Source organism: Musa acuminata, chromosome BXJ2-11 (assembly GCF_036884655.1).
Source record: "Musa acuminata AAA Group cultivar baxijiao chromosome BXJ2-11, Cavendish_Baxijiao_AAA, whole genome shotgun sequence".
Taxonomy (NCBI): Eukaryota; Viridiplantae; Streptophyta; class Magnoliopsida; order Zingiberales; family Musaceae; genus Musa; species Musa acuminata.
This window is the reverse complement of record NC_088348.1, coordinates 6251146-6317500: the sequence shown is the minus strand read 5'-3', so window position 1 is coordinate 6317500 and position 66355 is coordinate 6251146. Positions and strand designations below refer to the sequence as shown.

At 40.9% G+C, this 66355-nt stretch overlaps 7 protein-coding genes and 1 long non-coding RNA gene across 9 annotated transcripts; 5 read left to right on the top strand and 3 right to left on the bottom strand.

Annotated features, from left to right (window-relative positions):
• Positions 1-6467: 6467 nt before the first annotated feature.
• Positions 6468-7851, top strand: LOC135627158 (uncharacterized). The gene is made up of 2 exons (XM_065133154.1): positions 6468-6768; positions 7384-7851. The coding sequence occupies exons 1-2, from the start codon at positions 6532-6534 to the stop codon at positions 7618-7620; spliced, it is 474 nt and encodes a 157-aa protein (XP_064989226.1). The 5' UTR covers positions 6468-6531; the 3' UTR covers positions 7621-7851.
• A 200-nt stretch (positions 7852-8051) lies between these two features.
• LOC135627159 (uncharacterized) lies at positions 8052-10788 on the bottom strand. The gene is made up of 2 exons (XR_010492542.1): positions 10668-10788; positions 8052-8596 (listed from the first exon to the last, which is right to left on the bottom strand). It is a non-coding gene; the product is annotated as an uncharacterized LOC135627159 (long non-coding RNA).
• Positions 10789-11683: 895 nt separating this feature from the next.
• On the bottom strand, positions 11684-19855 carry LOC103970664 (serine/threonine-protein kinase BSK2). Its single transcript, XM_009384533.3, has 10 exons — positions 19644-19855; positions 19325-19548; positions 19091-19226; positions 17482-17615; positions 16708-16813; positions 15986-16071; positions 14792-14980; positions 14528-14686; positions 13918-14031; positions 11684-12129 (listed from the first exon to the last, which is right to left on the bottom strand). The coding sequence occupies exons 1-10, from the start codon at positions 19720-19722 to the stop codon at positions 11878-11880; spliced, it is 1479 nt and encodes a 492-aa protein (XP_009382808.2). The 5' UTR covers positions 19723-19855; the 3' UTR covers positions 11684-11877.
• Positions 19856-27082: 7227 nt separating this feature from the next.
• Positions 27083-34481, top strand: LOC135627865 (ribose-phosphate pyrophosphokinase 1). Its single transcript, XM_065134251.1, has 9 exons — positions 27083-27319; positions 27727-27903; positions 29129-29377; positions 29497-29640; positions 29798-29965; positions 31290-31359; positions 31667-31748; positions 33587-33746; positions 34037-34481. The coding sequence occupies exons 1-9, from the start codon at positions 27194-27196 to the stop codon at positions 34073-34075; spliced, it is 1215 nt and encodes a 404-aa protein (XP_064990323.1). The 5' UTR covers positions 27083-27193; the 3' UTR covers positions 34076-34481.
• Positions 34482-35712: 1231 nt separating this feature from the next.
• Positions 35713-37648, top strand: LOC135626368 (berberine bridge enzyme-like D-2). The gene has a single exon (XM_065131602.1). It carries the CDS (start codon positions 35713-35715, stop codon positions 37411-37413), a length of 1701 nt encoding a protein of 566 aa, XP_064987674.1. The 3' UTR covers positions 37414-37648.
• Positions 37649-38299: 651 nt separating this feature from the next.
• Positions 38300-46531, top strand: LOC135582322 (NAC domain-containing protein 14-like). Of its 2 annotated transcripts, XM_065134249.1 has the most exons (8): positions 38301-38720; positions 38807-39096; positions 43254-43631; positions 43720-44616; positions 44715-44805; positions 44899-45043; positions 45222-45305; positions 45790-46531. In XM_065134249.1, exons 1-7 carry the CDS (start codon positions 38558-38560, stop codon positions 45250-45252), a joined length of 1995 nt encoding a protein of 664 aa, XP_064990321.1. In that variant the 5' UTR covers positions 38301-38557; the 3' UTR covers positions 45253-45305; positions 45790-46531. The 2 variants fall into 2 exon arrangements, with proteins under 2 accessions (XP_064990320.1, XP_064990321.1); XM_065134248.1 differs by having other exon boundaries at positions 38300-38720; positions 44899-45305.
• On the top strand, positions 45851-46531 carry LOC135627864 (brassinosteroid-responsive RING protein 1-like). Its single transcript, XM_065134250.1, has one exon. The coding sequence runs from the start codon at positions 45851-45853 to the stop codon at positions 46295-46297; it is 447 nt and encodes a 148-aa protein (XP_064990322.1). The 3' UTR covers positions 46298-46531.
• A 2125-nt stretch (positions 46532-48656) lies between these two features.
• LOC103970659 (brassinosteroid-responsive RING protein 1-like) lies at positions 48657-50154 on the bottom strand. The gene has a single exon (XM_009384526.3). The coding sequence runs from the start codon at positions 49665-49667 to the stop codon at positions 49140-49142; it is 528 nt and encodes a 175-aa protein (XP_009382801.1). The 5' UTR covers positions 49668-50154; the 3' UTR covers positions 48657-49139.
• Between the last annotated feature and the right edge of the window lie 16201 nt (positions 50155-66355).

The window sequence follows — 66355 nt, the reverse complement described above, 5'->3', positions numbered from 1 at the left end:
TGATATAAAGGGTCTTCCCTTCTTTTTGACAATGACAAAGTGGGAGATAAAAGATGTTAGCTCGCACAATTCAAGAAGAAAGTAAAAAATTACACTTCTCAAAAGAGAAGAAAGAACTTGCTTCTTGAACATCTCAAATTGTTAGCTTTCATATTGTAAAACAATGTAACATTCTGTTAGCTTATGTTTTTGTAAAGAAAGCACTAGCTTGCCTATCTTGAGAAGCAAAGAGTTGCTATCTCAAAATTGCTATCTTGCACATAGCAAAGAAAAGCAAATTTGTAAACTTATACAATTCTAAATTATTGCTAGCTTGTATATTGCAAAACTTGCTTTCTCTTTTAAATACTTACTAGCTTGAACATTGCAAAACAAACATGCTGAACTTGCATATCTAGCAAAATTTACAAACTTGAAAAAATCAAATTTTTGCTAGCTTGTATGATGATAAAACTTGATGTTTATTATGCAATGATTTGAACTCCTACTTCTAAACACATGAGAATTGTACTTCTCCTTTTTGTTGATGACAAAGGGGGAGAAGTATGTTGATGACATGCATGATTTGATCATGGCATGTTTGCTTAGATTTTTGAATCCAAGAGTTTCTATCAATATGGCATATTGATAGGGGGAGTTTGGTTAAACTCCGGGAGTTAAGGTTAACTCCGTTGTCGATTGGTTGTCATCATAAAAAAGGGGAAGATTGTTGAATCTCAGATTTTAATGATGAAACCAATCGATATATGTTTATGTTTTAATCTACGTTTTGAGTGACGTAGGATAATTCGATTAAGATGAGACAATTAAAGCAGAAAAATCATGTTGGGCTGGAGGAACATGTTAGAAGATTGGACGTCGGACCGGTGGATCGGTCGACGTATCGACAAAAGGCTTCGGGTTGTGGATTCGAGCATCGGGCCAAGAAGAGAGGACATTGCACCAAGGATATCGGAGTTGTGGAGTTAATTGGCCGATTGGGCAATAGGCCGCAAGAGAGGACGATGCACCGAAGAATCGGACGAAGCGTCGAGGGGCCAATGACATACCGGACAACTTGATTAATGCTTAGTACTAATTGTCTAGATCGAAGTTTGTTTTACATGTGCATGATTAACTACGATAGCAAGGCATAAAGCAAAATGAAGTTCCGGAGTCAAGGACGCGATCACGTTGGGAGTTCGAGAGTTCGTCGGAAGTCCGGACGTTCGTCGAAAGTTCTGCGGGAACCAGTCGAGAAGTCGCGGAGCTTGCCAGAGAAGCTCGTCAGAACTCACCAAGAAGATCGTTGTAAAGTCCAGGAGCTTGCCGGGAGTCCACCGGAACATTGCCGAGAGTTCGTCGAAGATTCACCGGATGATCGCCGGAAGAATTGACATAGGGATTTGTTTAGCTTAGAATATGTCTTAGGAATCGTAGTTATCACATAATTTGGATTAAATTTGGGCCAACCCAATTAGGGCCCAGCTAGGCCTATGTAAGAACTGTGTTGGGCCCAATAAGAGGCCCAAACAATGCCCTAAGAAGACTCACCGTCATGGCACAGTCTTCGAGACTATGTCAGGCGATGGTACTGCCAGTCTGGGCGATTATACTGCCCCTGGTAGGGTGCCAAGCGGTGGTAACGCACAGGATAATGTCAGCCAAATTGACACTGGGCGGTGGTACCGCCCAACGCAGGCAATGGTACTGCCCATGCTCGGGGAACCTAAGATGAGATATTTTTAGGCTCCAAGTTTGAATCAACTTGAAGCCTATAAATACTCCTCTCATCCCTGGTTAAAGCACACAAGCAAAAAGAGCAAAAAAAGGAAAGAAACACTGTAGAAATCACTTTAGAAATTTCCTCATCCACTCTAAGTTTAGAATTCTATAAGAGGAGTGTGAGTACTTATAAGAGTTGTCTCCTAAACCCATGAAAATGAGAAGAGGGGTGTAAGAAAGAGTTGGTCTTTGCCTATTGAAGGAAGACCTCTAGTGGATGCCAGTGGCCTCGATGAAAGAGGAATCGGAGGATTGGATATAGGTCATGATTGACCGAACCACTATAACAGTCATCTTCTCTGATTTGCATTTATTCTTGCTATTACCTTACTGCAAACCTCTTCAATAGCTTACTGCCTTCAATACTTTTATGAACTCGCTTTCAAGTTAAGTTTTCGAAAATGATTTTACGTCGGAAATGGTTTTATTGTACGAAAGTTTTTAAACCGACGTTATTTTACCGCTGCACTAATTCAACCCCCCCTCCCCCCCTCTTAGTACCGCTTCGATCCTAACAAGAACTTACTATCCCTTCTCGTTTATGTGTCCTAATCACCTATGCCATAACTCCATGTTGAAGTCTTTCTCTGTAGCATTTAATTGCTCGTCATAAGCTTTAGCCTGCAATCTATATAAAATGTGATATTTATTCTCATTAGCTACAATAAAAGAACATTTACTAAGCTTCCATTGTCCTTTATGAAATCCGCTATCAAAATCTTCATCATCTAGCATTTCAATTGAAATTAAATTTAGCCTCAAGTAAACCACATATCTCATATCCTTAAGCATCAACTTGTAGCTAAGGTTGGTCTTTATGTGGATATCACTCATGCCAATGATGTTTGTCATGTCATAGTTGCACATCTTGACAACATCAAAATTTCTAAACCTGTAAGTTGTAAAAAACTCTCTCCGTGGTGTAGCATGATAAGAAGCACTTGTGCCAATCATCCACTCAAGATCCTAACATACATAAAAAAAAATCATCAAAATGAGACAAAATCAAATAATTACCACCCTGCACTATAGTTGCAGTATTATCTTTTGACTCTGTATGCTCTACTTTTTTTTCTTATTTCTTGTTCTTCTTAGGTTGCTTGTATTGATTCTCGTATTATCCTTTCTCATTATAATTATAGCAAATAATATCTTTTCTTGATATTGACTTGCTTCTACTGAATCGCTTCTATCCTTGAACTTTGACATTCCTCTTTTCACTGAGATACGTGCTTATGAATCAATCTGAGATTTTACTAAATTCTTTCTTCTCAACTCTTCATTCAATAAAATGCTTGTTACTTGACTCATGGTGACAACACTATCTGGCATAGAATTACTGAGGGAAATCACTAGTGTTTCCCAACTTTTTAGTAATGAATTGAGAAGTAACAATGCGTAACTTATTATCAAGAGATATTTTTATAAAGGATAATGGTTAGTGATACTCTATATTTCATTCAAATAGTCAACAATAGAAGAGTCATCTTTATATTTCAGATTTACAAGTTTTCTAATCAAGAAAGCTTTGTTGCTAGTCATTTTTCTTTAATAGAGACTTTTTAAACTTTTTCAAAGAGAGTATGCAGAACTTTCAGTAGAAACATAATGAAATACACTGTTATCAAGCCATTGTCGAATAAACCTGATCATTCTTTGGTCTAACTTATTCACTCATCATTTGTCATATTAACGAGCTTTATACTATTCCCTTACAAAGATTCATACAAATCATTGCAATACAAGAGATATTCTATTCTTGATTTCTATATCGTTCAATTGTTTCTATTCAAGCAAATCATGTGAGAAATACCACCGGTCTTCATGTTCGAACACAAAAATTAAATCACTAAAATCTTGCTCTAATACTAGTTGATAAGATAAAAAAAGAACTTTGTATATGAACAAATATAAGTAGGTCGTAAAATATAGTATAATTAAATAAAAATCACAATCAAATAGAGCGTCAAGATCTATGTGGAAAATCTCTCCAACGTAAAGGATAAAAAACCACAGGGTAAGCTAGAGAAAATCTACTATAAGAATAATGAATATACAATTCTCAGAGTCTCTTGCATAAAACATAAACAACAATCACAAGAGAATAATTATGAAACAAGGATTATATCATTATGTACAATATTTAAAATCTTCACAAGTAATCACAATAAGAATTTACTACAAATTTTATCTAACCTGAGATGACAACACTTCTTGGATGATTGAGAAAAACCTTTGTGTTGTCCTTGTCTTCTTCATTTTTCTTTTTCTCTTATTTTTCTGCCCTCAACTGTCACTACTGCTTCTCTCTTTTTCACAGCCACCATTGTCCCCTTTTCTTCCCTAGCCGCCACGCTCCTTTTGTTAAAAGAGTTAGGGTTTAGGTTAAAAGAGAGGAAAGCTAAGGCTAAAGTGGGTTAGGGTTATTAAAGCCCATGGGCTAAACGGGTTGTCTACCCAACAGTGGTATGCCAACTACCTACGTCCTAACATAAGGAGGGGCAACTTCATAGAGGAGGAAGAGAAGCTCGTCATCCATGTGCACTCCGTGCTCGGACACAAAGTAATGGATGGCTATTATCTTGATAGTTTTATTTAATTAGATAAAATATATTATAAATATAACTAAATTTTAATTATTAATTATTAATTAATAAAAATTTAATTGTGATAAGATTATTTATGAGATGATTTTGATGGGAGGATTCTTCTCATTGCATATCATAGTTACTCTAGTCTTGTCTATAAAAGAATAAGACCTCTTACCGATAAATAACTAGTCATTGAGATATTAAAAAACCTCATCTCATCTTTTCTTTGTTTCTAATTTATTGCTCATAGTAATTTTATAAATAAGAAGAAGAAAGGATAAAACAAGTCTAGTTCTCCTTACATATCAACATCATTGGGTCCAATGATGGTGTCCTTACAAATCAAATAAAGGTTGTTTAAATGACATCGAAATATATACATTGTAAATTTGATACATTATTATTTAATTTTTATTTTTAATATTAATATTTTTATAATAATAGAATAATCATAATTTTTATGGTTACAATTAGTAACAGAGTGATGTTTTAAAATCAAATACTTTAGATTATAAAAGTATTTCAGATCTATTTTATTTTTATATATGTTTATTAGCATCATTCGCTTATAAAAAGTCATTATTTGATTTTGATTTATGATACTTAAACGATCCGTTTGGATTATCGATTCACTTTTTTATCTAATATGTCATGTCATTTTCTTGTAAGCAATGTGAGGTTTCTCATGTTTGAACGATGGATCACTATCAACAACTTACTATCGACAATAATATTGTTGAGGGTGACAGCCTCCGATGGTTGCCAATCCAATCGTGGGAAGCGACTACGTATGCAACGATAGGCTATAGATTGTAACAACCGATAATGATCATATGCACGGCTACCTATGTGCAACAGCCTCATAGCGAACGACCTTTCTTGGTCGTAGGCAGTTATAGTAGCATTGATGCCTGTAGTGACTGCGATGACTACTGTAGTGCCACTATTTGTGGCTACGATAGTTGCAACAACGCCGCTGCAATATTTACTGGCCACAACCGACATCAATTAGACGCTGAATGTCATAGTTTCTAATGGCTACATAGTAGACATGTGGGCATAACCACACACTGCAGGGGTCACCAATGAGCGCATGTGCATGATCGTGTAGTGGGATAATCCGTCGAGGGCACTCGATCCACATTTGTTGGCCGTGATCGGCATCAACTATATTGTCACGACATTTGCTGGCCGTGATCGGCATCAACTAGATGCTGAGGGCCACGGTTCCTAGCGAGTACACAGCAAACACACGGGCACAACCATGCACAACTACGACTGCAAGGGTCTTCGATTGACGAGCACGCATGAATACATGATGGGAGGATATGTCAGGGGCACTCGATCCACAACACACCATGGAGGTGTTCTGCCGGTAAGAAACGCTGCGAGAATGTAACGATTGTAATGTAACGAAGTCTGAGAGAATAACGTTTGGCGAGACGAGACACCCAGAGGTTGAGAGGACATCGTCGAGGGGTGAGGCACATAAGACACGCAGATATATGAGGATGCTACCGATGAAGTCATATACTTTGAAAATTAAACTTTGCGTATGGTTTGCTGGAATAGATATGGGTTGGATACTAATGTTTATTTCATAGGATAATTTGTTACTCTGTCACTATAATCATAATATTAATGGGAATAGGGAATTTTAGTAGAAATATAATATATAATTAAGTTAACATTAGATATAAATTAAGACACTAAGTCGTTGTAGTATAGTGGTGAGTATTCCCGCCTGTCACGCAACGGCGATATTTTTTATGCGCGGAAAATAATTACTTCCATCTTATTTTAATTGACACCTTATTTTACCCCAATTTTGACTCATATATATATATATATATATATATATATATATATATATATATATATATATATATATATATATATATATATATATATATATATATATATGAGAATTATGAGAATCTTAAATCTCATAATTCTTTTAGCGTACATATATCTATATGTACTCTAAAAGAAAACATATATATATATATAAGAAATTTAAAAATTAATTAATCAAATCAGATTAATTGATTTTGAACCAGTTTGATTTGATTAGGTAGATTAGTAATCCTTATGGTTGGGTTGGAAACTCTTTTGAACACCCTACGCACAACGTTTCTTCCTTGTTTGTCGGAGGCGGCGTGGGTGGTTGGATCTCATGGGATTCTTCCGAAGGATCGCGGGCTTTCTCGGGTTGACGCGGGAGGAGGACGAGGCGGAGGAGGATGCGGACGCCCGCCACCAGAACGGCGGCGGAGAGGAAGGCGGCCGGACCGGCGCCGGCCGTCCCCGCGCCGCAGCCAGAGGGTTCAGCGTGCATGTCCCCGTCGCCGTCGAGCGGCCTAGCGTTGGGCCCGTCCTCGTCCCTTGCGATCCCGGTGAAGGCGGTGTTCAGGTGCTCTCTTCAAATCTCGTTCGCGGCTCGACTAAAACTTGGGACCTTTATTTGCCTCTCTTCTCGCTTCTCTTCCTTTCTTCGTATTCTGAGTTTGACGCATATCGTCTCTTCTTCTAGGGTTTTTTTTTTTCTTGGATTATGAACTATAATGCACCGATAACAGTGTCGATTTAAGCCTCTTAGGTAAGATCGCTCGCTCTATTTGTGCATCAGAACTGGCCAATTGAGTAGTTCATCAAATATCGGAATAGATTGACGGATCAGAAAAGTCGAACTGGGCTGGCTTTTTCGTTCCGGAACAGCAAAAATGATGAATGTTAATTAGAAATTACAGCGTCGATCTCTGAAAGGGGAAAAGAGTAACCTTTAAAAGATCTCTTTTTCTCTGATTTCGGCTTGTTATTTTGATTCGATTCCATGAATCCTCTTGCTGGTTAGTACTAATGTTGGACAAACTAATGTTTCTACAAATTAGTGCTAATGTTCCATTTCTTTTCCTTTCATCTTTTAGGGACTCCTCCTCCTCCTCTTCTGGCATTGTATTTCCGATTCATTTTACTAGTTGGGTTATTCAATGCTTTTATTTGTTTCCTCCTTTTCTATATCAATCAGGGTTTTAGGTGGTACACTCGGAGACTACGCATGGACGAAGATGGAGATGTAGCTGATGAGTTCTTGAGCGAAGTCATAGCGCAGATATCCCCCACCCACAACCAGATCGCACCACCTAAGTTCCAGGTGAAGTACAACACCCGACCGACCGCCATGGCCATGAGAAAACAGGTCATCGTGGCCGACGGCAACGTACATCAGAGCTTAGAATACCAAGGGAGACTGCAATGGGTGTAAGCAGACTCGTCGTCCATCGATCGATCCCCAAACCCCCCCAACCGAGCGTTTAGAGTCCTCCAAATGGGACTGCTGCCCGTACAAAACTAGCCTATCTGATGGTTTTGTTTTGACTCCAAAGTGATCCACTATGAATCCTCTTCACCTGTACAAAATGTATGCTTCCGATTTGGTTGTGAAAACTCAAAATGAACTAATTTATTCCGGCAGCAGCAGCCGTCGATTACTCTCTATCTAAACATTTCATGTAATTTGGACAAGTCTAGTCGATTAAGCACGGACACAAACATGAATAGATCTTCCTCCAAGCATGATTTTATTCCTCATGATAATTACAACAATTCAGGAACTATTATAGTACATTCTTATCGTCGAAAATGTAAAGACAACCAAAGATGAAAACTGCATATTCCTTTAGGAGATTGTTGAAGTGCAAACCATAAATCAGTGGCAAACATGTCATGCTTTTATATGAAGTTCGATAAAATATTCTTGACTTGTTTAAGGAGAGCGATGCAGTAGAGAGAAACCAAACAAGAAGCCAAGTTTTGAGTTACACAAGTTGTTTTTAGATCCTTACCAAATGATAACTGCACAGTTACAAGAGTATTTTGCCGATTAAGTTAGCAGCGGCAACATCATTCAGCAATTAAACTATTCCACATATTAAATCGTCGAAAGCTGCAAGCAGGAATCCAACCTTTCTATGCACCAAGATTGTCCACTGAGGTCGGCGATGGTTGGGCATTTGGTGATTGTAAGTTGGAGATTGAGATGAGCTTGGATCGATACTCTTCTGCTGTACCACCGCCATCTTGATCAGCAACAGGAGTGTTAGCTGTGTTAACAGACGACCCTTCTGTAGTGATCACATCTGGAACACATTGAGAGATTGCCATCAGTGACTCCCGTATGAGCTCTGGAGAAACCTCTTTCTTGGATAATATAGCATCCATGTGCAACAAGTATCTTCAGCCTGCAGAGAACGAACCTTTCATGTCTACTAATGATTCTGAAACTTTAAGAAGCTGAAGTTGTAAGGGTGCGGTGCTAAATTAACACAAGGAACATATTCTAGCCCGGTAAGGGTGTAGATCAATGTGTCTCATACCTTGTCACCTTAAGTCCTTGCACAAGGACATCTTGCTACTGGCCAGAGGGGTGGTCAATGTTACCTAGTTTTGTCATGTCCATAGAAATGCTAAAACCAGAGTGAATTTTCTTTCCTTTCCAATAAGGAAAAAAACAAACTACCACTGGGAACATGCCAAAGCCTTATGATATGAGAGAACTGCATAGTAACATATATCAACTTATACATGCAGAAAGTACCATCACCATAAAACACGAATCATTAAAGGAATGTCTACCTGCTTACTCCGAGAATACCAAAGTGATTATGAACACTATTCCTGTCAAAGATTTAAATACTCATGTTCGAGCAACGCATCAGCATGATCCCAAAATGTGCAAAGAGTTCTATAGAGGACATATGTCCCCATATGACCAGCAAAAGAGCATAGATAGGACCTTCTGCGTTTGCTCTGAAGTTGAAATGGATTCTAAACTAGTCTTTACAGTGGTATCTTCTTAATTTTGTGTCACGTATAACAACTTATGATGAATGCAACAACCAACAGCAGGAAACTTCAGTAATCATGATTTGGGGTCGACACTGCAAGAAAAGATATTATGCCAACAAATAACAACAGCAAGCCATGATATCCCAACTATTTGGGGCCAGCTACTTGAAACTTTTACCTTCATTGAGCTATGAACAAAACAATACTTTGGTTAAGATAAGAGCATTGAAATCTTTATGAAGAGCAAAGACAGAAACAAAGGGACAGAATATAGCAGGTAAGCACTGAATGATTCTAGTCTAGTTATTTAATTCCAAAAGGATACAATAACTTTTACAGCTCCAACTTGTGTAAGTGGCAATAAGTGGTCATGCATCCTTCACTATTTCGAAACGATAGAAACTATTATTGTTCATTCATTTAAAGTAATCTTTTTTATAGAGTCTTCAAATGTTAACCTTGATAAGCTTTTTTTTTTGCTAATGTCAAGATTTTCCATGGAAGCAAATCATACAATTTAAGAACTTTTTTAGCTCTTAACTAGAGAAAAAGCAAAGGAGAGTTAATTAAGCTACTACAAATTAGTCTGCTCGGTTAAGAGACAGGGAGTGACAAAAATTCAATGAGAGCCATCCGTAAAAGATGTGTTCCTCAAAAATCTCCAAGCATTTTTACATAAAGACTTCACAAGGAATATCTCAACACATTCAGAGAAAGGATTCAAGAATTTTTCCTTACTAGTTGAGATAAAATTAGCTATGCGGCACAAATTTTTGGTCATCCAACTAAAAGTTCAAGAAGTTCACAAAGGCCATATAACAAATCCAGGAATTTGTAAACCTCTTTCTAAGATTAGAAATGAAGGGCAAGCATTATTAATTGAAAAACCATGTTATGCAATTCTAGCTTCAGATTTCCAAATCAACATGCTAAACACTAGTCCCAATGTCATCGTTTCCGTTGGACCAATCATTGCTTTCTTTCATGTCCATAAATTCACTCCGTATGTATTTATTTCCGTAGTGCACATAGTGCCTTAACCACCAGGATAATACTAGTCCATAAACAATTCACTGCTCGGCAAACAATATCTAATTAACAGAGCTAAGATCCTAAATCTATCAGCAATTCCACAGCAACACCCACTGCCTCCTACATCCTTGTCAACATCCAGTCTCTTTCAGCACAAAATCATCCAAATCTAGAGTTCCACCGAAATTTTCAAATATATACATACATCAAATAATCGATTGTGTTCAAACGAAGCGATGTTAGCAACAATAAAGAGAGAAACAGGCCAAGGCGCCAACTATAGTGAATCTACTAGTGGAAGTAAGTCGAAGCCTACACCAATCCACTTGAAACGGAGGCTCCGATCTTCCGCCAAGTCGCAGATTTCGGTCCAGAGAGAGAGAGAGAGAGAGAGAGAGGGATTCGCCAGAGAGAGAGAGGGATTCGCCGTACCTCTCGAGAGACTTAAGCGGATTCGAGGTGGGTTTCTCTTTGCCTCCGGATTATCGCGAACGCGCATAGGAGAAGGTTGGGAGAGGACGAAAGGGACAAACGATGCTGTTTCTTGGAGGATACGTCCTTATCTAAAGTATTACTCTAAACTTACGGTGAGAATTTTAGGAAAAAACCCTAATTTTCAGAATTATCCAAATATGATTCCAAGTTTCAAAAATTCACTTTTTTTTTTTCAAAATAACAAAAGGCGGAGGGAGAGGAGACTAAAAGGTTGGAGAATGAATTTTTCACAATGATGAGGATAAAATTATCTTTTTCATGCAATTAAAGTTGTTTTGTGAAATTTTTTTAAACTTGAGACGCCTTAAGAAATCCTAAAATTTAAAGATCTTTTTAGGAAATTAGCACAAACTTCCGCTTTATATATATATATATATATATATATATATATATATATGCTTTGTTAGAAATACTTCGCGTGCTGTGCTGTCTCTTACCGACCGGTGAATCTGTTGGTAAGAAAACGTGGGCCGCGTGCCTCCGAGTAGGTGAGGTAGGTAGGTCAATGTCTTTTCCGTTTTGGGCGTCGTCTTCCTTCTTTCCCATCAAGTCGATACTCTCCCGTTAACGGCACGTGGGCCGCGTGCTTCAGAGTAAGTAGACATCCTTTTTCCTGCCATCGAGGGAGCGGCCGTTACTCCTCGGTTGACGGTCAGTAAGTTGTGGGTCCCTCACGATTCTGTCTTGTATACAATTCAATGGAATAAAAAATATTTTAAATGCTGTAAGAAATCTTTCAAAAATTCATTCGTGAATTAACTGACTACCTAATCATGTCATGTCTAGGGCAAAATTCTTCTTGGAAACAGGACGGCTTGATGCACTCGTTGTTGTAAGTTTCCAAGAACAGTCATATTAATTATTATCCAACTCAAAATTAATAACACAGATTGTGGTGCAATTAGGCTTACTCATATAAATCAAATATTGTGCAATTACGAAACCCTCGAGTGTAAAGATGCTAATACTCGTCATGGCCTAATTAATCTCGTGAAATTTCTATACATTATTGTGTCTGGTTACCTTCTCAGCATGTGTGCTGTCACAACGTTCCTGCTGCATTTAGAACCCAAGACGAAACTTGCGTACAGGAATGACAGATATCGGAGTTGCAGACGTGAAATCCAAAGCGACTGCGTACGAGTCACTAGCCACGCCAGCTGCTCTGCTTCTTCACCTCCAAGGCAGCTCCATCGTTGAGCATATCCTGGGCATCTTTTTCCATCCCGAGCTTTGAGAGGGCAAGGGCTTGCAAGTAGAAGGCCGTCGGCCACTCCGGCATGCACACCTGAGCTTGCATGGCGTCGCGTAGGGCCAGCTCCGGTTGTCCATTCATCAAGTAGGAAAGGCTCCGCCTGGCAAAGACCGTGGCTGAAGGAACTGACATCATCATCACCAACTGGATCAAAACGAAATGAATTAAAGCTCTCGCTCCATTTGCACAAGCAAGAATCATACAACAATTTGTTATGGAGTGATCTAAGTAGTTATCCTAGACTAGAGAACCAGACACAAATTTTGATGAGCACTATAAGTTATCTGTAAACAGTATAATAAAAACATTGTACGAATATAATGCCAAAACGATAAGCACAAGGTTAAGTCGAGCTCTCGTATCATCAAAATCCTTAATTTTGTATCCGTCGCTATCTTCACAATTAACAGAGCCAAGGGTACTTTCCACTTGAAGAAATGGAATTCCAAATAAAGCCCCAGGTGGCAAGGCCAAGCATTTTTATCAATCACAGCCTCTTCTCCAAGCTTCTGGTGGCAATGCCTTTGTTATTCTCGTATTAGCCAATTCTTTTCCAGCTATTTTCTGACCTTTAGAAGGTCCAGAAGTTAGGAGAAAATGTGAAATTACTTGTTTTTACTACCACAGAGGAGCAGGGATGGAAGTATCATTTGTGGACCACATAGACCACCAGGTCATACGGACAGCATAAAGATGCCGGTGAGTGTATGCCCCGTCGAACTGAGCTTGAACTTCGGTCCAGCTAGCACTGTAAGTTCCATTATTTTGAGAGTCGGTCACAGAACATCTCCAGTTGTTAGTCCATGATTTGCGTTAACCAGGTTTATATTAAAAAATAAAGGAACAACCCATGCATTTCTAAATAGAAAGCTCATATCTGTTTTTTCTTTTCATTTTTTTCCTCTTTCTCAGTCTATCATTCTTGGGACAGAAGTTGGTTGCATCAGCCCCATTCGAGGACAAAGGAGAGATAATCTACCATCAAGATACAAGTGGTGTTGAGATCAGGAGAGACTCGGGGAATTGGCCTTGGGATCCATCAAAGGCAGTAAACTCCACATACGAAAGGCCAATTCGTGCCTGAGGTGGTAGTAATGTCACATACCTCATCAAGCTTGATATTGAAACTTTCTTCTATAGAATCCATTATAATCTATGTTCAAAAGGAATATGTGTTCAGTATTTTGATCCTGGTTTATTACAATGAATTACAGTTGTCTATTTTTTATAATCTACCAGTAACTTTATCACAGTCTCTCAATTAATTTATTCATATTGTTCATTTAGATCTGTTTTTGTTTTTCACATCAAATAGCTATTAGTGAAGGAAAATCATGCGACCATGTTATATATAGCTCATGGCTCCTTGATTTTCTCAAATATTTACTTCTTTTCTCTACTTTATATTTCTAATCTTGTTTACGATTATTATATTAACCTTTTGCTGAAATGGCTCTCTGAAATTAATCCAATCCTTCAAACATTTGTTAAACTAGAAGTCCACGTAAAGAAAATATGAACAGTGCAACTTGGCAAAACAGAGCATACGAAAATCAAACATAAATATTCACAGAAAATTTAGATTGTATGTAAGCAAAGAAGCTGCAATAATTTGACCAAATCATACAGAAGCAAAAACACAGTTATCATGCATAACAAGTGCTTGTGGTCCAGAGGATAAGTTGAAAATTAAATAATATAGGAGATCGTAGTAAGCATCAGTACATACCAGTAGTGTCAAATGTATAAGCAATGGAGCAAAATGAAGGATTAATTTTTCAGGCTTCAGTTACTTGGTGTAAGGCTACCAAGTTTAAATGTGAAGGTAAAACAAAGAGTTATAAGGACAGGCTAGAAGTCTAAACCATCTTTTTTTCAACAAAAGGAATGGTTCAAGAAGAAACTAAGAAATAAGATAATAAACAAACACACCTTGGAATAATAGTCAATAGCACTCTTGAAATCTTTATCTCTGAATGCAATGTCACCAAATTTCTTTGTATTCAACATCTCTTGCACTTGTTGTGTCCATTCTTGAAAGGAAAGCTTCATCCAAACAAAGAAAACAAACATGCATAATTAAAGATTGACAAGGCTATCACAATTGCCATTTTCAAACCAAATTTCTTGAAGTAACACAGGAAAAAAATGCAGAAGAGAAATTTGCAGCTTTATGCACAAAAAACTCATAGTTGAAGAAGGCTTCACCATGGCAACATAAATGAAGCATGCAACTTACTGAACAAATGAGAGTGACAAGTGTTTTACTGAGGGATTCTAAAAAACATAACATAATATACTCATATTGTTTAATCATGTGAAGTGTGCACATAAAAAAAGAATTCCAACCAATTGATAATTCTTTCAGGATAAGTTAAGATCTTAATTCTCATTAAACGTAAAGATTTTTCCCAAAAAATATCTTGGTTTTGCACAACCAGCACATGATATGATCACCAGATCCACCACAATCCTTGTTCCACTTCCATCAATGTCAAATGTCAAGATATAGAATCTTTTTAAATTGTTTCTGAAACCTTACCTCATTTTCTGCACCTTCTTCATCTTTATAACCTGTCTTAAGCAATATATCATGCACAGCTGTTAGATCCATCCTTGCACAAGCCTTTCCAAGTGGTGAGAGCATCACCGGCAGCACCTGTTCTGTCTTTGTTATACCCATGAGAGCATGTGATGGAATCTGCATCATCAATGATTACGAAGTTAAAGCTGCGCAAGAATTCGAAAAAACATAAAATTAGAATGCTGAGGCATAACTAGTAGATAAAAGTTATTGTAAGTTCACCTCTTTCTGAGTTTGAAGTGGTGCTAGGGCAGAAAGAAGAAATTTAGAGTTGGGTCGATCTCTAGCCTCAAACTGTAGACATTTTGAAGCTAGTTCAACGAAATTAGTAGCATCATCATTAGCATATTGCCCCTCCAGGGAAGAATCCATAATCATTAACATGTTCTTTCCTCTTATTAGGTCTAGTGCCTGAAAAGAGAGAACAAAAACAATCAATAAATAGTGAACTTATAGACAAGTGAGCAGATCAGACAAAGCAACTATATATATAAAATTCACGAGACAACATGTTCAAAATGTTAACTGTAGCACTGAGGTAAGAATGTTCATGTGCATGTGGTAATTTAGAAAAGGTAGAATGAAAAATGTTTTCATTAGCTAATGATAAGGTTCGACCATGATAGAGAGAATAAATAATGAAAATTTATTTAAGATGGCATGGATATGTTTGACGGAGATGTAGATACCATGGTTAAATAAAGTGAATCATTTGGTGCAATGAAAGGTAGCCAGAGATCTTAGAGAACTTTATTAAAAACTATAAAAGATTTTATTGCTCGTTTAATTAGGGATACCGCCTTACACGGAGCTCAATGGCAAGAAAAGAGCCATATAGCTGGACCTGAACATTTAGTGATGTTCTGATTGTTCTTCAGCTGTTGAATATAAAGTACACAAATTTCTAAAAAATAAACAAAGTTCAAACTTAATGAGAACTCTTCCTCAGCCAAAATGTGAAAAGTCACAGAGTGGTAAAATCATATCAGCTTCTAAACCACCTGCCACACTACACCACATGTCAACCATAAATGTATACAAGAAAGGATCAAATAACGTTGGAGCCAACAATTGACGACTACTAAGATAAGGCAATCAAAATATAGTAGCAGTTATTTTCAATCTCCAGATAAGTAATGATTTCAAGATGGTGATTCAATCCATATTTAAAAAGGTTGAGTTAAAATGAAAGAGAGAGAAAAACGAGCAAAGGCAAGCTCAACAGGAACATAAGGCTATCTCAAATATACATACATATATTCCATGCTCCAGCTAGAAAAATGAAGCACTTTAGTTTGTCCTAAGTTCATTTCTTAATTATTTAAATGACCAAATAAAAGGGTTGAGATTATGAACATAATATGATAAACATTCCTAACATGACGAGAATTGCCTACTTTGATAATGTGGACATACATGACTTGGGGGGATATGCTTCCCACTCAAAAGATCTAAAAGTACAGTTCCATAACTGTAGATTACACTCTCTGGAATTACCCTTCCTGCACAATTACATAAATCCAGGTTAAGTTATGCTACAACAAATTAATAAGAGTAACAATATCATAAACTTGGAAGTATGGATATGAAGTACACTTAGAAGCCAAACATTGGCTGATGAACATCACCAAAGTAAGAATCCTGAAGGATCACTTATATTATCTGGATACTTTATCTTGTTCCAGAAATGCCAAATTCAGTAATAATAACAGCAACATTAATGAATGTCTAGGAAAAATTAGTTAGATAAGCCTTTAAATCAAGTTTCTTTCAATATAGGCCACACTACAGTTTACTTGCAGCAACGTTGAATTGAAACAAAAAGGCAGAGAAGGATGTGAATGGAAGGATCAAGCACCATTATACGGCAGAGACAGGATCTGCTTCCTTTTGCCTATGCGCCAGTGACAAAGACATTGTTACAAAACAAATCATTTGCCAAAAAGGGTCAAATAGGACTATGGGGAATACATTTGATTCAATACTAATTCAGTGATTTCACTAGTACAGCATAATAATATACCTAAATTTTCTACCTGTATAAGTGGGACCCAGTTGTGGAGAAATTTAACAAGTGCATCAGTAATGATAATTTAGCAAATTGCAAGAATCAAGAGTATTGAAGGTAATTGAGTTACCAGTTCGCAAGAATTCTGGTGGAGTGTAAGCTAGGTTAGTGCTATAACTTTTTCCATCTCGGCTATTTTTCATGAGACCAAAACTAGACAAACGAGGATCTCCATCCTGGCAAAAACAAAGACAAAATATACAAAATTTGCAGAAGTTAATAAGCGTAAAGAATAACTAAATAATGTCTTCCAGAAACACCCGAGACATAGTTTTACATTGTGAAAATCATTTTCCTCGATCCTAGGCAATATGGCTTTAGAAAAACTTTAAAAATTAAATTCCACAAGACGTTATACATTAAATATCTCATAGAGCATTTAAGTTAGAAATCCATTTCACATATATATCCAGAATATATCAAATTCAATATCAGTATTTTTCAGTCCAAAATGCATGAAATTTTATGAATTCTAGTCCAGTGGATAGCAATCTATAAAATCTTTAGATATTATCACAACAACCTGCATGATACATGGAAGAGTACCTTATAACTCATTGAAGAATTACTCAATAGGAAAAGCCTTTATTTGACAAGTGGAAAAGCATAAAAATGTAAAATCATCAATTTACTCTTTGTTAGTGACCAGCATAATGCAAAATATAATATATGATATGCTCACAAAGTTTTGGGTATGTCAAAGGACCTTTATAATGACAACACCTTAACTATAGCAGGATTAAATTTTCAAAGGTAATAATTTCGTTATAATGCAGCTCACAGCACCAAATTACATATTTAAAAAGCAAAGAAAATTGTCCCAAATCACATTTAAATTTCATACCTCATCAAAAAGAATTCTATAAGAATTCAGATCATGATATATTCTCCGGTTTTCAGTATTATAATGATCAAGTGCTTGTGCAATGTAGTATGCCACCCTAACTCGCATTGCCCATGGTAGAGGCTGCTTATCCCCTAACAAAATGGAAAATCACATAGTAAACCAAACATTCATACTTTAGCAAATGAGTCACTTCAGCATTCACATATGTTTCCAGTTGAGATCTCAAATAGTACAACCACAATGAGAACCAGTTGGGGAATGTGGTTCCTGTTACAATTCGAAAGGTTGCTCTTACAAGAAATTAACATACTAATTGCACATATCACTATAGCTATCAAGGAAACAGGTGGCACAGCCACTATAATAGAAGTCTCAAGCATAGAATGAAATGAAATTTCAAACATAATAAAAGATGGATCCACATATCAGATAAAAAGTTTCTCATCAAAGTGTATCATGAAGCTTCTGCAGGCTAAAAGCATAAACATATGCTGCAATTGGTTGAAAATTTTCAATTAGCAAAATTATATTGGTGGATTATCTTGAACTTCGACTGCTGATCTCCATTTCAGATATCATGTTAGTCAAATTAGGTAAGTGCTAACGTGTCTATCCATTTTTTTATATGACAAGCATGAAAAAAATACTTTGGTACTCCATGCTTCAGAATAAGTTATGGGGACCAGAAAGCCTAACTTTGGGTAGTGCTAATGCACCAGAAGAAAGTGCTAAAATGTAAAGACTCAGATCTGTTTGGATAATAGCTTCTGGAGAGAAGAGAAGAGGAAGGCATGAAAAACAGACCAAGAAAGAGTAGAGAAAGGAAGCCGCTCTTCCTATGTCTGGATGCAAGGAGAGAAAAGAAGGGAAACACTTTTTTTTTTCTCTTATTTCTGAAAACCAAGAGAGGTTGCAAGAAGTACTAGCCAATTTTGGTCTTGATTATTTTAGTCTTTCATATTTCTTTCTTTCCTATCACGTTAGGGTAAAGAGCTAACTATATTTAGGGCCCTTACTCTCCCATCCTCTCCAATTCAGAAGAGAAGTAAAAGGAACCTCAAAGAGAATCAGATTCTCCCTATTTCTCTCTACTTCTCTCCGGTTGTCTCCTATTTGCTGCATCCAAACAAGAGAATCCACTTCTCTTTTGTACAATTATTCAAAGTTGAAAGCTCCTTAGCTGATATTATCCAAGTTGTGTAAGTTTGGCAGGAGTCTGTCACCACTTTGGTGCATACTACATTCATTAAAGCTTTATATATTCTGCTAGGTCCTTTCAATAAATGTTAACTTTCTTTTCTTTTGTAGAATTTATGGCTAGATCCCCCTCTCTTGTTCATACTAAACTTTTCCATTGATTGTCAATAGATCTTTCCCAAATAAAACAATAATAACTTAAAAAACACTTTTCCAATTTCACAGGATTGTTGACATCTTGTCGTCCTACCTCTTCTTTAATTGGCTAGAGCTATATCAACATCTACTGACTTTAAATAAATGAAGATTGTCTAAGGGAAGGAAAAGCGAAGGAAAATTTAAGGATTCCAAAGTATAATTTGTAAACGGAAAGGCCATGCAACTCATCAAGTCTTGTACAGAAGCGTACAATGGAAAAGATGCTTAGACAATGTGTCATTGGGCATGAACTCTGCGACGAGAAGTCTCTCGTCATCCTCCGCACAGCATCCGATGAGGTTCACCAGCCTCTTATGCCGCACCTTTCCCACCCCCGCAGCTTCCGCCTGCAAGAAGATCTCAAAGAAATACTCATTCAAAACAATCTTTCTGCAATAACCATAAATCTAACATTACAGCTAAAACAAAGGGACCAAAATCCGACCACAAACTGCTGGGCGTCGGGCCACGACTGCTTAGAGAACCTCTTGACAGCCACCAGCCGTCCTCCATCAAGCTTTCCCCGGTACACGACATTGGGCGCCTTCTCGCCGCTCTCGGAAACAATCAGGTCCGGGCTGAAGCCCTTCGTCGCCGCCCTCAGCTCCGCCAGCCCGTATTCCTTGAAGGCCGGCACCTGATCCTGGTCCCCCGCCTCCCCATTCGTTTCTATCACCCGAAATAAGAACAAAACATATCCACCAAATATGGAGCGAAAACGGAAGAAAGGGGGAGAGATGGAAACGAATGGCCATCGATGGTACCGTGATCTGGCTTGTCGGCGTGGTCGGGATCGTCTTCGGGGGAGTGGAGGTTAGTTGTCTTGGAGTGGAAGCAGCCCATCTCGCGGAAGGGCGAAACCCTAGAATCCCATTCGACTTGGGTCCGGCGGAAGGCGAAGAGCAGAGAGAGAGAGAGAGAGAGAGTCGTGGAAGAAGAGGGAGGGAAGAACAGACCAGTGGAGAGTGAGATGAAGCTGATGCCGTTTGGGTGTGCGTGTATGGGTTTTCTCCGTATCAATATAATACGTGTTCTTTCTACGTGATGATGTGGCACGAAGTGGAGGAAAAAATTTTAAAGTAGAAAAGTTTTTCCTACCACCTTTGTCTACCTGACCACACACACCACGACCGAATATGGGTCCCAAGTGAGGTAAGATGCCATTCAGCGGACAGTAAGAAACCCGAGTAAGTCAAAAATGAGTAGAAAAGGCTTTGCTAGGGATGAAGCGCTCCGTTTAGACAGCGCGTGCGAATCACTAGTATATTTGTTTGTCCATAAGAATTGCTTGTGCAAGACGCGTCCGAACTCCGATTCAAACTTGCGACGTGCCTGGAGTCCAGGTGGCGCGGGCCAAAAACTACAGAAGCAACACTTCGATCGTCCCCTCTTTTCTACCAGTCATTCGATTGGACGCATACTTTTCGGGCCACGCCTGGAAGTGGAGGAACAATAAAAGTACTTGTTCGTCTCGAAAGCATGCTCAGGTAGCTTCATCTTTGTAAATAACTGAACAAGGCAGCCTAACGTGCCATACCAGCGAGCTCATTGGAAGCAATCTGGGGTCCATCATTCCACGTAAGTCTGACAGGTAACCAGAGATGGAGGAATAAGTGGGTCGCGTCACTCGGGTTCCAGTAAGTCAGAGACCGAACTAAATAATAATAATATTGTTAGTATTTCTAATGACTTAATATTAGCTGTAAGAAGGCATAATAATTTTGCTCGCATATGCATCTGTCTGCAAGACAAATTCAGTGAGGAAATGATTTGATGCCAACATTTTGTGCTAATAATTTGAGGATTTGTTCGTGAATCGCCGATCAATTTGACTACAAATTACATTTTCTATTATGCAAGCATTTAATGCCGATGTGATCGATGTCTCGTCTCAGTCGTGTCTTGTCCGGATGGAAGAGGTCGAGTTGGAAGTGTCGTTTGTGTCTCGACTTGACGAGGCGGAACGTGACGTGTCAGGGAGTCGGCTCGGGGACTGCGGCGGCTTGTTTCGCCAGCAACGGGGGAAGTCCTACCCGGTCAGACTGAAACGACCCGCGAAACGGCGCGAGGTTGACGTGGCCCGCCGCGGTGCCTCACGCAATAGGCCGGCCAGAGACCACATCGACCCTTCGGTCGTCTCGAGAATGAATGGGTTGAACTAGAGAGCCAGCCCTGACGCAGACTAACACGCGAGTTAAGTCACGGGGAAGTTTACGAAGCAATTATTCGTCGAAATCTGAAGCCAATTCCGAATACAGGAATCTGGTTCGATTTGATCGAGTTGGGCTCGGCGGCGACTCGAGTCTTAAAATTAGATCTAAACTATCATTACTTTTTGATTTATCCGACTCTGACCAACGAGGGTAATAATGACGATAAGACTTGGGTTGATGTCAGCTGCCCCAGATAATGCCTCGGTTGACCTGACATGACGTCTCGATTGACCTGACACCACCCGGTCAAACGGATCGGAACGTCGACCGAGGCACATTAAACATCCTGCTCGGGCTCGATCCTTCACGCCACGCCAACACCAGTGTCAGACGCTACCAGGAGTACGAGCCTACCCCCTGCAAGCGGGCGCATTAGGAAACAGTAAGTTTCCCTATAAATACCCTCGCATTCTAAATGGGAAGGAGAAAGAATAAGAGCAGACACCACTCGTCTAAAGAAAAGAATCCCCCACAATCACCCACTTACTTGATCGTCGAAGGGGTCAGGCCGAGCGCCCCGACCCGACCTTTGTGCAGGTGCGAAGCTGAAGGTCCCCACTGAACGCATAGGCGAGGAGCTCTTGTCCGGAGGGAATAGCGACCCCGTTTCAATTGGAGCACCATGATCGGCCACCTCAGCAGTCGGGAGGAGCGTCCCAGGAAGACCCCCGTCATCCGGACTCGAACCAAGCCACGTCGGTCCCGAGGCCATGGCTTAAGATTGTTTACACTAACATTTTTTGGCGCTAGGAGGGTCGGAATGTCGAGGGATCACCCGATTAGCTCAGACAAACCTACGGTTGAGGGGTCACATTCGATTGGAGCTTTAGGGGAACATCCCCCGCACGGAGATCTTCATGACGAACACCCTACCATGACCTCACAGCGCACCCGGGCTAGTCGCCGCCTGAAGGTGCCCCAACCAACCCGTCGCCCGTGTCGTCCGAAACCTTTCTGGACCTCGCTCATCAAGTCCGAGCTCTGACGGGTATGATGCAAACCATTATCTCGCTCGTTTCTCATCTGGCGCACCCGCTTGCGATCCAACCACTACGGCAACAGGAGCCGCCCGTTCAGGCCCACATGCCACTTCCGGAGCTCCCCACTTTGCCTCGGGTCCGATTGGCCCCACTCGGGGATTGAGTGATGGAAAACCCGAGCGGTCGCCCGGAACCCGAGGCATTATCTTCGGATTCAACAGACTCCCTGCCAGCCTAGCTATGCTTTGTTAGTCAGCAGCTCGACGAAGTGGAGAAGGAGGTTCGCAGGTCAAAGGGAGAGCTCGGGGAGGACGCACACCAAGGGTCTCCGTTCACGCCCGAGTTACAAGATCAAACGATTCCCCCGAACTTCCAGCTCCCCTCTTTGGACGCATATAACGGCTCCACCAACCCAACGGACCACGTAGCCGCTTTCCGTGCCCAAATGGCGTTGTACGGAACCTCTAACGCTTTGATGTGCAGGGCGTTTCCCACGACTCTGAGGGGGCCAGCCTGCACATGGTACAGCGGTCTAAAGACCGGGACGATCGCCTCCTTTAATCAGCTCATCGAAGACTTCGAGCTTAACTTCTTGGCCTACGCCCGACCGAAGCTGTCTGTTGCACTGCTCCTCAGACTCAACCAAAGGGAGGACGAGCCCCTCTCCCATTTTGTGAATCGCTTTACAACACAAATCCGAGGGTTGTCGGACGCTCATTCCTCTCTGTTAGTGCAGGCGTTTATGACAGGCCTGTGACATTCCAGATTCTTCTGGTCCCTCATGGAGCGACCCCCCACCACAGTACCAGATATGCTCCAGCGGGCTAACCAGTACATCGCGGCGGAGGCCTGGGTGGTTGTGAGGAGGTAGATACTGAGCCTTCGCTCAGAAGTCAAGCACCCGATGTAGTCCTCGTAAAAGGAATCTAGGCCCTGCCTCAGTCTCTTCTGAGCGAAGGCTCAATATCTACCTGACTGCCTCCCGGCTCGCAGTTAGCTCTGACCTAACCCCCTTTTGTATCTACACGGCTCGGGCATAGACTGCCCGAGTCCACCTCAGCGCGACCTGCCCGCCTGAGCCGTGTCCCTCAGCCGCAGTCTACCTAAGTCCGCCCCTGCGCCGTGCTCCTCGACCGCATGTTGCCCGAGACCACGCCTGCATGGCCTGCCCGCCTGAGTCGTGCTCCTCGACTGCATGTCGCCCGAGACCACGCCTGCGCGACTTGCCCGCCTGAGTCATACCCCTCAGCCACAGCCCGCCTGCGCCGTGCTCCTCGGCTATGTGTCGCCCGAGACCACGCCTGCGCGGCCTACCCACCTGAGCCATACCCCTCGGCCACAGCCCGCCTACGTCATGCTCCTCGGCTACATGTCGCCTGAGACCACGCCTGCGCGGCCTGCCCGCCTGCGCTGTGCTCCTCGGCCGGATGTTGCCCGAGACCACACCTACGCGGCCTGCCCGCTTGAGCCATATCCCTCGGCCGCAGCCCGCCTGCGTTGTGCTCCTCGGCTACGTGTCACCCGAGAACACGCCTGCGTGGCCTGCCCGCTTGCGCCGTGCTCCTCAGCCGCATGTTGCCCGAGATCACGCCTGCGCGGCCTGCCCGCCTGAGCCATACCCCTCGGCCACAGCCCGCCTACGTCGTGCTCCTCGACCGCATGTTGCCCGAGACCATGCTTGCGCGACCTGCCCGTATGAGCCATATCCCTCGGCTGCAGCCCACCTGCGCCGTGCTCCTCGGCTACGTGTCGCTCGAGACCACGCCCGCGCGACTTGCCCGCCTGCGCCGTGCTCCTCGACCGCATGTTGCCCGAGACCACGCCTGCGCGGCCTGCCCGCCTGAGCCATATCCCTCGGCCGCAGCCTGCCTGCGTCGTGCTCCTCGGATACGTGTCACCCGAGACCACGCTTGCGCGGGTTGCCCACCTGAGCCATACCCCTCGGCCACATCCCGCTTGTGCCGTGCTCCTCAGCCGCATGTTGCCCGAGACCACGCCTGCACGGGCAAGCCCTCGGCCACAGCTCGCATGCGCCGTGCTCCTCGATTGCGTGTTGACTGAGACCCCGCTTGCGTGGCCTGCCCGCTTGAGTCGTGCTCCTCGGCGGCATGTTGCCCGAGACCACGCCCGCGCGGCCTACCTGCCTGAGTCGTGCTCCTCGGCTCCATGCTGCCCGAGACCACTACCTCTGCGCGGCCAGCCTGCCTAAGTCGTGCTCCTCGGCTCCATGCCGCCCAAGACCACTACCTTTGTGCGGCCTGCCCGCCTAAGTCGTGCTCCTCGGCTCCATGCCGCCCGAGACCACAACCTCTGCGTGGCCTGCCCGCCTGAGTCGTGCTCCTCGGCTCCATGCTCCCCGAGACCACTACCTTTGCATGGTCCGGGTGGCCTGAGTCATGCCCCTCGGCTACGAGTCGCCCGAGACCACAACCTCTGCTTGACGGAGCTGTGCTCCTCGGCTGCACACTACCCGAGGTCACCGCTGCACATCCAACCCTTCTTAGTGCTAAACTTCACGATTCCCACACCCCTGGCAATGGACCGGCAAACGCCCGGCTGGGACAGTTTCTCAAAGCCGAAGCCATGCCTCGGACCCCCCTTTACAACAACCAACGCATAGCTTCCTTCGGGGGGGGGGGGGGGGGAATATGATGAGGGTAATAATGGCGATAAGACTCGGGTTGATGTCAGCTGCCCCGGATGACGGCTCGGTTGACCTGACACCACTTGGTCAAACGGATCGGAACGCCGACCGAGGCACATTAAACATCCTGCTTAGGCTCGGTCCTTCATGCCACGCCAAGACCAGTGTCAGACGCTACTAGGAGTACGAACCTGCCCCCTGTAAGCGGGCGCATCAGGAAACAGTAAACTTCCCTATAAATACCCTCGCATTCTAAACGGGAAGGAGAAGGAAGAAGAGCATACACCACTGGTCTAAAGAAAAGAATCCCCATAACCACCCACTGACTTGATCGTCGGAGGGGTTGGGTCGAGCACCCCGACCTAACCTTTCTGCAGGTGTGAAGTTGAAGGTCCCCACTGAACGCATAGGCGAGGAGCTCTTATCCGGAGGGAATAGCGACCCCGTCCCAATCGGAGCACTATGATCGACCACTTCAGTGGTAGGGAGGAGCATCCCAGGAAGACCCCCGTCATCCGGACCCGAACCAAGCCGCGTCGGTCCCGAGGCCACGGCTTAAGATTATTTACACTAACAACCAATTATTTGGTTCAACCAAATTAGAACTCTGATTTAGAGTGGTTAAGTGAATAGTATTTATTCCAATGTGGTCAGAGCCTATTGAATTGAACTTAATCGAGTTGATCAATAAGCATGTACGCATTGTAAAACTAAAGATTTTGCTAAATTTAATGCATATGAATAATTGAGCATATTCATCGTATGAATCATTGAGTCATCATTATAATGGATTTAATTTATGATAAATACTCTTAACAGTAGAAAATCATCCAAATTTATAATAGTTGCTCTCTTGAACAATAATGATCAATATAAGTGTCAACGAGACAAACGAAAGCGATAGAGTGATATTTTCTATTTACATGAGAAACCCCTATTAGGAGCTCATGAATTATTTATATTCTTTTTATTATTATTTAAAAATAAACTTATCAAAAGTTAATTAAAAATATTAAATTAAATAAAAAAATAGTATTTATAAAAATTATGCATGATAAGAATATTCGAATTACTGATATTATTTTATTTGATAAGTTGACTCAATTTAATATGATTTGAATCGATCCACTTAATATTAGGTCTATATACTGATCGGATGACGATGCATCCACTTATCTTCATTCTATAATATAATAAAAAATATTTCTCTATTTGTGATAAATCCCTCCATATAATTTTACTGTCATCATTGACATATCTAATGATCAATATTTATAATAATAAATAATTTTTAATTATTTTTTATCTAATATATTTCTTAATTTATATGGAAAAAATATTTGAGATGAGCTGAGCAAAAGACAGTTTGTTTGATGTCTCTTGAGGCTGCATGTTTATGCCTTATAAGCCATTTGGTACTATATTCTCGCTCGTACTCGCTTCTGATAAATAAATAAATAAATAAATAATGTGTGCATTGTCTCAAAGTTTAGTGAGTCCCATTAGGAAAGCTCGGGATGATGCCTTACGACGCTGTTCCGTGCATATCGAGCGGCAATCGCACAATTGTACCATCTCATCACTCGGAGGATCGATCGTCATACCAAATTCGCGTACGATTGATTCTCACACAACAGTATAAAAGTCCCTAATCGACATATGACCAGAGGGGGAAAAAAGAAGAGAAAAATGCGATTACTAACTTAATATACGAGGGGCCACAGTCGAGAACCCCCTGATGAGGGCTTTTGTGTAGGAGCTTGGCCACACTCGGAGGCACGACCGTCTCGATCGAGAGACGCATCGCCAGAAGACGGTGTCATTGTCTTGACCTCCTGATACAGTCGACCTCAGCACTTCTGCCAACCAACCAGAGACACTTTCCCAAAAGACGATGTCGACAGCCCGACCATCAACCCAACCAGCTCCAACACTTCTTTCGACCGATCGGGAACTCTGGACATCAATCCGTGGACCAAGCCGTACCAACTCATCGACGACGACGTATTTCACCAACAAATCACATGATGATTAGACACCATCATAATTATTTATATTTAAGTGGTTGAATTTTATAAAAATAAATAAATAATTTATTGTTTAAGGTATAAATAATTTTGCCAAAAATAAATATAGACAACGCCAGATGCGGGGTTAAAGTGGGGTCCGCCACGGTTCTGAAGCAGGTAAGGACTCACATGCGTGGCTTCGGGTGATGGGCTCATGGCAAATTCGATACAATGGCCGATCAGCGATCTAATGGATCCATCTTTTCGGATCCGTGATCTGGTCCGGTTCTCAAACCCGTTATCTGTTTCGCCCGATTCGCTTGGATGGCGTCACAAAATATCCCCACCAACCACACAGACTGCTCGAGGCCGCGCCGCCTGCCGTCAAGTGCGAGGTTTTCATCGGCTCCCTCGCGAAGGTAAAACCCTAGAAAAAGCTCGCTCCGATCCCCGAGCCCCGTGTTGGTGATGGCTTCCATGGCGTTATCCGCCGCCGCCGCCGCCGATCTATCATCTGGCCGTTCCTATGGGGTTGCGACTTGGACGCACCCCCGCCGATCCCAGAATGGCCTTTCTCTCTCTGTTCTGTCTGTGGTTAGTGCTTCAAGATCTCACTCGGGGGTTTTTTTCTTTGTCTGGCCACCCTAAATAGCTGGGATCTTTCGACTTATCGCTTAGTTTTATAGTCAGACGTAGTTTTGATGTTGGGATACCTGCGATCCGACACTAAATCGCATTTAACAAGTATAGAATTGTTTAATGTTTTCGTTGTGCCGGCAAATATGACATCAGATGCACTTCTATTAGGTCGATGCCACTTTGATTACTAGTGTAAAATCAAATAATGTAATCCTCTTTACCTGCTTCAATGAGGATTTGTTTATATTTATTTGATTTTAGTTTTTCTTCATGGATATCGAATAGGTTTGATGATGTATAGAAGATTCTGTCTATACTATTAAACTTGAGTCTATATCATTGAACTTGGGTTTTGTAAGCAGAAGTGCAAATTGGTTGAGCCATTGAGGTCCAACAATGGCAATCCTCCAGGCTTGCAATTCCTCTATGATCGGACGATGCCAAGTGCTGTAACGATGCCGATCATGCAAGGCATTAGCTCAAAGTATGATACAAGACTGCGTATTTTTTCAGGCACGGCCAATCCCTCACTTGCTCAGGTGAATTGAGTACTAATTTCTTTGATTTAATTGAGTTAATCAAGTTTGGAGGAGCTCTAAATTGTCTGACAGGACTGGAGCCACTAAAAAAAGGTCTTTTCCAGGCCCTTCTGAAAGTTTCAGATTATTTCGACTCTTTATTATGGTTTTAATGCTGGTATGCTGTCATGTATCATTATTCTAACATTTTCTATTGCATCCCAGATCACATACAATTGACCAAAAATCAGTCAATTCTGCTTTCTGATCAAGTTTAGTTAATTCAAACTGTCTGCAAAAATTGGACTGGTATTATATGTACTGTTATTTGTAGGTTAGATCATACCGGAATTTAACAATACCACGAAATATGGAATAAACTTTTAGTCATCCATTGATATAAACTGAAGTTGCATTTGGTGATGCAGTTCCCACAATATTGGATTTGGTTATCCAAACCTTATTGCATTATTAGACACTCTCTGAAGTTATATAAGAAATCATGTTGCTACGATGCCCACTGAAAAATCTAGAGAGAGATTACTTTTATTTTGAAGACTTTGCTTTGCTTTTGATACTTTACCATGTTCAGATGTAAGTGAAAATGATGCTTGTGATTCTGCTAAAACTCAAAATTTGAGGTTTGTTGATGGTTAGGCTACTCTTGGTGTCAAAGGTGTTCATAGCTTTGAGTTTTCTCAATGTTACTCTTAGCATTTGAATGTGTTTAGACCTCACCTAATCACTTGAGTCTATATGTGTTATGTCAAGTCATGACCTCTATGGTTGTTGGCCAGAGTATGATTAAGGTCTGACTAGGAACAAGATTAGTCTTCTCATAGCCCTTTAAACCGGAATTGATTAATCTTAGGTGATAATTAGTTGGCCGACTGCTATTCTAAATGAGAGTCAATGGAAGTATTAAGTTGTTCGTTATCAGATATCATGAATTGCATGTGATATATCTTAACATTACAGCAGCTGCTGTTGTGGCCTCCTTAATTTTTTTTTCTTCTTTTTGCTTAGTTAACAGAAAGTTTAGCTTAATCAGAACATTAGGTGGTAAAGATGATCTTTTAAATTTCTATTCTTGTTCTCTTAAAATATTGCTGCAATTTGTGTCGAAGATATTCCATGGGTTTCTTATGTATGGATTTGGTTATTTTGGAACTTGTTTCTTGACTCATTTCTATCCATTTCTGTTTTATTTCTAGAAGTTGATGATAATGCTTTCTTTTCTTTTTAGGAAATTGCTAGCTACTTAGGCCTGGAACTTGGGAAGATAAAGATAAAGCGATTTGCAGATGGTGAAATTTATGTTCAGTTACAAGAGAGTGTTAGAGGGTGTGATGTTTATCTAGTGCAACCAACCTGTCCTCCAGCAAATGAAAATCTTATGGAACTTTTGGTAATGATTGATGCCTGTCGCAGAGCTTCTGCCAAAAACATTACTGCAGTTATACCTTATTTTGGTTATGCTAGGGCAGACAGAAAGGTAAGACCAGTTTTCAATAAGAGAAATATCATTGTCCCATGTAATTATTTTATTTCAGCATATGCTTAGTTGATTTCTGTAGAAATCCTTTTATCCTTTTGATTTAATTGTTTTCTCAGACTCAAGGACGTGAATCTATTGCCGCCAAGCTTGTTGCTAACTTAATCACAGAAGCAGGTGCGAACCGTGTGATTGCATGTGATCTGCATTCAGGACAGTCCATGGGATACTTTGATATTCCAGTTGATCATGTATATGGTCAGGTAGTTCATCTTTACCATGTTCAATTTCAAAATAATATTTATCTTGGTTTTTTATTTAAACTTAGTTCATATGCTATTTTTTTTCCTTATGCATTGGCTTGGTTAGCATGTTTCTCCTAGCTGATTGTGTATGTTTTGTTTGTTTTAACATGTCTAGCCTGTGATACTTGATTACCTGGCCAGCAAGACCATTTGTTCAAATGACCTGGTAGTGGTCTCACCAGACGTTGGAGGTGTTGCCAGAGCACGTGCCTTTGCAAAAAAGTTATCTGATGCACCTTTAGCCATTGTTGATAAAAGGCGTCATGGGCATAATGTTGCTGAGGTAAATTAACATGGTTTTTTCAATTGATTTACTATCAACAAATTCAATATTGTTTCGCATCAATTTTAGAGCAGCTTTCATATTAATATTTGTTGTTCGGGCTTCTCTCTATTGTGTGAAACTTTGTAGTCTGTGTTGAATAGTTCTACATACGAATATCAGATAGCAGATTATTACTCACTTCAAGACAAGTATTCTTGACAACTTTTTCTTTTTGAGAATTGCAAGTACTAAATTATTCAGAAAGTTCTTGACGTATTGATTCACATTTCCATCAGACTTTTGGTATTCTTTAGTAGCTGACACCATATCACATCTGGTGTGGCTGAGTTTCATGTGTAAATATTCTGTTAGCAGTAACTTCGGGTAATCTCCGCAAAGAGTAAACATGTAAGGGGAAATTTGGGATTAAAATTGATTTTCTTTATAATTAATGATTGTTATTTGTTGGAGATGTGTGAGGTATATGATCGGAGGAGTGACCTAAGGCCCCAAGGAGAAAGGGAGTGGTAGCTGTGGATAAACTGCAGTAGTCTTCCAGCCCTTGTGTGCACCTGCTTGCAGCTGGACTGCAGGAAGTCTGACCTGGTCAGACCCCAGTCCAGATATTATATTAAATCAGGAGGTGGATTAGCCCAATCCATAGCAGAGATTGGGACACAAACTAGAACCTATCCTGCAGACCTCAAACCAGAACTGGCCGGCCCAGTCCAAACCATACAGTAGATCATATTTGATTTTAAGCTGCCCAAGTGTATATGTCTGGGCTTGTAGGTGTGGACTCAAGTTAGGAGCCTGACCAATTCATATGGTTTTTAGCATCAGGTTCAGACTCTTGTAAGCCAGCTCACCAGGGGTTGGCCTGCACCTGCTTGCAGCCAGACTGCAGGAAGTCTGATCCGGGCCAGAGCCCAGTCCAGATATTAGAATGAATTGCGAGGTGATTAGCCCAATCCATACCACAGATCGGGCTGCAAACTAGTACCTAACCTGCAGACCTCAAACCAGACCTGGCCAACTCAGCCCAAACCACACAGTATATCATATTTGATTTGAAGTTGCCCAAGTGTATATGTTTGGGCTTATAGGAGTGGAGTCAAGTTAGGGCCTGATCAATTCATATGGTTTAGCATCAGGTTCGGACCCAGCTGTACTTTATCTCAAAACATTTTGATGGATCATACGGTTAAGAATATGTTTGTGAGGTTCAGGGTGAGGCTTTATATGCTGTATGCCTAAATTGTCACATGCATCGATACTCCAGAACCTTGTCCTCATGATTGTATTTATTTGGCTAATTAAATATGTTGTTGCTATTGTGAAGGTAATGAATTTGATTGGTGATGTTAAAGGAAAGGTAGCTGTGATGATGGATGATATGATAGATACTGCCGGTAAGCCATTTCTTATTGTTTTGAAACATCATTGCTGCTGCTGCTGTCATTGATATTATATCTAGTTCTTGGAAAGTCTATTGTTGGGTCTGCAAATTGCATCATGGACTTTTTGGAACAAGTTGACATGGCGGATCTCACATATCCACTTCAGTTGTTTGTTGCAAGTTTTATCTGCTAATTTTTTGTTTGTGCCACTCTCATTAATGACTATCAGTACTTGCACTTTGATGCTCTTTGAGTTTTAATTTTATTCAGATTGTTATAATATATGTTGATGTTCAAATTAGTACTTCAATGAATTTAGGTACCATAGCAAAAGGTGCAGCTTTATTGCATCAAGAAGGAGCAAGAGAAGTCTATGCTTGCAGCACACATGCTGTTTTTAGGTATCTTCCTATCCTTATCTTTGAGCAACACTATTTTTTAGATTCAGAAATTGTTCTTGAAGAATACTGCCGAGAGCAGTACTTGAAGAATAATGTTGATATTTGTAAGACAATTATTCTTAGATGTCTCCCTCTTAAATTAGTTATGCACCACTTACCTTGACAATAATGGTAGTTCAGCCAGGTTTGTAAATACAAGAGATAAGAGTTGCAGAGTTGAAGGAACATTCCAAAGAATTTGGAGAAGTATCACATGTCATCCAACTTCTGTATTAACATTTGGTTTGAATGGAAGCACATTGTAGACCATGGAAATTTTGTCAGAATTTTATGCCTATTCATTTGAGAATGACATCTGGATGATAAATATCACGTGGTCCATTCAAACAAATTGAAATAGAGAAGGGAAAAGGAGAAGAGGTTTAATTAGAAATGAAAGGTTGATAAGCACACCTAGTCCACTGATAGTGTTCCCACAATATAACAAATCCAAGGAAGGGTATATCTGGTGAAAATACTAGAAAAGGGAAAAGGAGAAGTGGTTTACTTCCTGTAAAAGAAGAAAACAGTTGATAAGCATGCCTATTCCACTGGTAGTGTTCCCACAGTATAACAAACCCATGGAAGGTTATTTCTGGTATACAAAAGTTCCAGACATTTGAGAGGTATATGGTGTAATGTTTGTTTCTAAGGCCAATAAAAACTTGGTCAGAAATGATGAGGGCAGAGACAAGATGCTATGACTTAAAACAAATATGCTACAACCTATAGAGCTAAGCAACATGGGCCATGAAACTTATCTCAAATTGCTGATGTGAAGCTCTTGTTGTGTGTTGTTGTGCTTGTCACAGAGGTTCCATCATTTTCAGATTAATTATAAAAACTAATAATGTCATTTCTTTATAGGAAAACATAGTATTTACAATCATGGTAAGAGCAGATTAAATTTTAAGTATTTGCTAGTGGCAATTTTGGTTCGACTCTTATGCTCCTGCTGATCAGGGCCAGAAATAATCCTTCTACGTAAAGTACATGAGCCTCAGTGCCATCCTGAGGTTGCTTCTTTACAACCTGGGTGTTAATGTTTTGAGTGATGCAAACTGGGGTAAAACTGCATGAAATGATCCTATCCTGATTCTGCATTGGCAGGCCTTGAAACTTATCTCAAATTGCTGATGTGAAGCTCTTGTTGTGTGTTGTTGTGCTTGTCACAGAGGTTCCATCATTTTCAGATTAATTATAAAAACTAATAATGTCATTTCTTTATAGGAAAACATAGTATTTACAATCATGGTAAGAGCAGATTAAATTTTAAGTATTTGCTAGTGGCAATTTTGGTTCGACTCTTATGCTCCTGCTGATCAGGGCCAGAAATAATCCTTCTACGTAAAGTACATGAGCCTCAGTGCCATCGTGAGGTTGCTTCTTTACAACCTGGGTGTTAATGTTTTGAGTGATGCAAACTGGGGTAAAACTGCATGAAATGATCCTATCCTGATTCTGCATTGGCAGGCCTTGAATATGGTCCTTGCTATGTTATTAAAAAGTCCTCATAAGATGTTGGATATATATTGGAACCGAAGCCAGTTGATTGGTCCTATGGTGGTCTATATTCTACAGATTGGTAGTATATGATGTGATGGAGTCATGGAACTTCACAGTTTGTTGACATTTACTGTCACATTGTCTGTGACAAAGGTGTTTTTCTCTTCTCTTGTAATTTCTTATGGTAGGCTCTCTTTTAATCATTATTTTTTAGTCTTCATCCTTTCATTATTATTCAGCATTTAGTTTGTTTATTCTGGTTGAATTTTTATATTATTTTAATATTCATGCAGCCCTCCTGCAATTGAAAGGCTATCTAGTGGTCTATTTCAGGAAGTTATTGTCACCAACACTATCCCTGTGTTGGAACAAAGAAATTTTCCTCAGTTGACTGTTCTTTCAGTGGCAAACCTTTTAGGCGAGACAATTTGGCGTGTTCATGATGACTGCTCTGTAAGTAGCAACTTTACATGATCTGATAGATTGTCTACTAATCAACTTAGCAGGCAATTTGATGGCGTTTAAATTTTGTTTTCCTTGCCTTCTGCTACTCTAATCTTCCCCTTGCATTTGGCTTCAATTAATTATTAGACAAGGTTGTATGTCATTTACTGCTTCCAATTTATCCCATTACGTCCACTTGTTTTCTCTAGCTTCATAACAATTCTTGTCTAGAGACTATAACATATTCAAATCCACTGTTTTAATTCTGATAGTAGCTTCATGTTGCACTTTACTGGCAGGTTGGCTATGAACCCTATTCTAGTCTGGACATTGACTGATCTCATTGGAAGGTAAGAGGATTTTGAGCAGTAGTCATGGTTTTCTTGATACTGATGCTTCTGCTCAATCATAATCTGTTCCCGTTATCATTGCTTGGTATCTGTTGGAGTCAAAACACAATCTATACAAACGATCAGGCTTCCTTTATCTATGTGATGATCCAGGGCTGCTGCTAACCTCTAGCTGAATAGCTGGAAATAAGTTTTCTTGCGAGATTTTCCAGGTATATGATTCTGGAAATGGTTCAAGACTTGTCTGCTATGACTTGTTTTCATGTTATGCAATGCAAGAACATGCAGGAGCTCCATCCAAGTTGTAAATGTTCGGTGATTGACCTGACCTGGTTTTGATATGATTGGAACTAATCGAAGTGCTTTATGATTGAAAGAAAATTTTGTCACCTCAGAGAGATGGTGTTCGGATATTTCATCTGCTTCTTCCATCTATAGTTATATTCTGCGCATATGTGAATGGTTAGAAGGGGTTAACGAGAGAGTATCTTTAGATAATTATTAGAGGGGTACGAATGGAAGTTTACTTGACTTATAAATAGCTCTACTTCACCATATCAAATCACATATACTTACTATCTTTGGTCTTGTCATGTGAATCAAAATCCGGCCTCAAGCCTTTCAAATTCCTCATAAAAAGACAACCTGACCGCTCCTTCAAAAAATCCACTAGAGATGGCATGTAAGATGGTGTCTCTATCTACACTAATAAAACCCCACAATGTAGTCCAACTCTACCACACCGCACTCCCTCCAAGGAAAAAGCTGGCAATGCTTGGCCGGCTCCCGTCCTCTGTATATATATATATATATATATATACATACATACATATGTATATATATATATATATATATATATATATATATATATATATATATATATGTGTGTGTGTGTGTGTGTGTATATACGTATATATATATATACATATATACATATATACACACACATATATATATATACATGTATATACATATATATACATATATATATATATACATATATATATATATACATATATATACATCTATATATACATACATATATATATATATACATACATATATATATATGTATATATATATATATACTTTCTTACAAATGTACCTAATACATTTCCAACATTGTCAATGTATCAATATCATGTCAGAGAAATTCCAGATACGACCCCCTCCCCTCCTTAATGTATCAAGATCATGTAAGAGAAATTCCATACACCCCACCTTTAACGCAAATCCTTTCTTTCATTCAACCATCACCAGCAGTACAGCCTTCGACGGTTTCACCAAAGGTAGGATGCGACCGTTGGATTATTCGATCGGACGGCTGCGATGCTCCCTCTCATCCACGCAGTCCCCGCCCTTTCCGTGGCCCCCGCCCCCGTGATCCGGTTTCTTGCCGGCCTCGCTCAGCCTCGGTGATCCGCCAGGTGTTATACTTAACCTGAACCCCGACGTATATCTTCTCCGTACATCCGATATCAACCGTCCGATGCAGATCTTGATGTTGTCGCTGCTTGCACTACTGTGATCAGTGGAATAAACAGGCCGGTTAACATCCCGTCGTGCTAATCGACTCCTTCGATATAAATCCCAAACCTCCTCCTCCCTCTTGAGGCACAGCGGCCATGGCCGAGAGCTATCGCCATGTCATCCTCCTCCTCCTCTCCTGCTGCTGCTTCTTTGTCTCCTTCGCTTCGTACCCTGTTGCTCCGAGTGGCTTCGACGGAGTGCGGAAGCTCGTCTTGTGTCTCGCCTCCGCCGGGGTCGACAACTACACGGTCCCGACTGCCGACCCGTTGATCTCGGATACCTCCTTGTACTACCTCTTTCTCAACTTCTCCATCCAAAACCTCCGCTTCGCCCCGCGGCCCGGTCTCGCGCGCCCGGCCGCTATCGTCCTCCCCGGGAATCGCACGCACCTGCGGAGCACCGTCCTGTGCTGCCGCGCCGCCGGATTCGGCGTGCGTATCCGCAGCGGCGGGCACAGCTACGAGGGGTTGTCCTACTCCGAGGATTCCGGAGTCGCAGCGCCGTTTGTGGTCGTCGACCTCATGAGGCTGAACCGGGTCCGTGTCGACCCAGAATCGCGGACCGCGTGGGTCGAGTCGGGAGCGACACTGGGCGAGACGTACCACGCCATCGCGGCGTCGAGCGACTCGCTGGCCTTCTCCGCTGGGTCGTGCCCCACCGTCGGCAGTGGTGGCCACATAGCCGGCGGCGGGTTCGGGTTGCTGTCGAGGAAGTACGGACTGGCGGCCGACAACGTGGTCGACGCAGTCCTGATCGACGCGGACGGCCGGGTCATGGACCGCGAGTCGATGGGGGAGGACATCTTCTGGGCGATCCGCGGCGGCGGCGGCGGCGGGTGGGGGGCGGTCTACGCCTGGCGGATCCAGCTCCTGCCCATCCCCGCCCGGGTCACCGGCTTCATCGTGAACCGCCCCGGGTCGACCCGCCTGGTCGCCGAGCTAGTCCACAAATGGCAGCTCGTCGCGCCGAGCCTCCCCGACGAGTTCTACCTTTCCGCCTTCGTCGGCGCAGGGCTCCCCGAGCTGGACCGCGTCGAGATGTCGGCCACCTTCAAGGGCTTCTACCTCGGCCCGAAATCGGAAGCGGTCTCAATCATGGTCCGGTCCTTCCCCGAGTTAGGACTCGTCGACACGGACTGCCACGAGACGAGTTGGATCGAGTCGGTATTGTTCTTCTCCGGACTCCCCAACGGGAGCACGGTTTCGGATCTCAAGGATCGGATCCTCCGCGGGAAGAAATCCTTCAAGGCCAAATCCGACTTCGTGCGGATCCCGATAAGCAAATCGAATCTCACCCGAGCCTTCGACTTGCTGTCGCAGGAGCCGAAAGCGTACCTTATCATGGACCCGTACGGCGGGGCCATGGCCAGGATCCGGAGCGATCATATACCGTTCCCACACCGGAGCGGGAATCATTACTTGATCCAATACATGATCGAGTGGACATCAGAGGAGGAGGCGAGCAGCAAGCAGCACCTGGAGTGGATCCGCGGGTACTACAACCACATGGGGGATTACGTGTCCAAGGGCCCGAGGGCGGCGTACGTGAACTACTTGGACCTGGATCTGGGGACCAACAGATGGACGGTCGGGATGGGCGATCTCAACGATCGGACGGCTGATGCGAGGTCGTGGGGCGAGAAGTACTTCCTGGCAAACTACGACAGGTTGGTGCGCGCCAAGACGGCCGTCGATCCGTATGACGTGTTCAACAACGCCCAGAGTATTCCGCCCAACTCGTCCGAGCAGAAGGATATGATATCCCGACACATCGCAACCGAGGTGTATATCTCATAACGTGTCGTGATGGAAAGAGACGACGTAGTGAATGAGAGGACAACAGGGACAGTGAGGAGCTGCAGCAAGATAGGCATGATGGACCCAAACAAGGAGGCACATGGCAGGAGTCGATTGAGATAGCTAAAAGAAAGAAAGATGCAAGCGTCGGGGATAAGTAGTAGTCAGTTCGATGGTCAATTATGACAATGTTGTTACTGTAAAATTAAATATGTCAAAATCTGCGATATTTTGGGTCAAATAATGACATCGAGTCGGTGCCAATCGTGCTGTTCTTTCTCCTGCGTATCTCTGCTATCTGACGCACGCTTGGCTTTCCGCGAGCGCTCGATTGAGCCGTCTTCTCCACGTCACTCCTACATGCGCACATGAATATAATATCAAAAGTTGGCGGAATGTCTAATTAGAAGAAAAGTCGCCTTTTATTATTTTATTAAAACCCTTTTTTAATCACCACTTTTGCCACCTCACAAGTTATTATTTTATTTATTGATTTATATTTTCTTTGCAGCTGATTGGATCGGAGACAGGGTGGAACCTTCGGTGCGTGCCATGGGACCGCAGTCCCCATACGTCAGTCTTGCCCACTGTTGGGCTGAACCGAAAGCCCACCAAGCCGTTTACAGGATCCGAATCGTGATCACAAACAAAGTCAATGTGGTCGGAAGAACCTTATAGTGGCCCATCTACCGTTGGATCCGGGTCGGACGGTCGATAGGGCTCACGACGCGGACCTGTTTTACATGGTCCGTGGAATTACGTAATGGCCCATCCCACTTCGATCCCGTTACAGGACAAAATACGGTGTCACATCGTAATTTTGTCGTCGGAGGTACGCGGCTTTTTACACGTCATGCGCGCGCTCCTCTTTCTCTCCTCGCTCCGTACGGTCTTCTCTTTGTCTTCCGCGAGAAGCTTCCCCCTCTTGTGTTTTCTTATCCTTCTTCTTCATTAAGCCCCAAAGCCACAAAGCTTGTTGTGGACATGTTCTTATAGCGATCGAATGCTTCGGAATCCTTATAGGGTTCTTGATATTTCCGATTGACGTCACTTCTGGGTGGATTTAGTTGTGGTAGAGAGCAGGTGGGGATTTGGACGGCTCGAGGTAGGGTTCCGTAGCTTCGACTTGTGGTGGTGGTAGCCGATGATTCGCCCGGGGAAGCTGCCGGTGGGGTTCCGTTTCCACCCCACGGATGAGGAGCTCGTCAGCCACTACCTCAGGGGTAAGAACACTGGCCGGATCAAGCCCCACGACGATGTCATCCCCGAGATCGACGTCTGCAAGTGCGAACCCTGGGATCTCCCAGGTACTGCCGGATTTTGGCTCCAACTCGGTTGCGGGTACTGGAATTTGTTCTGAAGATTCGAACTTGATGCGTTTCGTGGTGCGCAGGTAAGTCCTTGATCGAGTCGGACGATCCCGAGTGGTTCTTCTTTGCGCCCAGGGACAGGAAGTACCCGAATGGGCTCCGGTCCAAGCGGGCCACTGAGGCTGGGTACTGGAAGGCGACGGGGAAGGACCGCGTCATCCGGTCCAAGGCCACCGCAGCCGCCGCCGCCGCCCCCATCGGCATGAAGAAGACCCTCGTCTTCCATCGCGGCCGCGCTCCCAACGGCGTGCGCACCAACTGGATCATGCACGAGTACCGCACCACCGAGCCGGAATTCGAGGCCGGTGATCAGGTCCGGAGCTCTGCCCTCAGTTCTCCCTTGGCATATGGCCGCTGCTTATTTTATATGATTTGTCTGGGAAAAGAAACGTGCTGGAAAGGTGCTGCTTTTCCTGATTTATTCGAGTATCCCTTGAATAAAGCGTTGATTCCTGACAATGGATGTCAGATTTAAATGATTCTGACTTGTGCATGGAATCAAGAGGATGCTTGTCCTCTGACATAGAGAAATCATTCCAAGAAGAAGCCTATGGACAGTGTCATGCACGAAGAATGTGGATTATTTAATGCACCACATGTTATTCTTTTTGCTCATCATTAAATGTTGTTTGGGAGGCAGTGTTCCTTGTTAGTAGCGGTGTAATGTCATGTAGCATTTGCTGATTGTAGGCTAATTGGAGACGATTTAAGATACACACTAGTTGGGCATGGAAGTTGTTACTTTTCTTTTCTTTTTCTTTTGTGAAATCTAGTATTAAGTTTTTAATTGAGTTTACATTTTGTTGACGTGCACACTCAGGTTCTGTTTTTTTTCATTATTTGAGTTCAATAGATCACTAGTGACTCCCCATTTTCCACCTTGACACATCTGGTTTTACTTGTGTAATTTGCTCGAGCATGTAGGAACTGGATTTCTTGATATGCTCAGAAAGCAGAGTATTTATGATTACCTCTTAATCGCCAAGCTACCTAGATTTAGAGCACTTCAGCACATAATAAGGAATCTTGTGAATCCTGACAATGTTTAGCGGTGGAGCCTGCATAAACAAATGATAATCTATATAAACTGCTGCTCGTTTTCAACTGGTAAATGGGAAATTCATGTTTTTGTTTTAGCGAGTCACACGCTATAACATGTTTTTTCTTGATAGAATTTGAAGTGGGCAGATGGTCCAATAAAGCTTTTCTTGTATGTCATTGTCAATCCAAACAAACATTGCTATGTGGAAATCTTTAACAATATCCATGTATTGGTTGATGTTTAGGTCGGAGGAGGTTCTATATGTGAAAATTTGTCATTGCGGTGCTGACGCTTAGGCCATCATGTAGCATTTGCTGATTGTAGGCTAATTGGAGATGATTTAAGATACACACTAGTTGGGCATGGAAGCTGTTACTTTTCTTTTGTTTTTCTTTTGTGAAATCTAGTATTTTGTTTTTAATTGAGTTTACATTTTGTTGACGTGCATATTCAGGTTCTGTTTTTTTCATTATTTGAGTTCAATATATCACTAGTGACTCCCCATTTTTCACCTTGACACATCTGGTTTCACTTGTGTAATTTGCTCGAGAATGTCGGAACTGGATTTCTTGATATGCTCAGAAAGCAGAGTATTTATGATTACCTCTTAATCGCCAAGATACCTAGATTTAGAGCACTTCAGCACATAATAAGGAATCTTGTGAATCTTGACAATGTTAAGCGGTGGAGCCTGCATAAACAAATGATAATCTATATAAACTGCTGCTCGTTTTCAACTGGTAAATGGGAAATTCATGTTTTTGTTTTAGCGAGTCACACGCTATAACATGTTTTTTCTTGATAGAATTTGAAGTGGGCAGATGGGCCAATAAAGCTTTTCTTGTATGTCATTGTCAATCCAAACAAACATTGCTATGTGGAAATCTTTAACAATATCCATGTATTGGTTGATGTTTAGGTCGGAGGAGGTTCTATATGTGAAAATTTGTCATTGCGGTGCTGACGCTTAGGCCATCATGTAGCATTTGCTGATTGTAGGCTAATTGGAGATGATTTAAGATACACACTAGTTGGGCATGGAAGCTGTTACTTTTCTTTTGTTTTTCTTTTGTGAAATCTAGTATTTTGTTTTTAATTGAGTTTACATTTTGTTGACGTGCATATTCAGGTTCTGTTTTTTTTCATTATTTGAGTTCAATATATCACTAGTGACTCCCCATTTTTCACCTTGACACATCTGGTTTCACTTGTGTAATTTGCTCGAGCATGTAGGAACTGGATTTCTTGATATGCTCAGAAAGCAGAGTATTTATGATTACCTCTTAATCGCCAAGCTACCTATATTTAGAGCACTTCAGCACATAATAAGGAATCTTGTGAATCTTGACAATGTCAAGCGGTGGAGCCTGCATAAACAAATGATAATCTATATAAACTGCTGCTCGTTTTCAACTGGTAAATGGGAAATTCATGTTTTTGTTTTAGCGAGTCACACGCTATAACATGTTTTTTCTTGATAGAATTTGAAGTGGGCAGATGGGCCAATAAAGCTTTTCTTGTATGTCATTGTCAATCCAAACAAACATTGCTATGTGGAAATCTTTAACAATATCCATGTATTGGTTGATGTTTAGGTCGGAGGAGGTTCTATATGTGAAAATTTGTCATTGCGGTGCTGACGCTTAGGCCATCATGTAGCATTTGCTGATTGTAGGCTAATTGGAGACGATTTAAGATACACACTAGTTGGGCATGGAAGTTGTTACTTTTCTTTTGTTTTTCTTTTGTGAAATCTAGTATTTTGTTTTTAATTGAGTTTACATTTTGTTTTTTTTCATTATTTGAGTTCAATATATCACTAGTGACTCCCCATTTTTCACCTTGACACATCTGGTTTCACTTGTGTAATTTGCTCGAGCATGTAGGAACTGGATTTCTTGATATGCTCAGAAAGCAGAGTATTTATGATTACCTCTTAATCGGCAAGCTACCTAGATTTAGAGCACTTCAGCACATAATAAGGAATCTTGTGAATCTTGACAATGTTAAGCGGTGGAGCCTGCATAAACAAATGATAATCTATATAAACTGCTGCTCGTTTTCAACTGGTAAATGGGAAATTCATGTTTTTGTTTTAGCGAGTCACACGCTATAACATGTTTTTTCTTGATAGAATTTGAAGTGGGCAGATGGGCCAATAAAGCTTTTCTTGTATGTCATTGTCAATCCAAACAAACATTGCTATGTGGAAATCTTTAACAATATCCATGTATTGGTTGATGTTTAGGTCGGAGGAGGTTCTATATGTGAAAATTTGTCATTGCGGTGCTGACGCTTAGGCCATCATGTAGCATTTGCTGATTGTAGGCTAACTGGAGATGATTTAAGATACACACTAGTTGGGCATGGAAGCTGTTACTTTTCTTTTGTTTTTCTTTTGTGAAATATAGTATTTTGTTTTTAATTGAGTTTACATTTTGTTGACGTGCATATTCAGGTTCTGTTTTTTTTCATTATTTGAGTTCAATATATCACTAGTGACTCCCCATTTTTCACCTTGACACATCTGGTTTCACTTGTGTAATTTGCTCGAGCATGTAGGAACTGGATTTCTTGATATGCTCAGAAAGCAGAGTATTTATGATTACCTCTTAATCGCCAAGCTACCTAGATTTAGAGCACTTCATCACATAATAAGGAATCTTGTGAATCTTGACAATGTTAAGCAGTGGAACCTGCATACACAAATGATAATCTATATAAACTGCTGCTCGTTTTCAACTGGTAAATGGGAAATTCATGTTTTTGTTTTAGCAAGTCACACGCTATAACATGTTTTTTCTTGATAGAATTTTAAGTGCGCAGATGGGCCAATAAAGCGTTTCTTGTAGGTCATTGTCAATCCAAACAAACATTGCTATGTGGAAATCTTTAACAGTCCATATATTGGTTGATGTTTAGGTCGGTGGAGGTTCTATATGTGAAAATTTGTCATTGCAGTGCTGACGCTTAGGCCATCATTTCCCAGTAATTCATGAGAGAAGCCACAAGTGTGCCTTTTTCGTCTGATAGGATTGATATTTTATTGTGCAGCTATGAGGATCTTAAGTAGTTCATTGAGATTGTATATCTGTAACTGACACATATCAAATTTGTCAGGAGCAAAAAAAAATTATGACCTTGTGAATTGCATTTTATTCATTTTTTTTAAAATTCTATGACCTTACCCTTTTTTGGACTCTAGAGGTAGAGTTTCCTGAGATAGTTAAATTTAAACATCACATTAATATGTTGGAAATTGTATTCATTATGCTGGTCTATCTTTCTTTTTACTGTGGTCTGAACTTTGCGGACCTGTTGGATTTAGTTATTTCAGATTATAGTTTGATCATGTGGTAATCGAGGCTGCAATATGTATCATAGCTGTGTTTCATGGATATTTATTTTATAATTTGTCAATTGTTCAGGGTGGTTATGTTCTTTATCGCTTATTTAAGAAACCGGAAGAAAACTGTTCAAGCTCCAATATTGATGAAATGGAGCCAGGTGGTTTCTCTCCGACTATAAATAAATACTCCCCGGATGATACCAAATACTTTCCAGATGATACCCAACGGGAAACATATGCTACGGAAGAAATTGGAACTCCACGGAACCATGGATCTCCAAAATCAGATGTACCAGAAGAATCTGAATCGTTAGCTGATCCTGTTGAAAAGCAACCAGATGCTAGCAATAAACGTCTTGCTGATATGCCTGATCATTCAACAAATTACTCCGCACATCCTGATGAGCGTTGCTGCTATTTGGCTCTACATGATCAAGAGGCTGAAGACGGACAGAAGGTGAGTTCTATTGAAGCTTTAGTCGTGCATATATTATGTTTGATTTTTACCCTTGTTATGAGACAAAGCATGTTACATAAAATCGCAGTTTGACAATCTGCAAGATGTTCTGGACCAGTTATGCGACCCAGGGTGCCAGCCAATAGACTATGATAATTTTCCAAACATCAGTTCTCCGATGTTGCCTTACACAGACTATCCTTTTTTTGGTGATATCAATAATGAATTATTTCCTGTTGATAATGCTGAACAAGATTCTCTGAATGATTACTTGAAAGCAGAGCTCAACAGAGAACGGTGTTCATTAATACAGAGTGCGGCAAGTATGCAATCTTCGGATTGGTTATGTGGAACGTCTAATCAGTCTACTAATCCGGTGCCTCAGTTGAACACCGAAAATGCAAGTCTGCCTCCTTATCACGGCACTGCAGGAGTCTATTCAGTTGTGCCTACTTCACAATCCTTGCAAGGTTTGTTTAATAGCATGGAGAACACAAGCAACCAGGAGACTGTTGCTGGAGATGGTAATAACTTTGAGGAGATTGGAATCGAGATCAGATCTCGTGGGCTCCAGCTACTTCCAAATCCAGATGATGTATCTACAACTCAGGGAACTGCAGCAAGAAGGATTCATTTGCAAAGTTTAGTCGCAAACATGCCTTTGCCTAGTTTTGATGGTGAATTTAACATCAGTAAATGCAATCACAAAAACAGGGAGGCAACATTAAAGGAATTGCAGGTATTATGTTCTGATAGCAGAAAAGAATCGGATTTGGAGAAACATAAAATGCACAACGTGGGGAGAGGTACCAATATTGGCACTCGGCAAGCACACCACCCTCCAATTGCAAACGAATCTGCAAAAATGGGTACAGCGGCAAGAGGAATCCGTTTGCGACGCGGATGCAAAGTTAAGTTACTTTTCAGTACGAAACATAAATCAAGCAGTTGCGAAAGCCACAAACACATGGTGGCAATTATGAAGGTGATGAATTATCTTTAATCATTACTCATAAACAAATAAAAGTATGCCGATGTTTTTCTTTTCTGGAATCACTTACAGACCACAGACCATTTCTGCAGGCAGTTGTGCATGCAATTAACGTCACGGCTGAAGTTAGGAAGATTCTAGGGTCCACTCTTCTGGACAAACTTGACAAGTTATTAGTTCATGGTAAGGAAGAGGGAACACCTAATGTCGTGTGTTCTCATTTTGGTGATTCTGTTTGCTTTTATTTACGATACATGTTTCCTTTTTCACATGCAGATAGAGCACCACCGTACTCTTCAGATGCCTATGAACTTTCTAAACCTGTGTTGAGGAAGAGAACAAAACCGACGATTGGCCACGAGAATACGTCTAAAGGCTTCCCTGCTTGGCCAAAGCCACCAAGAGGCCACCCCGTTGATCGGTATGTGACTTGGTTGATTCTTTTGGTGGTCCTTCTGCCTTTATGTCTCGGGATAATTCTTTTGGTGGTCCTTTTGCCTTTATGTCTCGGGATACAATGGAGCATGATCCGTCTAAGTATTTGATATCTTATGGTCCTGTATATGATCACTTCCACAAGGCTTCTTTCTTCTTGATAGGTTAAGTGGGTATGCATGTACTCAGAAGTAGGGGTTTCAGATGCTTTGTACTTGTGCCGTCACTCCCTTCTCGCTCTTGTACATGTAAGTCTCTTCTTCCTTTTTTTCTTTCCATGACTATTCTCATGATTAAGCTGTAACAGTAGTGCCTAATTGACTGGTTTGTCTTCTGCTATTAGTGAGTACATCAAGACTTTCTTTTCAGTATGTTTTACTCTTATTTTGTCGGCTTTCGTTATGGACTTACTGTTTAGGGGCATATTTTGTGAAAACAAGTAAATAGACAACATCGTAACGGCCATTAATAGCCACTATTTAGATTAGATCGTGCATATGTTGTTCGATTGTTTTTGGCACTGTATAAATGATAAGGACTCGTCTCTACGTACGTATCCCCCACTACTTTCTGTAGGCGTGTTTTATATATATATATATATATATATATATATATAGAGAGAGAGAGAGAGAGAGAGAGAGAGAGTCGTCTCCCACCAGTTCATTTTCGTCATCCAAACCTTCCCTTTCTTGCAGTATCAGCACTAATACCTCTCCTACCTCAATTTCGCAGCTCACTCCCGTGGCCCGTCTACGTCGGCCACTTCGTCGACCACATCAAGCTTGCCGTCTCCATGGCGCTCTTCTACCTTGGCCTCAGCTCCTCCTGCGAGGACTACTTCGTCTACCCGCTGCAGCTCGCCGTCTCCATGGCCCTCTTCTACCTCGGCCTCAGCTCTTCCTACGAGGACTACTTCTTCCCGCTGCAGCTCGCCGACCTGCCCTCCTCCCTGCCTCTTCTATTAACCCCGCCTTCCGTCATCAAGGCCAGACTCCCCGTCGTGAGGTTCTCCAGCCTCGGGACGAGCTCTCTCCAAGGAGGAGACGACGCCATCTGCGCGGTGTGCCTGGGGCGCCTGGAAGCGAGGCACGAGGTCAGGGAGCTCGGCAACTGCCCTCACGTCTTCCACAAGAGGTGCATCGATAAGTGGGTGGACATCGGGCAGGTCACCTGCCCACTGTGCCGAGCTCAGCTGCTGCCCATGGGAAGGGACGAGGAGGATCGATGGATTGGCTGCTGATCCCTCAGCATCATGAAGCACCTTCCGGACGTGGAAATTCGACTCACCGGTGAAGCTATTATTTGCTCTCTACTTGGCTGTTCAAATAATGGTGTAATTAATTGTACATGGAAAGAAAACATCTATTCGATCGGATGCTTTCTGACTGTGTAGTAAAGGAAAAAAAAAAAAAAAAGGTTGATAATAGTCGGATTGACGAAAGGCAGTAAGTAACAAAGAGATGTTGGTGGTTAACTTTGGCCTCACTCCAAACCGTTCTTCTACCTCTCGTCTTCTTCTTCATGTTGTAGTCATGGCTTGGGTCTCAACCTATATTACTTTCCAGTTTCATTCAGGCCGGGGAAGAAGTGAAGAAAAAGAAGGAAAGGGCTATTTGTTCTTTTCAGTACTGGATTTGTTGGAAATGATCTCCTCCTTCACCACGGCTAGCGGTGGACAAGCACAGCAAGAACTTGCATGTGATCACCTACCCGACAAGCCAAAAGGCTGGTCCATCATATAGACAATCTCCATTAATGTCTAGCTACTACCACAAGAAGACCTCGAGGAGGTTGGATTAGTTGGTGGATCTCATCAATGGAGGACTTAGATGTTGTGTTGCTATCGAAAAAGATGTAGGCAAATGCTTCCACATCCACTGTACCCAATGCATGTTTCCATCGGATCCGTAGATCGTCATGGATCATCCACTCGTCACGACTTACAATTAAAGCTTGAAAATGATATACACGTGTATAGTAGCATGATTTTAGGTCGTCCACTCATCGCGATTTACAATTAAAGCTTGAAAATGATATACACATGCATAGTGGCATGATTATAGTAAAGCCATAGTTTGCTTGATGTGACCATTGATTCATCTGAATTCGTCATCTATTTTATTCGACAACCATGTGTTAATATGGAGGAAGGATGTTAACTTAGGTTTGACAATTGATTCATCAAAGTGTCTTCGATGCTCAAGTTCAGAAACCTCTATTTAAAAGCTATAAGATGATCTGCTATGATAGACGTTGAGTGCCAACATGGACATTGATTGTGGTGTAGAACATGTCCTTGAGCTCGTATCGTTTTAGGTATATCAAATATATGATGAATCTCGGATTTTGACGATGAAATCAATTGATAGTGTTTGTGATCTAATATGCATTTAAGTGACGCAGGGCTAACGTCAATCAAAAAAGGTAAATTGATTAAAGTAGGAGGAATCATACGTTGGGCCGGAGCAAACATGTCAGAAGATTGGACGTCGGGCTGGAGGAACGGTCGATGTATCGACATAAGGCTTCGGGCCGTGAATTCGAGTATCGGGCCAAGAAGATCGGATATTGTGCCAAGAAGATCGGATGTTACGAGAAGACAACATACTGATTGGGCAATACACCAAAGGAGAGGACGATGAGCTGAAGGATCGGACGAAGCGCCAGAAGAACCAATGACATACCAGACAACATAGGATTCGCTTGAAATCAATTATATCTAGATTGAGTGAGTTTAGAGACTAATTGAGTCAGTTTAGAATGTAATTAAACCAACTTGATTAGGGGTCAACTGGGCCCAAAATAGTGCTGTTTTGGGCCAAGAGAAAGGCTCATTCAGTGACCCAAGTTTGGGATGTGTTGGGCCAAGTGAAAGGCCCAGACAATGACCAAATAAGTGAAACCATCGTGGCACAATTTTCGAAAAACTATCAGGCAGTGGTACTACTAGACTGAGCGATGGTACCGCCCAGTGTCAGGGTGTCAGGCTATGGTACTGCCCAGCACAAGCGGTGGTACCGCCCGTACCCGGGAAACCCGGGATGAGATATTTTTAAAATACCCCTCTCATCCCAGGTTAACATACACAAGAATTAAGAGTCAAAAAGAAAGAAAACGCTATTGTAATCTTGTGTGAACTCCTCTTAAAAATCTAAGTGTTAGTATAGTTTGAAAGAGGGGTAAGTGGGGGTGTAAATATTCTCTCCACTTATTAAAGGAAGATCGCTAGCGGATGTAGATGGCCTCGATGGAAGAGGAATCGGTCAAGTTGAGGTAGATCACGATGACCGAACCACTATAACTTGGTTTGCATTTATTTCTTGCAATTTATATTTACTGTAAATTAACTTTTTTACTTGTTTTACATCTGCTACACTCTTTCAAGTTAAGTTACAACTACACTCTTTCAAGTTAAGTTACAACTCAATTCGAAGAGATAACCCTCACAAATAGTCTGTTAAAAAAGATGCTAACTAATTTAGCTAATTATAATTTTGATATATCATCGTAATTTTGATCAGCCGTATCAAATGAAAACTTGCATACTTTATGATCAATCAAAGATAACCACACAAAGAGAATTTGGGTGCAGAAGCTGATTGAATTGGAAAGGGGCATCATTCTCTCAGTCTCATTAAACCATAGTTAGAATCTTACAAGCAGTAGTCAGCAAGCAAAAATTTTGCTGGCAATTCAGAAGAAAGACAGCAGAGATCACATACAAAAGTCAATTCATAACAGTATGTAGGGTTCGATTCTTCCTTCTTTATCTCTCAATCCTCCAATCCAACCGAGAACTACTTCAGAACAGGTTTCAGATTCTTCAAGCGGCAGTCCGAAATCCACACTTCTTCTCCAAACATGTTGGATACACTCTTGTTGTCCCCAAGAAATCTGCTCGGCAAACTCCAATCAATCCAAAGCCAATCCACATCCATCACTGCTCTCTCAAGCCTCATTACCAATCAAGACCGTGCGAGGGAAAGAAGAAGGCACGTCTGTCTTATTGCATTCAACTCCGTGTTTGCAGATTTAGCATCACCTCTGTACACTTGCAGCTCTTTCACCGATCGCTTCTGCAGCTACGAGGAAGGCAGCTGAAGTGGGCTCAGTGCGTACACCGGCGGCAGCGAGAGGGAGTAACAGTAGTCTTCGTCGTGATGGAAAGGGGCGTCGGAATTGGCGAGCGGGGCGCGGCACAAGGGGCAGGTGCACTGCCCGTGCGCCAACCACCGGTCGACGCACTGCCGGTGGAAGACGTGGCGGCAATTGACCATCCGCCGGACCTCGTCGGCGCCCTCGAACTCATAGAGGCAGACGGCGCAGCCCTCGGGCAAGCACTGGCCGCCGTCCTGCTCGGCGAGTAGGTCCTCGAACTGGACCACCGGCAAGCTCTCCTGGATCACCTCAGCTGCAAGCAAGTGAAGACTGGTTTGGTGGTGGCGGTGGCGGTGCATGTCTGCGTCATGCCACTGGGTTTCAGACTCTAGCAGGCTGCCGAGGCCGAGGGAGTAGAAGACCAAGTTGATGAGCCTTCTGAGGTGGGCCAAGAGGAAGAACAGGGGGAGGAAGAGCTTAGGGAGCTCAGGGTAGCCAACGGGGAACCCCATTTCAGAGCTGAGGAAGCCAAGGTGTATGCAGTGGAAGAGGTCGGGAACAGAGGCTGAGGTATATAGAGATGGAACTTGGAAGAGCTCGGGGAGATGTCAATGCCCTCAAGCAAAGGTGGAAGCAAAGCTGCAAAAGAATCTACAGCTAATAGGGGCTTGGTGGGGTTGGGGGGGGGTGGGGGGGCGGGGCGGGGCGTTGCAGAGGGGCTGCACTTGCCTTCTTTTCCTCCTCCCTGTGGCTGTGTCTGGGAAAAAGCTGGTGGATTGGTCATTTTATACAGTGAGGAGAGGGAGCTGAGGCTGTCCCCCATCCCCTTGTGGACATGTGATTTTTTATCTCTCGGAATGCATTGGTGCGAGCGATGAGCTTTTTTGGAGCTGTAAATTATGCTCGTCCTTCCATTTCTCCCTATTTCTGTATGTCTTCTTTTCTTGTTTCTGCAACTGTTCAGAGATTGACTGACTCTCATCTTTGCCATGGGGGATCAAATGCGATCGACTCTCATCTCTTGCATCTCTCACGGTTCATCGTGTGTTCTCCCCGGTAGCAGGACGAGTTCTCACACTCGATCTGTCCTTCGCGGTCGTGATGAGCAAAAGCTGATGACCATGATCTGTCTACCACGTTCCTCCATCAGCAGTGCTTCTGCTTTAGGTACAGTTGATGGAGTCAAAGGTGGAGGAAGACTAGCAGTACTGATGGCAGCAGCAACGAGAGAGCTGTGCAGCGAGATGCATGCATTACATGAAAACGACGGGGTGCCGGCCAGACCAATCCAACATCAGTCCGTAACGCATCCCACCACTGGATGAGGGGCGCTGCATGCGTCGGCAGGTGGTGGTGGTGGTGGTGGACATGGGGGAGACAGGAGTTACTAGTCTTTGTTCTGGATTGGGGAGTGGAGACATCGCGCCACTTGCTCCTCTCCTCCTTTGTCTTTTGCCACCGTCGGCCAATAAAGCAGCAGCCACGGCGCCCGGAAGCGGACGAGCTGTCTCCCCCTCGCGCCTGTCCCATGCATGCCAAAGTCCAAAGCACGGTCCCCCGCGAGTGAAGGTGACGATGAACTCAACACGCAGCGCCTGTCCCACCACAAGTTTCCTTTACGAATTGGCTCGCTTTTGATGCCCCATGCATGGTCACTGCAGCTTTGTCTTTTGGAATGAGTACAAGCGAGGCGGAATGGTCCCAACGAGGAAGAAGGAATGAGAATACATCATCAAATCTCTCTTAAATGCTGAGATTATTATTCTCCCCAATTCGTTCACCTTGTCCGCGACCACCATACATTCTCGATGGCATATCCAAATCTACGACTTCTACTCGTGTGTTCCACTAGATGGGATCAATCTGATCCACACTCACACCACCAATGTCGGATTGTTCTTGACATAAGATAGATGGTCATCCGAGAAATCAAACTACTCTTAGTTATCTATCTCATCACACAGCTTAGAGAGTGTTTCTGTGATGGTTGACTTTGACTCGATTCCCATAACCGGTGTATCTATATATATATATATATATCTTTGTGCCTGATTTCAGAGTCTGATTGATGTTTGATCATTCAGATTCAGAGCATGATGAGATATTGTTTGATGACAAAATGGAAATAACAACACAAAAGGGGGATAACATCAAGTTGGGTCTTGGGGATTAAAAGCTGAATACTTGCAACCATGGACCATGGACATATGACCTATCATTGCAATCATTGTGTGCTTGTGGTTTGAAGGCTGTAAAGTACTATTATAATCCATTGGTTGTCAAAGCTGCATTGGTTCCAAGTGAATGGGCTTGAAATTATGACCCACATCTTGCAAAAAGGTTGTAAAGATAGAAAGTGATATTCCGATATAAGGAGAGGAGGAAAACAAATTCTTCATAAACCATATTAATTTTTGACTTTACTGAACTCTATCTAATTAAGTTGTACTGTGATTGATATCTTCTCTCTTCAATCTCTCTCTTAGCCATATGAGACTATTTTCTGACTTATTTATCTAATATATATATATTTTAAAGCACTTTAACTAAAACAATAAAAAGCAAACATGGGGAGGGGGACATACATATTTCTGGGCAGAAGGTGACATTAGGTGTATAAAGATGGGAGAAGTTGAGAGAAGATACATGAAAGAAGGGACAGAAGGAAGAAGGCAAGTTAGGGTTCATTTGTCTCTTGTTTCCTAGTGGTTGGATGTTGCTCTAATGGTTGGCTATATATTTTTTTATGGCTTTCCACTGCCTTACATGCTTGGATGCATTGCTAAGTGCCAAAATATGAAGAGGAGAGAGAGAGAGAGAGAGAAAAGATGGGAATTGTTCCAACATCTTTCTGACTTCTGAAAGACACATACAATCCAATCAAAAGAAAGTAAAACACAAAACAGAAAGAAATGGATTCAAATAAGGGATATTGTAATGCTTAAAAAATATCTATCATAACGGGAGAAGACGCTAGAAAATAATTTGAGTGCTCTAATGACTTCTCTTAAGTGGATCTAGAAAGAATGTGATATAAGGCGAGAGAAATATTTTGGGAGATGATATATCGGATAAATTCTGATTCACTTAAGATAACTTACGAGCTATTTTTTTTTTCATGAATATACATAAATTTTTTTTGAACTATAAAATTTGATAGAAAATTATGATATACATAAATATGAAATGATAACTTTCAATTCCTTATATATTCTAATCCTTAATTATGTGTATTATGGATTGATGACAACGTTATTGTTTCCTTCCTTTGGAAGATCACTTAAATCTTTTTGACCAACTAGAAGACTTTCTTATAAAATCTCTCACTCGTATGATATTACAGTTGCATTGATTTAAGATTGATATTTATGATAGAAGCTCAATCTTGCAAAGACATAATTGAAAATCATCATACACAAAATTATGATTTGAGGATTAATCATAAATATTCTTTAAATGTTCTAACCCTCAATCAATTTATGATTTGAGGATTAATCATAAATATAAGTACATAATTTGAATGAATTTTCCCATAAAACCTGCATAAATATATATTATCTCAATGAGATCATCCCTTTTCCTCGCTCTCTCTTCCTCTACCTTGCTGGCGACTGTTATTCCTCTTCCGCACCTACTCTGTTGCTACTTTATAACTCTTTCTACTTTCAAATTCTATCGTTGCACTGAAAATAAAGACATGTGACTCCACCTTACCAATCTCCTAGCGTAATATGCTCTACAATAGATTTTTTGCTTGGTGGGAATTCCCTTTGCTCTTTCCTACTACTCAGCATTTTTATCAATGTCCTTATCACATTCTCGTCAACTATTGAACTCACTAGTGCCTCGGATCCATAATCGACCTCTCGACGATAGTCCATTGCTTATCACCATCTTTTTAACTACACCATCAGCACTCGCAATCGAGGGGACTCAAGAAAGAATGAAAGAGATCGCCTTCTTTTGCACATCTCAAATCAGATCCTCCTATGTGTACTTCTTAGATCTGATTTCCTTCATCAGATTAGATCTTCTCATGTGTACTTCTTATATCTGATCTCCTTCAACAACAAATTATATCTTCACCATCTGTGTATTCAAACTAGACTATCAATCGGTTCTGGATTTCTCTTATTGGATCACAATATTTCCTCAATGTGTCTTTCTCCTCTACATTTAATGTTCCAATTACTGTTTACTTAAAAATAATAGTTTATCTCAACCTACAAGACTTTTATATATTAATGAAGCAATTCTAATCCCCTTTAAGTTCTCCGGTGACAATTATGTATTTTGATGAGTACAATTAACCAATCTCTTCTTTAGATATGATTCATTGGGCTATATACTCTCTTAGTTGTCCACTAGAAAAAAAATCCCAATATCAAGAAAGCCTATCCCAATAGCAAATCTTTATTAGAAGTTCTAGTTATAATAAGATTATCTTATTCTACAAGCCATTCAAACCTTAGTTACCGGCTCCATAGCACCATTAATCTTTTCATTTAACACTACGATAGAAGTATGATCCAAGTTATAAACTACACTTGCTAATTGCTCTCGCACTCATATGCTAAATCTGTTATCTACTCCGTCGAAAACAACATAAGAGGGAGATACAATTGCTAATAATATATAAAATATAAAAGTTATTATATATGTTTTGACTTTAATAGGTTATCCCATGAATAATGAAGAAGTCATTATTCATACTCTCAATGGCTTAGGAGATGAATATAAAGAATTGATGATAGCAATTCGGGCATATAACTCAATAATAGTATAACTAGTTGATAAAAGCTCAATCTTGTATTTCTATAAGAGACAGAAGCTTAATTAGACATTATCATGATAGATCATTATCATAATCTATCATGATAATGCCTGTATCATGGGATCTTCCGTCCCACATGATTGAGATTATTTTTGTCATCAGAAAATAATAATTGGAGCATTAGATGTAAAAGAGGAAGACGAGACCTGCTATGACAGTTCAATTCAACCAGAAAAGATAATCAAATCTCCTACTAGAACAATATGCCTTCTAGAAACATGAATAATATACAGAGCCATCATCCTCTATTACACCATCAACTCTCCAATTATGATAGCAACTTCAACTCAAACAACTCAAGAAATAACTTCAACTATAACTATTAGTAGTTCTAGTGTTCCAACACTAGTAATCAGTAAAAAATCATCTGTCATCTTTGTGACAAAATTGGACACACATCAAAAGTCTATCAGTCTTAACACAATCCAACTGTTATACCTAATTGACCTCAAGCAAATATTATGACTACTCTGATTGCTTATCTAAATAATTTAAAATTATTTATACTAATGTCTAGGGCCTGTCCCAACCACTTTTTTGATAATTTCATATTTTATATTATTTTTATAGATTACCTTACTAAATATATATAATTATATCCTTTTCAATATAAATATGAAGCACTATATGTTAGGATCGAGAGCACTAAGAGGGGGGGGTGAATTAGTGCAGCGGAAATCTTACAGCGATTAAAAACCAAAAGCTGCGTTTGTTCAAAAACTATTATGATGCAAAAGCAAATTCTCAGTTTGTATCTAAGTGCAGTTTGCGTCTAAGCGCAGATTGCGTCTAAGCGCAGTTTTGCGTTTAAGCGCAGATTGCGTCTAAGCGCAGTTTTGCGTCTAAGCGCAGTTTTGCGTCTAAACTCAGATTTACGTCTAAATGCAGATTTACGTCTAAACGCAGATTTACGTCTAAACGCAGATTTACGTCTAAACGCAGTTTTACGTCTAAACGCAGTTTTACGCCTAAACGCAGTTTTACGTCTAAACGCAGTTTTACGTCTAAACGCAGATTTACGTCTAAACGCAGTTTTACGTCTAAACGCAGTTTTACGTCTAGACGCAGATTTACGTCTAAACTTTGAAACTCGTTTGTATATTCGCAGAAGGCAGTATGCAGTTGAAATCAAGACGTAAACGTAAACTGAAATCCGAAGAAAGCCGATTTACGTCCGAATGCAGTTTTACGTCTAAATGTTGAAACTCGTTCGTAAAATCGTAGAGGACAGATTGCAGTTATTAATAGGATTAAAATGCAAGCGTAAACTGCAAGGAAGCTCGTTCGTAAAAGCGCAGAAAACAGTTCTGCAGAATCAAACGTAAACGTAAACTGTAATGTACGAAAATACGAGTTTACGTCTGAATCCAGATTTGGAAGAACAGCACTTAGAACTTGTTCGTGAAAGCGCAGAGAGCAGTAGTGATGAGGGAGGTTTGCAGTAATGATAAAGTGCTCGAAATTAAACGCAAACCAGAGATTTAGAGTGGTTCGGTCAGCCTTGACCTACTCCACTTTTGGCTTCCTCTACCGATGAGGTTGCCGACGTCAACTAGCTGCCTTCCTTCAATGGGCGAAGGCCAAACTTCCCTCTTACAGTTTCTCTCCTTTTGACAGGCTTAGGAGACAACCTTTACAGACCTTTCTCTCCTCACTTTACAGTTGAAAACTTGAAGAACAGAAGGAGGAGACTCAAGGCTTTACAACACGTTTGAGCTCTTTAGAATCACAGAAAAGATCACAATTTTGGTATAGGTCTGTGTCTTTCCAGTGCTGAATGGGTGGGGTATTTATAGGCCCCAACCCAGTTCAAAATTCGAGCTCAAAACGATCAAATCGATCTAATCCCAGAATTTCTGGGATCAGGCGGTTGCACCTCTCGACTGGAGAGGTGGCACCGCCTGGCAGAGCTCGAAGACTGAGCTCTGCCGATTGCTTCTTCTCTGCCAGAGCTCGAAGACTGAGCTCGATGGTTGCATCACCTGGCAGAGCTCGAAGACTGAGCTTGGTGGTTGCATCACCTGGCAGAGCTCGAAATCTGAGCTTGGTGGTTGCATCACTTGGCAGAGCTCCAAACTGAGCTCAAGCTGATGCACCATTCTGCCATAGCTCGAAGACCGAGCTTGGTGAATTCATCACCTGGCAAAGCTCGAGACTGAGCTCAGGCTGATGCACCACTCTGCCAAAGCTCGAAGACTGAGCTTGGTGGTTGCATCGCCTGGCAGAGCTCGGAACTTGAGCTCTGGCGGTGCAACCTCTTGGCTGGAGCGGTTGCACCTCCCAGCCGTGCAGCCCTGGCGGTTGCACCTCCTGGCTGGGGCGGTTGCACCTCCCAGCCCCTCGGCCCAGGCGGTTGCACCTCCTGGCTGGGGCGGTTGCACCTCTCAACCCCTCAGCCCAGGCGGTTGCACCTCCTGGCTGGGGCGGTTGCACCTCCTGGTGCAATCATGGTCCGAATGGTTCACTCCATTCGACCCACTTGAATCTTTTCAGGGGCCCAATTGCCCCAAGATTAAGCTAATGGGATCACCTCCCATTTTCCTGCTTAATCATCGTGCTAACTACGATTATCTCTAAGACAACTTCTGCAGCTTGCTCCGATGCGTCAATCGCTTCTTCCGGCGAGTTTCCGGCCAACTTCCGTCGATCAACCGACAACCCTCGGTGATCCTTCTGCGGACATCCGGCATACTCCTGGACTTTGCGACGATCCACTTGGCGAGTTCCGACGAGCTTCGCTTGGCAAGCTTCTGGACTTCTCGGATCTGTTCTCTCTGAACCTCCGACGACCGTCCGAACTTCCGTCGAACTCTCGAACTCCCAACGTGATCATGATCTTGACTCCGGGGCAACTCCTGCTGCTTGTCTTAATCTCATCGTAGTTAATCCTGCACACTTATCTCAACACATAGATTAGATAACAAATGACAATTGACTTCATCATCAAAATCCGAGATTCAACACTATAATATTTACTTATTTTAGAAAGCTGATTGAGAACTCTTTCAATCTATCATTAAAATATTTTGCTATGATGGAGGAGATAAATATTTTGCTCTGATTGAGAACTTTTCATGTGCACTTCTTATATCTGATCTCCTTCAATAGATTATATCTTCGCCATCTGTGTATTCAAACTAGACTATCAATTGGTTCTGGATTTCTCTTATTGGATCACAATATTTTCTCAGCATGTCTTTCTTCTTTACATTTAATGTTTCAATTATTATTTACTTAAGAAATAATAGTTCATCTCAACCTACAAGACTTTTATATATTAATGTAGCAATTCTAATCCCCAAGTTCTCTAGTGATAATTATGTATTTTGATGAGTACAATTAACAAATCTCTTCTTTAGATATGATCCATTGGGTTACATCGATGACTCTCTTAGTTGTCCACTAGAAAAAAATCTAAATATCAAGAAAACCTTTCCGAATGGTAAATCTTTATTAGAAGTTCTAATTACAATAAGATTACCTTATTCTACAAGCCATTCAAATCTTAGTTACCGGCTCCATAGCACCATTAATCTTTTCATGCAACATTACGATAGAAGTATGATCCAAGTTATAAACTACACTTGCTAATCGCTCTCGCACTCATATGCTAAATCTTTTATCTATTCCGATAAAAATAACATAAGAGGGAGATACTATTGTTAATGATATATAAAATCTAAAAGATATTAAATATGATTTGACTTTAATAAGTTATCCCTTGAGTAATGAAAAAGTCATCGTTCATACTCACAATGGCTTAGGAGATGAATATAAAGAACTGATGATAGCAATTCGAGCATATAATTCAATAATAGTACAACTAGTTGATGAAAGCTCAATCTTGTGTTTCTACGAGAGCCAAAAACTCAATTAGACATTATCATGATTTATCATGAATGCCTGTATCATGGGATCTTCCGTCCCATATGATTGAGATTATCTTTATTATCAGAAAATAATAATTGGAGCATCAAATATAAAGGAGGAAGACGAGACTTGCTATCACAGTTCAATTCAACTAGAAAATTAATCAAAGCAATAAAAACTCCAATAAAGGACTGAATAATATGCCTTCTAGAAACATGGATAATATACAAAGCCATCATCCTCTATTACACCATCAACCCTCCAACTATAATAGCAACTTCAACTCAAACAACTCAAGAAATAACTTCAACTATAACTTAAGAAACACTAGTAATCAGTAAAAAATCATATGTCATCTTTGTGACAAAATTGGACACACTTCAAAATCTATCAATCTCAATCCAATCCTACTGTTATACCTAATTGGCCTCAAGCAAATATCATGACTACTCTAATTGTTTATCTAAACAATTTGAAATCATTTATACTAATATCTAGGGCCCTATCCCCACCACTTCTTTGATAATTTCATATTTTATATCATTTTTATAGATTACCTTACTAAATATATATGGTTATATCATTTTCAATATAAATTTGAAGCATTATAATCTTTACTTATTTTAAAAAGCTATTGAGAACTTCTTTCAATCTATCATTAAAATATTTTACTATAGAGGAGATAAATACTAAGCTCTAACAACTTATCTCAAGTCACCAACACACATATCTGAACTAGTTGGCTCTGCTGGACGAGAGCACCGACATATAGTTGAGATTAGTCTCACCCTCCTACACTATACCTCTATGTTATTAATATTTTGATCAATAATATTTCAAATTGTAGTATATCTCATTAACTGCATGCTCACTCCAATCCCACAATACCAATTATCATTTGAAAAACTATTTCATAAAATCTCAAACATTCAAAAACTTAAAGTATTTAATTATTTATGTTATTTCTGGCTATGTCGTTACACTTCACATAAGTTAACATCAAAATCTAAACCTTATATCTTCATTAAGTACTCTTTTGAATATGATACCTTTTGGAACTATGATCCTCAAGCTCAAGAGGTCTTTGTATCATGTTATATTAATTTTGTTGAATCTATCTTTTTCTTTCAAAATCTTGCTCTTACAGCAACACAAACCACTACAATAACAATTTATTGCTAGATTTATATAAGTATAATTCAAACCCTCTTAAGCGCACCTCTCACCATATCAACTAGTAATTCTCCTCTAAACTTATACTCTCTTATTATTCTAATTTACTAATGTCTTACCATCTCTACAACTGCTTCATCTATCTCTCCACTAACTAACTCCATAATGCCTAATGCCTAATGGAGCAACACCTTTAGCATCACAAATGATATCTTTGTCCTTTCCTTCACTAAGTGATAATAAAATGCATCAATCTGATTAGATATGTGTCATTAATTATTCACTAATTCTTATACATTTAACACGATCTAATAATACCACCAAGCCTAGACATCACATGATAACGTACTCTAAAATGAACATCTTCAAATCATGTTAAATACTTAATCTTTATGCTACCATAAGCTCTCCACCTAAGCTTACTAAACCCACAACCATCACCCAAACCCAAAAATCTTCATACTAGTGTAAAATCATGTGTGGGGAATATGATGCCCTATTCCCACATAGACCTTTGCATCATCTCATCTCACATGAAATATCATTGGATATAAGTGGATCATTCGAATTAAGCGGAACCTAAATGGATCTATTACTAGATAGAAAGCATGTTTACTGGATAAAAGATTTTATCAATGATCAAGTATTGATTTCACAAAGATCTTTAGTCTAATTATTAAATTGATGACTATTCGACTCATCTTGAGCTTAACTATCACTCAATGCTGACATATACGATAATTAAATATTAATAATGCTTTCTTATATGGGATCTTAACTAAAGATATCTCTATGTCGCAATCCCATGACTTTATCCACCCTTAGTATCAAGATCATGTTTGTAAACTATGAAGAACTATTTACTCACTTCGCTAAGCTCCAAGTGCATACCGATCTTGGCTTATTTTTTATGTCAGTCGACTTCATCAACTCTTAGCCTGACACCTCCTTATTCCTGTACCAACAAAAGGGATGTATTATATATCTACTGGTCTATGTAGATGACATTATTATCATAGAGAATAATTCCATAGAGATCAAATAATTTCTTAAGTACTTGATATATCGATTCTCTATCAAAGACTTAGTAACCTTAACTTACTTTATGGGAGTGGAAGTAATATTTATACCTTATAGACTTTTTCTATCTCAAAAGAAGTATATTTAAGATTTATTATCAAAGATAAATATACAGAATGCCAAAAAGGTCACTACCCTACTCTCCAAAATCGACTCACTCAAATTATATGATGGTAGCCCTACTACAGATCCCATATAGTACAGATAAGTACTTGGTTCCTTACAGTATTTATCTCTCACACGTATATATATATTTTATTTACGGTTAATAAATTCTTAAAATTCATGCATCGACTCTTCATTGCGTATTGGTTTGTATTAAAACGTATTCTATAATATCTTAAAGGGACTCTCAATCATGAACTTCTACTTCATAAACATTCATCACTTCATCTTCATACCTTTATCGATGCTGATTGGGTAGAAAATATAATGTTGGGAAATCTAGGTGCGATATCACATGCGCAACAAAAAAATAAAAAGAAAAATCTCAGATTAAAAAAAAAAAAGGTTTCATCATATTGATACGCAAAAATCGTAAAATCAAAAGCCGCACATATAAGATAGATATGTTTTACTTAGAGAGATTGTATATTATTGAAATCCTATATATATATGGGAGAGGATGAAGTATGTCAATTGTCCTCCTCTCTAGTAGTGATCCACACGACTATAGTTACGAATGCACTTCTTGATTCGCTGTCCAAATCTCCACATATCCCAAATAGGGGCTACTGGCTTAGGAAAAGAAGGGGAGAGGAGAATAGGAGGTGGTAGAAAAAAAAACATAGCCTATGGTCCTTTAGTTCTCTCCTATTTATAGAGACCCTTTGTTAACTTAACCCTAATGGATTCTGCCCATTGGGTATTGGATCTCCATCCAACTACTCAAGTCTCTTATATTAGTGGATATATACCCAATAATATCTCATTGGCTCTTATTGGATCTCATTTATATGATCTAATAATTCAGGGGTTTATTGGATATCCAATAAGATAGGGGCTTCAACGGATATCTCCTATCCGAACCTCTACTTGTCGCAATACTTACCATATGTATGTGACCCTTTAAGCCCAATATTGAACTAGTTGTAAGTCATACCTATCAAAACTCCTTCTGGCTCAGTGAATTATTATCTCTATAATAATTCACTCGACTCATCGACTACGGACGTATTAGGCCACTACGTCGCAGTCCCTAGACTATACAGGGGAATCCAATCTTTTGGACCTATCTATCCTTAATTAGCATAAATCTATAGTCCCTCATCTATCTAATATATCAAAGACTGTATACCGGGCATAGTGTTGTCAGACCCATACCGTTTCTACTAAAATCTCGCTCTAATTAGATTCTCCTGAAGAACTTTTTTTCTCTCAATCCGACTAACCCTAGCTAGATATTTGTTTGAGCAAGAATATATAGAATATTTCTCCATGACATTGAGAGTAGATGATCCTCTATCGACACTTGATAGCCATCATAAGGTTGACTACAACTCTTGATAACTGATTGTATTAGATCTGAAACTTCCAAGTCTATAAGTTCAGTATTAAAGAGTGGAATACTCATATAGGACATCTTTAGTGTCTTAAGTCTAAGGACCAAATACATCATTGGGATTACGAAATCATTGTTTGACAATGAGACATTATCAACCATTTAGCATTTTTTGAGCGAATCAATTAGTGAACTCATTCTTCAATGAGCACTTGCACTGTATCCCTAGTATCACTAGATGAGTAGCTATAAGACTAGTCACCTCCACCATATGAATGAATATATTGTTGAATCTCAGATTTTGATGATGAAGTCAATTGTCATTTGTTGTCTAACCTATATGTTGAGATAAGTGTGCAGGATTAACTACGATGAAAGTAAGACATGCAGTAGGAGTTGCGCCGGAGTCATGACAATGATCACGTTGGGAGTTCGAGAGCTCGACGGAAGTTCGGACAGTCGTCGGAGGTTCTGCGGGAACAAATCCGAGAAGTCTATAAGCTTGCCAAAGAAGCTCGTTGGAACTCGCCAAGTGTATCGTCGCAAGTCCAGGAGTTTGCCGGAAGTCCGCAGGAGAATCACCGAGGGTTCATCGGATGATCAACGGAAGTTCGCCGGAAACTCGCCGGAAGAAGTGATTGACACACAGGAGCAAGCTACAGAAATTGTCTTAGGATTTATCGTAGTTAGCATAATGATTAAGTTGGTAATGGGAGGTGATCCCATTAGCTTAATCTTGGGGCAATTGGGCCCTTGAAAAACTCAAATTGGGCCGAATGGATCTACCCATTCGGACCCTGATTGTTGTGGGAGGTGCAACCGCCTAAGCCAGGAGGTAGCACCGCCTGGGCTAAGTCTCCCAGGGAGACTGGGCGGTGCAACCACCTCAGCCAGGAGGTGCAACCGCCTGGGCTCAGTCTCCAAGCGAGACTGGGTGGTGCAACCTCTCCTGACAGGAGGTAGCACCGCTTGAGCTCGGTCTTTGATCTCTGGCAGAGAGTTGCAACCGCCCCTGACAGAGGTGGCACCGCCCAGAGGCTTAGTCTTCGAGCTCTGCCAGGCGGTGCAACCGCCCCAGTCAGGAGGTGCAACCGCTTGATCCCGGAATTCCGGGAATTGACAGTTTTGAGCTCCAAATTTGAACTGGGTTGGGGCCTATAAATACCCCACCCATTCAGCACTAAAAGGTAGAACTTACACTCGAAATCTTGATATCTTTCTGTGATTCTTAGAGCTCAAAATTGTTGTAAAGGCCAAAAGTTCTCCTTCCTCTGTTCTTCAAAGTTTTGAGTTGTAAAGAGAGGAGAGAAAATTTCTGTAAGGGTTGTCTCCTAAGCCCGTCAAAAGGAGTGAAACTGTAAAAGGGTGGTTGGCCTTCACCTATTGAAGGAAGGCCTCTAGTTGACGTCGGTGACCTCGTCGGTGGAGGAAGCCAAAAGTGGAGTAGGTCAAGATTGACCGAACCACTCTAAATCTCGGTTTGCATTTACTTTGAGCATTTTATCTTTACTGCAAACCTCCTAAATAGCTACTGCCTTCTGCGCTTTTATGAACGAATTTCTAAGTTCAGAACTTTCCGAATCCACGTTTAGACGTAAATCGACTTTTTCGTACGATCATTACATTTCAGTTTATGTTTACGTCTTGATTTCAATCATAACTGCAAACTGCCTTCTGCGCATGTATAAAACATATCTCAAAGTTCAGTATCTTCAAAATTGTCATTTAGACGTAAACTGGTTTTATCGTACGAATGTCGCATTTCAGTTTGCGCTTGCATTCTGATTTTCATCATAAACTGCAAACTGCCTTTGTAGATTTACTTTAACTTCATCTCGCTTAATCTTAAGTAATCTTAGAATTGGCTTTTACATCGAAATCGTTTTTTATCAAACGAACGTAGCTTTCGGTTTTAATCGCTGAAAAATTTTCGCTGCACTAATTCACCCCCCCCCTTCTTAGTGCTCTTGATCCTAACAATTGGTATCAGAGTGGGGTTAACTCTCAAATGGATTAAAACCCTAGAAAGATGGCTTACGCTGGAAACCAAGAGGGCCATTCTATTACACGTCCACCCATGTTCAATGGGACGGACTACACCTATTGGAAGACCCGAATGAGGATCTTTCTTATTTCTATGGATTTTGAACTTTGGAATCTTATCGAAAACGGTTTTTCGAAGTCTTCTCTTCCAATGATCGATTGGAATGATTTGGAGAAGAAGGCTTTCGCTCTTAATGCAAAGGCTATGAATGCCTTATTTTGTGCACTTGAGAAAAACGAGTTTAATCGTGTTTCAATTTGTGAAACCGCATTTGATATTTGGCACACACTCGAAGTGACTCATGAAGGCACAAGTAGAGTGAAAGAGTCAAAAATCAATCTTTTGTTACACTCTTTTGAACTTTTCCGGATGAAACCGAGTGAGACTATTGGCGACATGTTTACCCGTTTCACAGATGTTGTCAACGGTCTAAAAGGACTCGGAAAATTTTTTCGAATTTTGAGCTCATAAATAAGATTCTAAGATCCCTTCCTAAGAGTTGGGATCCTAAAGTCACTGCTATTCAAGAGGCGAAAGATCTAAACAACTTCCATCTTGAAGAACTAATTGGGTCATTAATGACCTACGAGATGACTTGCAAAGCTCATGAAGAGCAAGAAGACATCCTTCCAAAGAACAGGAAGGATATGACACTTAGAACTTTGGAAGACCACTTGAAAGAAAACTCAAGTGATGAGGACTGTGACGATGACTTGGCACTTCTAACAAGAAATTTTAAAAAATTCATTAAAAGAAACAAGTTTAAGAATGACACTAAAAACAAACTTGAACCCAAGAAGGACCAAGTTATTTGCTATGAGTGCAAAAAGCTGGGACACTACAAGAGTGATTGTCCCCAAATCAAAAAGAGAACACCAAAAAGAAGGCGCTCAAAGCAACATGGGATGATTCGAGCGCGTCCCAAGAAGAGGAGTCCAACACCGAGCAAGTTGCTCATTACGCCCTAATGGCCATCGGAGAGGAGGTAACGAATTTAATAGATGCAGATTTATCTTTCGATGAATTATTAAATACCTTCAATGACTTATTTGATGAATGCAAGATTATCAATAGAAAATACAAATTGCTAAAAAAGGAGCATGATAGTCTTACTTGTGATTTTGATAAGTTAAAAACTGAATATCATGATAGTTTAAATTCATGCATCAAATGCCATGATCTAGAAACTCTCCAAAAAGAAAACTTGCTACTTAAGGACACCTTGAAGAAATTCGAGGTTGGTAGCAAGTCATTAAACATGATCCTTGCAAACAAGGGTCACGTTCCCAAAAGAAGTGGAATTGGATTTGTGAGAAGTCATCACCAAAATCCAACCACCTTCATAAGAGGCCCCATCTTACATGTTTGACACCAAAACAAATGCAACTTTTGTTGCAAATTTGGACACAAGACGCATTATTGTCCATTCAAGAAAATTAGTCCAAACAAATTGATTTGGGTTCCTAAAGGAACCATGATAAACTCTATGCAACATGATAAACAATGTAGATCTATCTTTGAGGCACCCAAAAGCAAATGGGTACCTAAAAATCATCCTTTCTTGTAGAAACCTATACCATCGCAAGCTAGGAGCAAGAGATGGTACCTTGATAGTGGATGCTCAAGGCATATGACCGGAGATCCATCTCAATTCTCTAAGCTCACTAGCATAGACGAAGGCTATGTCACATTCGGAGACAACAACAAGGGTAAAATTGTTGGCAAAGGAACCATAGGTAATAGATCCAACTTCTTTATTGAAGATGTTTTGTTAGTTGATGGCTTAAAACATAACCTCTTGAGCATTAGTCAATTATGTGATAAAGGATACATTGTCAGATTCGAATCTAATGCTTGCATCATTGAAAAACCACACAAAAACATGTCTATGATTACATTAAAACAAAATAACGTATACACTATTGACATCAATGATTTGTGTAATGAAATATGTTTTTCGGTTTTGAATGAGGATGCTTGGCTATGGCATAGAAGATTAGGTCATGCTAGCATGAAACCAATCACTCAAATATCATCTAAAGAACTTGTAAGAGGAATTCCTCATATCAAGTTCATCAAAGAAAATGTATGTGATGCTTGCCAATTAGGTAAACAAATTAAGGGTAGCTTCAAATCTAAGAATCAAATAAGCACCTCTAGACCCTTACAATTAATCCATATGGATTTGTTTGGACCAATCTCTACATCAAGTCTAGGAGGTAGCAAATACGCCTTCGTCATTGTGGATGACTATAGCAGATATACATGGACCTACTTCTTAAAACAGAAAAATGAATGCTTTAGATATTTTACCAAGTTTTGTAAACTTGTTCAAAATGAAAAGGGTTCCATGATTTCGTCAATTAGAAGTGATCACGGGGCAGAATTTCAAAACCATGATTTCCAAGAATTTTGTGAACTCAATGGATACAACCATAATTTCTCTACTCCAAGAAATCCTCAACAAAATGGAGTAGTAGAAAGAAAAAATCGAAATTTACAAGAAATGGCAAGAACCATGTTGAATGAACATAGCCTACCCAAATATTTTTGGGCCGAAGCCGTAAACACCGCATGCTATATTTTGAATAGAGTTCTAGTAAGACCCTTACTCACCAAAACTCCTTATGAGTTATGAAACAACAAAAAACCCAATGTTTCATATTTTAAAGTCTTTGGGTGTAAGTGTTTTATCTTG

Excerpts from the sequence above, each read along its gene's own strand:
- LOC135627158 (XM_065133154.1), top strand. The coding sequence starts at position 6,532 with ATGGGATTCTTCCGAAGGATCGCGGGCTTTCTCGGGTTGACGCGGGAG. Across the intron at positions 6,769-7,383 it reads CCGGTGAAGGCGGTGTTCAG|GGTTTTAGGTGGTACACTCG; the intron begins GTGCTCTCTTCA and ends TATATCAATCAG.
- LOC103970664 (XM_009384533.3), bottom strand. The coding sequence starts at position 19,722 with ATGGGCTGCTTCCACTCCAAGACAACTAACCTCCACTCCCCCGAAGAC. Across the intron at positions 17,616-19,090 it reads GTCTAAGCATCTTTTCCATT|GGGATAAGCAGCCTCTACCA; the intron begins GTACGCTTCTGT and ends CCATTTTGTTAG. Across the intron at positions 14,687-14,791 it reads CACTTCAAACTCAGAAAGAG|ATTCCATCACATGCTCTCAT; the intron begins GTGAACTTACAA and ends TTGATGATGCAG.
- LOC135627865 (XM_065134251.1), top strand. The coding sequence starts at position 27,194 with ATGGCTTCCATGGCGTTATCCGCCGCCGCCGCCGCCGATCTATCATCT. Across the intron at positions 29,378-29,496 it reads ATGCTAGGGCAGACAGAAAG|ACTCAAGGACGTGAATCTAT; the intron begins GTAAGACCAGTT and ends TTGTTTTCTCAG. Across the intron at positions 31,749-33,586 it reads AGCACACATGCTGTTTTTAG|CCCTCCTGCAATTGAAAGGC; the intron begins GTATCTTCCTAT and ends ATATTCATGCAG.
- LOC135626368 (XM_065131602.1), top strand. The coding sequence starts at position 35,713 with ATGGCCGAGAGCTATCGCCATGTCATCCTCCTCCTCCTCTCCTGCTGC.
- LOC135582322 (XM_065134248.1), top strand. The coding sequence starts at position 38,558 with ATGATTCGCCCGGGGAAGCTGCCGGTGGGGTTCCGTTTCCACCCCACG. Across the intron at positions 39,097-43,253 it reads AATTCGAGGCCGGTGATCAG|GGTGGTTATGTTCTTTATCG; the intron begins GTCCGGAGCTCT and ends TCAATTGTTCAG. Across the intron at positions 44,806-44,898 it reads TGACAAGTTATTAGTTCATG|ATAGAGCACCACCGTACTCT; the intron begins GTAAGGAAGAGG and ends TTTCACATGCAG.
- LOC135627864 (XM_065134250.1), top strand. The coding sequence starts at position 45,851 with ATGGCGCTCTTCTACCTTGGCCTCAGCTCCTCCTGCGAGGACTACTTC.
- LOC103970659 (XM_009384526.3), bottom strand. The coding sequence starts at position 49,667 with ATGGGGTTCCCCGTTGGCTACCCTGAGCTCCCTAAGCTCTTCCTCCCC.